Source organism: Sceloporus occidentalis, unplaced genomic scaffold, assembly GCF_023333645.1.
Source record: "Sceloporus occidentalis isolate IW3139 unplaced genomic scaffold, rSceOcc1.0.p SCAF_15, whole genome shotgun sequence".
In the NCBI taxonomy this organism is placed as follows: Eukaryota; Metazoa; Chordata; class Lepidosauria; order Squamata; family Phrynosomatidae; genus Sceloporus; species Sceloporus occidentalis.
This window is the reverse complement of record NW_028316995.1, coordinates 12,205,572-12,277,660: the sequence shown is the minus strand read 5'-3', so window position 1 is coordinate 12,277,660 and position 72,089 is coordinate 12,205,572. Positions and strand designations below refer to the sequence as shown.

Below are 72,089 nucleotides of genomic sequence, written 5' to 3'. Positions count from 1 at the left end.
CCCGGTAGAAAGTAAGTGTCCCTCAGACTAAGAAGAATTCCCACCGCTTGCCACCAATGTCACGGAGCTGGCTAGTCCGACCGACTACCTCCGCTGTCTTGTGCTCCCTTAGCCTGGGACAACACACTTTCCCCGGTTCCCCAGTCACTAGCCGAGACTCAGTGTAGGGTAAAACCAAACGAAGACTGATTTATTTTAGACACAGAGCTGGATATATCCATCAAAACACACATTAACATAAAAACAAGATATTGGGACACAAACCGCCCCCTTAATCTGCCTCTCAGAGACAACAGGGGCAGTAACGGGATTAACAATACAATGGGGGGGAGACTGATTTATACAACATTAAACATCAAAGAATGGCGGTCACTCCCTGGTGGCAGATCCTGGCTGTCTGCCGGAGATAATCCCCTCAGCCAGTGATGAGATGATACTGCTGGGGGTAGCCACAGAAGCCTTTACAAACCCAGGGCCCATAGTCAATAGGGAGGAAGCTGGCAGTCAGGCTTCTCCAGCGGCCCCAGTGATGGAGGCTTCCGTCACAATGTATATTTAGAAGAAAACCAATAATCTTTGTATGAAATGGAGAAGAGACCGATGTAGCATCAAACGCTTGCAATCGAATGGTATTTAGTTTGCCAACAAAAATATCACATTTACCAAATTTGCTCTTTTTAGTCAACAAGGTGCAGTTCTATATCTCTGTCTATATTGTCTTTAACCTTGATGTTGTTTGTGCTGTTCAGTAGTGAGCTGCATGAGGAATAAGGCATTGTATGCTATATGACAGGTTATACAAGTTGTGTTGGTACAAGCTATCACGCTAGTCATACCAAACACAGAGGCTGGAATGCTACAATGAAAAAGCAGCTTCCTTTGGGGTGTCTAACAAATGTACCTGCCCATCAAGTGATCTGAATGGTATGTTTTATTGCACGTAAATAGCTGGGGTATTACCAAAGAAGAAAGTTTAGCAGTTTCTACAATTGTAAGTGTACTTTACTCCCGCCTCCCATATAGACCAAAGGCCATAAGTAACTAGATTTCAAGGTGCAATATAGAGATACTACAGTATGTTTTAGGGGCATGAATGGTAGTGGTTTGTTTTTACATGACTGAAAAATGTTAGGTTACTTTATGCCTAATGGGCATACCCGTTAACGTCCCAGGTCAGACTACCTGTAGTTTTCCCTCTTCTGGGGAGTGGCATTGAGAAAGGGTGGGGCTAACCACCAATAAGGGCAGGGCTAATCTACTATCTATAATTCTATAGATCCTTAGAATTGTATCCATAGAATTGTATGGGAATGGGAGGGGTATTAGGCAGGAAGTGGGTGTGGCTAAACACTATTCCTGCATCCCGAAAAAAAGAACAGATCCAGAGACCTGGAGAAGCAGTGCTTCCCCTGGAGATTCTGGGTGAAATCCAGCGAGTTCCTAGGCAAGCTAATGAGAGATGTCTATGGAACCAAAAAAGTAATTTTAGAAGATTAAATAAATGTATCTGTACAAAGTAACTACACAATTTACTCTTTTCATTTTTTGTGGTTTTCTCGCTGTCGAGCACCCTACGGTCCATGTTTCTAGCAAAGAGGGAAAAGGACCATCCCATCAAGAAAGGGACACTATGGATCTACGCATGCTTGCTAACTTGTTAACTAACGGTTAATGGGACTAAAACAAATCACAGTTTTATATGAGCAGCTAATGTTACGTTTGCCCAGAGAATAATGAAGAAATGTAGTAGAAAAAGTTATTTTTTGTTCCAGCAGTAAAACATGAAAGCTGGCCCTAGAATTTGTCTTTATGATAACATTATGTCAGTCCAATACATGCTTACTTACCACCATCCTCTGAGCGAAGAAATACACAGTACAATGAGTACATAAAGTCCTTTAACAGGCTGTCCAGAAACGGTCCCTTTAAGCATGAAGTAAATTCTGCAGGGTGATACGCACAAGTAACTCCCACACGTTTGACATTCACCACCTGTTGGTCCCATCCCTCAGTTTCTCATTTTTTGAAGTATCTGTTGTCTTCTAAAAGCATCGCGCAATAAAACTGCTCTTCCAAAATACAAACCCATCTGGTGCCGCTCTGTTCCGAAAGTGGAAGAATCTGCGCAGATGAAAGAGAGACAGATGGCTGGCGGACAACTGAATCATGTTGCTTCACAATATTTATGCATAATAATGACTGTTTAATATACTTCTTTATTCCACATAATTAAAAAAAATCAGGGAAATTATATATGCATACACATATACATATATACATATGTGTATGTATGTATATATATATATATATATATATATATACACATACTCGCTGGCCACTTTATGAGGTTCAATTGCTTGTTAACACAAATAGCTAATAAGCCGATCACATGGCAGCAACGCAATGCATTTAGGCATGTAGATGTGGGCAAGACAACTTGCTGAAGTTTAAACCGAGCATCAGAATGGGGATTGAAGTGACTTTGAACGTGGCATGGTTGTTGGTGCCAGACAGGCTGGTCTGAGTATTTCAGAAACTGCTGATCTACTGGGATTTTCACGCACAACCATCTTTAGGGTTTACAGAGAATGGTCTGAAAGAGAGAAAATATCCAGTTATGTGGACAAAAATGCCTTGTTGATGTCAGAGGAGAATGGACAGACCCGTTTGAGATGATAGAAAGGCTCTTTGGGCCCCTTAGTACCTGAGTATTGTTGCTGACCATGTCCATCCCTTTATGACCACAGTGTACTCATCTTCTGATGGTTACTTCCAGCAGGATAATGCACCATGTCACAAAGCTCACATCATCTCCAATTGGTTTCTTGAACATGACAATGTGTCACGGACTGGGTCCAAACAGATGACTGAAAGGACCCAGCGCGCGGAGTTGAACAGGGCCTGGTTGCAGGGCGACCACACTCACCCAGGTGTTGAGTATCTAGGGATGTGCAGCCAAACACCAGTGCCCTGATATAGCAGCAGATGTAGTCCAGAACAAAGTCAAATCCCGCAGGCACCCTGGAACAGGCATCAGACATCACACAAGACTCTTATGCAGGATGCTGCAGGCTGGGAGTATGGAAGCTAAGCAGAGAAATATAGCAGACACATAACAAGCAAGGGACAGGGAGACCAAGCACGAAACATAACCAGACAAGATATACATGTTACTGAGCACAACAGTGAACAAGACAAGGAATAAACATAACCAGACAAGATATACATATTACAGGGCACTACAGTGAACCAGACAAGGAATAAGCATTACTAGACAAGATATACATGATGCAGGGCACAACAAAGGACAGGGAAGAAGGCAAGGAACACAGGGGAAGGAGCGAGGAGCCGGAATCCTCGGACGCTTCTCCTTAAAGCAAGGATAGGCCATATTGACTAGGACAAAGGGAGAGGAGAGAGGAACCAGAATCCTCAGATGATACAAGGGAGAAGGGCAAAGGTACATAAGAGAGACACAAACATGAATACAGAAACTAGCCTAAGACTGTTTGATAACTATTGGAGATTCCGTCACATGATATGGCCATAGTATGCTTAGCCCACCACTACGCCAAAGTACTCCAATGACGGTGGGTCCTAACGCTAATCCCTGCTGACAGAGGTACGAAACAAACTAAACATGTAAACCAAACACATAGCACTGAGACATACCTTTAGACTGCAGACTGAGACAAACAGAACACACGGGTGGGGCGCACCTTATAAAGGAAACAGAGCTGAAGCAACGAGCTGAAGCAGAAGCAAGGAATGGAAGATCAGAACAGAGCAAAAGGAAATCCAAGAATGGATTGAAGCAAAACAGGGAAATTGAAACAAGAGCGAGATATGCAGCTCCGCAGCCTGGGAAGGACGTGACACAATGGAGTTCACTGAACTCCAATGGCCTCCACAGTCACCAGATCTTAATCCAATAGAGCACGTTTGGGATGTGGTGGAACAGGAGATTCGCATCATGGATGTGCAGCCGACAAATCTGTAGCAACGCGTAATGCCATCATGTCCATATGTACATGTACACATGTACAACAAAAAATGGTGAAGTGCACTTAGCCCCACACAGACACCATTGTGCACAACGCCCAGTCTTGGACCAAAGACTGGGGAGAAATTGCAACCTAGGGGCTTCATGCTATCCCAGGCCTAAGGCCAGAGGACCAAACTTTCCCTCTCTCACAGGTACTCACTTGATCTTAGCCAAAAGGCCAAGATAATTGAAATTTTATATGTAACAGAAAAAAGGCATTTAGTAAAATAATAATGTATTTTCTTTTGACTAATTTGTAAAACCACGTCCAGCTGTTTCTATATACATTATTGTGACTTTTAGGGCAGTAAATACCCAGAAAACATTCTGAAGTGTTCTGAAGAGGAACATCAGGTGAGCCCTCGCACCCATTGAAATCTATGTGAGTGAATTTAAAGTGTGCACAACGCTTCATATCTTTGCGATTTAGCGCTAATGGATAATGCTATTTAAACCCACCAAGCACAGCAATCATTGCTTGGTTATACCAGTGCCCCAGTAGAAGCTACCCCACCACTGTTACCCTATGACCTTGTCACGCCCTTACCTCAGTCCCTGTTACTGGTCCCTCGGCAGAGAGGGATGAAGTCCTGGCAACAGTACATCCAGCACACTCGCAGGCTCCCCGCAGCACACCTGGGGACAGGAAGAATCAGCAACACCAGATGGGACATCACAAGGGAGTGGATTAATATTTCGGTTGTTTTGTCGTGTGAGAAATGTTCAGATTCTGAAAATGTTTTTCAGGTGAAGCAAGGCAGCGAACTTGGTCTGTTAGTTGAATAGTGGAGTTGTCGAAAGTGATAGAGATGTCAGGAATTTCGAAAAAGAGTGGATTACCATAAACTCAGTCTTGTAGATGTTGAACTCTAGGTAATGCAACGCCATCCATGATGCAATTCCAGAAAGACAGTTGGGTTAGAAGAGAGAGTGAAAGTTCAGGAGAGGAGATATAGATTAAGGTATTGTCTGCATATAGATGGCACTGGAAACCAAAGGAAGATATGAGTTGTCCAAGTGAAGAGATGTAGATAGAGAAGAGTAGAGGCCCAACAACTGAGCCCTGAGAAACACCAACAGATAATGGTAGGGAAGAGAACTAAGTTCCAGTGAAGGAGACACTAAAGGCATGGTCAGAGAGGTAGTATTTAAACCAGGAGCTGTGTCATGGATTACATGAGCATAAAGGGTTTGTAGAAGGAGGGGGTGGTCAACTGTGTCTAGGGCTGCAGAGGGGTCTAAGCGTGAGAAATAAGAAATGGCCTCTTGTTTTAAAGGCGAGAACCCTAAGACTAACATACATGTAGCTCATTTACCCCGCAAAGCATCAGCCTGTCTTTGAAGCAGCTTGCCCTGCATATATACTCAGACACACACTAACATACAGAAAAAACACTAATATACCCAGGCAGACATGCACTAGCAGGGGCGTACCTAGTGTATTGGGCACCTGGGGCGGATCCTGTATGTGGCACCCCCACACACAGAATACACTTAAAAACAACATAACTGCTATCATTATATACTGAGGCAGGCATCACAGTGGAACAGCATAACTGCTATTACTATACACTGAGCCAGACATTGATGGTGGTACAGCATAACTGCTATCATTATACTGAGAGTAGGGTGACCACATCAGCCATGTTTTCCAGGACACATACAATTTTTACATATTGCTGGTCACCAATATGAAAAATGTATACATGTCCTGGAAAACATGGCCGATGTGGTCACCCTGATAAAGACATTGACGGTGGTATATAGTAATAGGAATTATGCTGTACCACCCGTCACCTAGATTGTAGGCTTGCAAGAGCAGCGCCCTCTTCTCCTTTTGTGTTGGTTTATGTGATTTTTACTTTTACAGACCGAATGTAACAGCGCTACAGAATCTGCTGGCGCTATATACATTCATATAATGTAATGTCTGGCTCAGTATAAAGTGATGGGAGTTATGATCTACCGTATTTACTCGATTATAAGACGAGGTATTTTCCAGAGCAAATGCTCTAAAAATACCCCTCGTCTTATAATCGTCTTATAATCAGACCTCAAATAGGTCTGACTATGAGACTAAGATTATTATCCCCCGCAGCGCTGCAGGGGACCTGGATCCTCCTGTCTTATGCCTCCCCAAACTTACCGGTGCTTCTGAGTCCCTGGTGTGTAGGCGGGGCAGCGTGTAGACGTCTACGCGATTCGCGTAGACAACTTCTGCTGCAGTCGGAAGGAGGTGCAGTTAGCAGCGGGGGTTGTCTGCGTCCATCGCGCAGACCTTCCCCGGCTGTCAGACATCAGAGTTCCCGCACCGGTGAGGGGAATTCTCTCTGTTAGTCGGAGGATGAATGCGCAATGGACGGAGACAACCCCCACTGCTAACCGCACCTCCTTCCAGCTGCAGCGGAATTTGTCTATGCAAATCGCCTAGACGTCTACACGGTGCCCGGACAACACGCCGGGGAATCAGAAGCACCGGTAAGTTGGGGGGGAGAGTGTTAAATGGGGGGCATAAGGCATTTCTGTAGGCAGAGTGCTCTATGAAATGCCTTTTAACCCCCTATATGCCACTCTGCCCCATAATATGCCTTTTTACCCCCTAAATGCCAGAGTGGCATATACGGGTATAAGGCATTTCTGGAGGCAGAGTGGCACATAGGGGGTCAAAAGGCATATCATGGGGCACAGTGGCATATAGAGGGTTAAAAGGCATATCATGGGGCACAGTGGGATATAGGCGGGGTATAAGGCATTTCTGGGGCAGAGTGGCAAGCCTGGGGGCAGATGTGCATAACTGGGGGGGGGGCAGGTTGGAAAATAAAAGGAAGTAAAAACAAAATATTTGTCTCAATCATAGCTTTTATTTAAAAAAAAAATTGTTTACATAGTTTACATGAATTAACATTTACCGGTAAAACTTTTTTCCTATAGGGTCGTCTTATATTCAGCCTTTTTTTTTTTTTTTTTTTTTTTTTTTCTAAATTGATATTCAGATTTGAAGGGGGGGGCGTCTTATTATCGAGCAAATATGGTACTTTAGATGATAACTCCCATCACTATATACTGAGCCAGGCACTGATGAAGTACAGCATAACCCCCACCACTATACACTGAACAACACATTGACAATAGTGCAGTATAACTCCCATCACTCTCACACATGTACTAATGCTTTCTCACCTCCCTCCCCCTCTCCTCCTTCTCTCTCTCTCTCCCCCTCTCTCTCTCTCCCTCCCCCTCTCCTCCTTCTCTCTCTCTCCCTCCCCCCCCCCCTCTCTCTCTCTCTCTCCCTCCCTCCCTCCCTCTCTCTTTCACTCAAGGATTTAACAAAGTACAGAAAAAAAGTTTATTTCAAAGGAGGGTGAAATGTTAGAACAAGAGAACAATCTAAAAATAGAGAGTCGGGGGCTTAGATGTAATGTAATGTAAGTTTTACTTTACTGAGAAGGTGGTAGATAAATAGAACAACCTCCCATCAGAAGTGGTAGAGGCTAATACAGTAAAGGAATCTAAACATTGATCATAAAGCTATCCTGAATCTAAGACAAGATTAAGGACTGATTAGGAGTCTTTACTCCAGGAAAAATAGGTAGACTAGATGGGCCGAATATTATCTGTCCTCATACTCTATGTTTCTGTTCCTTTGTAAAAATCAGTTACAGGCAAATAAATAAGTAAAATTCCAGGCACTGGGGCATTTTGTTCCATACTTTCAGGAAACAGAGGAGTGAACATTAACCCCTTAAGGACCGGGCTCATTTTTCGTTTTGTACCCTGTGGGACCGAGGCTGTTTTGACACTTTTGTGGTGCTTGTGTTCAGCTGTAATTTTCTCCTCACCCATTTAGTGTACCCACATAAGTTATATATTGTTTTTTTCAGGACAAGATGGGTTTTCTTCAGATACCATTATTTTGATCGTATCATCTTATTTACTATAAAAAAAATTAAAAAAACATGGTGAAAAATTGAAAAAAAAACACATTTTATGACTTTTATTTGAAAAATCTTTTACTCACCTAAAAAAGCAAGTAAAAAAACTAGCTAAATAGATTCTACTACTTGTCCTGAGTTTAGAAATACCCAATGTTTTTATGTTTTTTTGCTGTTTTTTGTAAGTTATAGGGCAATAAGTACAAGCAGCGTTTTATGATTTCCAAATCTTTTTTAACAAATCTGGTCAGTCTGCCTCCATCTCCTCTTTGGAACATCTTTGAAGCCGGTTAACTCAATTTAACCCATTCAAACCATATATTTTTGAAAACTAGACACCCCAGGGTATTCCAAATGCTGTTATTTTAACCCTTTCCATGCACCAATTATAGAACTACACTTTGTCAAACTTTGTAATAGTTTTTTTTATTTTTTTTTCACACAAATTGTACTTTAGTTATAGATATACAGGTCCTGGTATATGCCACTGTCAAACAACACCCCAATGTGTGTTCAGGAACATCTCCTGAGTGCAGTGATACCCGACATGCATGGGTTTGTCTGGTTGTTTCAGATTTAAAATGCCACATTTGGGAAGTGCGCTTTTTTTCTCCATTTTGGTCAGTCTGTACCTATGCCCTATCTTTGAGCTAGGCCACTCCAATTTACCCCATCAGCCATTTTTTTTATATATTAGACACCCCTTGGGTATTTGAAGTGCTTTTATTTTAACTCTTTGTTGAGATTTTTGAGAAATTTTAGCACTTGCTCAAAATAATAAACTTTATTTTTTAATTTTATTTTATTTTTTTAATACTTTTTTTATATTTTTTTTTACACATTTTGCTGGTACTGGATGGTTCATCTAGTGACATCACTGCATAATTATTTTTAAATGTTAGCACATTTTTTTTTTATTTTTTTTCCATTTTTTATTTATTTTTATTTTTTTTGAATATTTTACTAATCACATAGTGATTAGAAAGCTGGGCTCCATTGACTTGCATGGTTGAATGCAGTACCTGTATTCAACCAGCAAGTGGAGCCAGTTCTCTAGAGGGTCTGGAGACCCTCTAGCGAACTTTTTCGTCTTTATTGTTTTATTTCCTGGGACGCCGCCATCTTGCTTGATGGCGAAGATCACCGGCAGCGGCGGCTGTGACCGCTCTCCGGAGCGGTCACAGCCCACCCAGAGGTAAGTGTTTGGTGTCGCTGGATGCCTCCTGATCGAGGCATTCCAGCGACACCATTTAAGCGCTGTTAGCAATCACACTCCTATCATGCCAAGTCAGCCAGTACATGCTGGTACAGGGTGGCTGTAAGTGATGTGTAGACCCCATACTGCTGGCAGCATCAATACACAAGGGGGGCAGCTAGCTAGGTTTCAGCATGTACTGGCTGACTTGGCATGATAGGAGGGTGATTGCTAACAGCAATCAAAGTCCCATCATGCCTAGGTTCCAGCACTTACACATCCAACCAGTAAATGCTGGAACCTAGGCATGATGGGACTGTGATTGCTGTTAGCAATCACACTCCTATCATCCCAAGTCAGCCAGTACATGCTGGTGCAGGGTGGCTGTAAGTGATGTGCAGACCCCATACTGCTGGCAGCATCGATACACAAGGGGGGCAGCTAGCTAGGTTTCAGCATGTACTGGCTGACTTGGCATGATAGGAGTGTGATTGCTAACAGCAAGCACAGTTCCATCATGCCTAGGTACCAGCATGGTCGGATGTGTAACTGCTGGAACCTAGGCATGATGGGACTTTGATTGCTGTTAGCAATCACACTCCTATCATGCCAAGTCAGCCAGTACATGCTCGAGGTGCGGCCCGCGTAAGATCGGTTGCACTGGCTGGCGATCTTACGCGGGCTGCACCTCGAGGTCTCGCGGGCCGCATGTTAGACGCCCCTGCTTTATCACTTTCTAACCCCCTCTCCCTCCCTTATCACTTTCTAACCCCTCTCCCTCCCTTATCACTTTCTAACCCCCTCTCCCTCCCTACTCACTATCTACCCTCCCCCTTTGTAGTTCTCTCACCTTTAGGTCCAGCGACGGGAGCACGAGGCCTCTGTCTTTGTTCTCTGCTGCGGTGGCCGCTGCTTCACTGCTGAGCGCCGAAATATGACGTCATATTTCGGCGCTCAGGATGAAATGCTGGCACCGCGACGGAGGTAGAGGCCTCGTGGACGAGAATGGGGGGCGCCAAGCGGTTGCTAGGCGCCCCTCTCTCTCCTCCGCATTAAAAAAAAAAGACGGGATTTAAAGTCGCATTGCGACTTTTTTCCAAATTCGGCAGGGGGGCAACAGGGGGGGCAAGGATTAACCTAGGGGGGCAATTTCCCCCCCTTGCCCCCTGTAGCGACGCCACTGCCTGCACCGCTCGCTGCTTCACTGCTGAGCGCCGTAATATGACGTCATATTTCGGTGCCCAGCAGTGAAGCAGCGGGCACCAGGAAGCGGCTTTTAAACGCTGTCTTCTTTTTTTTTATGCGGGGGAGAACGAGGGGCGCCTAGCAACCGCTCGGCGCCCCTCGTTCTCCTCCGCATCAAAAAAAAAAGACAGCGTTTAAAAGCGGCTCGCTGGTGCCCGCTGCTTCACTGCTGGGTGCCGAAATATGATGTCATATTACGGCGCTCAGCATGAAATGCCGGCGCCAGCACTGGGACCGGGACGGAGGTAGAGGCCTCGTGGAGGAGAATGAGGGGCGCCAAGCGGTTGCTAGGTGCCCCTCTCTCTCCTCCGCATAGTTTAAAGGGGCAGGGGGGGGTAGTTTGAAAGGGCGGGGGGGTAGTTTGAAGGGGCAGAGGGGGGGTAGTTTGAAGGGGCAGAGGGGGGGTAGTTTGAAGGGGCAGAGGAGGGGTAGTTTGAAGGGGCAGAGGGGGGTAGTTTGAAGGGGCAGAGGGGGAAGTTTGAAGGGGCAGAGGGGGGTAGTGAGGGGGGCGCTAGAGGAGTAGTTCGAACAGGGCGCCAGAACACCTAAGGCCGGCTCTGGTTAGGATAAGGAGAAGTAGGGAGAGGGGGGGTCGTTTGAAGGGGCAGAGGGGGGCTAGTTTGAAGGGGCAGGGGGGGTAGTTTGAAGGGGCAGGGAGTGGTTAGTTTGAAGGGACGGGGGGGTAGTTTGAAGGGACGGGGGGGTAATCCTCATTGCTGGCTCAAACTGTTCATTCTCTTTATTTATTCACCAAATATATTTCTATTTATGGACTCCATACCATTTCTCCAGTGCATGGGAGATCCCGGCAGATTACGTGCCTCCATCGTTGTCATTGGGTAACCGGCACACACATGGACGCCGATTGAATGTCATTAACCTCAACGTTAATCCGTGTAGCGGCTGCCGGTGACCAAGTGGAAGTGCATATGTATTTATGAAAATCATGTTTTTTAATCAGTAACTGGCCCAATTAAGTTTTCCTCCTCAAATACGAGATTGTAAACCAACGGTGCCAGCTCCAGTTCACGTTGTGTTATGTAGGGTGGTCTTTTTTACCACCTAAAACATATTGGTCAGTATTTTAACAGTAAAAACTGTATTTTACCTAATACACAGGAATACATGTATTTTAACATTTTTGGTATGTATTACGCAGCTAGTCAGCATCTGTTATATAGAAACAGAAATTTGGAAAAGCAATAGCCATTTTAAGGCCCCCCTTAATTCATAATGCACCTTACTTATAGATATTCCCCTCTGCTCCCCAGATGTGCTTTATGCCCCCTAGAAATGCCACCCCCCCCCCCCCAGACTCACCAATGCACCCCCCTGGAAAAGAAAAAAAACACTGCATGTCCTGGGTGTTGGGCGATACAAATTGTGCTTCCCTGCGCTAAACCCCAGATTATAGGCTGCACCCCCACTTTAAAGCCTTAAGGGGGGTACGGCCTATATTCAGGCAAATACAGTATAATATCCAGATTTTCCCAATAATCATACAAAGGGGGTCTGTAGGTAAACCATGGACCCAAGGATACATTTATTGCACGGCTGGATTGTTAGGATACATTTAATATATATATATATATACAGTATATATATATGTATATATATATATATCGAGAAATATCAGTCCGGTGTGGTGTAGGCAATACTGACGTGCTGATGAAGGTTAAGTTATTCTTGCAGCCTTCCATTGATAAGTGTCAATGCCTGTCCTATCCTTCCTGGCCTATGGCAGCCACGGAGGATTCAGACTGCTAAAGAGATGAGTAGCTCCGGTAATCTAAATTATAGAATTTCTTGATTTATAGAACAAAAAAACCCAAAACATTACTTTCTTTTACGGAGAACTCAACGCATTGGAGATGATCCTCACCCAGCTTTTTAAAGGGGGAGATCTACGTATGGAGCAATCAGGATGGAAAGCAAAATAACTTCCCGTTAAGAGACCTTTCCCAAATTTGACCCACCGCCACCCAAACGCACGATAAGGTATATGATACGTGCCGCCTGAACATGGCACATGTAGAGATGGAGTTACCAGTCTTCATAGGAGCTTCTGTTGGAGATGGAATCCCATCACCTAGGACAGGGGTGTCCAACCTGCAGCCCTCCAGCTGCTGCAGGACTACATCTCCCATACTCCTTTGCCAGGTCCTTGGTTAAAAGAGCATTATTGGAGATGTAGTCCTGCAGAAGCGGGAGGGCCGCAGGTTGGACACCCCTGACCTAGGATGTGGCATCAGCGTTGATACCAACACCTAGTAAATATGAACGCGTGCTTTAACGTGGACACTATGGAAAGTTCTGATGTCAGTTGATACATTGTTGTGTTTTTGATCAAGACACCTTTGTTAGTTCTATTGTCTCATCCCACACAATCGACACAGAGAGTTACTGTTACTCCACACGGACCCCGGAACTGTGTAACAAAGCACCCCAATACATACCGGTACCGCCAGTGCAGTCCGGGGCTCTGGAGTTCGAGCAGAACGAGGGAAGATATTTAGTCTCAGCCGTCAGTAACATTCTCAAAAAATGCAACCTAGTTGTTCGGATTGAGATGAAATCATTAATACAGCGCTGTGACATCCCCGGCGCGGGTGCTGGCAGAAGGAAGGGTTTCAGACTGATGTCACCGACGCATACGGTAACGGCGGCGCGTGCGACGAGTAGTCCTGAAGGCTTCTTGTTGGGCGCTGCTCTGTGCTGCCTGAATGGGAAACACGACATCCCTGGCGAGGGTCCATAGGCCAAGGTTTGTAACGTAACAATAATACATGAGAGAGCGGCTAAGGATTATCCCCGGCCACAGATCGCTCCCACCGTCTCGCAAACATGAATACAGCGGAATGAAATGGTTATATGTAATGTAAAAGCAATGTGACCCAGCCGCCGCGGATAATCCAGGATGGAGAAAACTCGCTTTACAGCGTGCAGATCAAGGCCACGTTCTACAGATACTGTTAACACTTTGAGGAAACAAAGCGGTGGCTTTGATCCATGATACAAACCTGTTTATCCTTTCAGAAGCATGTAAGTATGATTATATAAAGTGCGTTTTAGATATATGTGTTTTTTAGGATTGTATATAAATAAAAACAAACGCTTATATAAAATAAAAAAAACCCTATGTAAATAGTGGTTTTTATTTATATATATTTGTGTTTTTTTAATGTATACATTTATGTGTTTTTATTTATTTATATGTATGTATATAAAATATATGTCATATCTTTCCAGACACACGTTTTTATTACATGAGCTTTTAGAAATCAACAAGCAAGCACCTTTGCTGTCGTGAAACAGAAGCCTCCTCCATCGCTTTGATAAAATAAAATAAAAGTTAATTGTTAACAATATGAAATGGGTGAAAATAATGTATTTTCACCCATTTCTTAGGACAGAAACCCTGTGGAAGTTATACACACTCAAAATTAATACATATTAATACATATTAATATATTAAAAACTATTAATATATTAACGCGATTTCCTTCATATTTTGCTAGCCACAAGAGCGGAAAGGCTCTATGTAACAGTCATGTAACGGAGATTACATATCAGGCCGCTGCTTCTCCATAGCAGTGAAAGAGTTAAACGAAATGGGTAAAAACATAGTGGTGCAGCAGAGTACAAAATATATATTTATATATTTTTTTATATTTCCAAAAATTCTAAATTAATCTACAACCTCTGAAATATGAGTGGCAGCCCCTCAAAACAGGGGAGAGTTAAAAAAAATAAAAATTAAATAAATAAAAAGAAATGTCATGGCGGTGAGGATCCATAACAAAGCGGGTACATGATGATGGGAGGAAAAAAAGGGAAGCAGGTAGTTAGAATAAAACACATTTAAAACAATTTCAGAAGTGCATAAAAATCAGACAAAAAAGCAGAAAATAAAAATGGATCCCAGAGTAGATTAGGCCAGGCTGACACCTCCCGCACACACACACACATTCATCACAATGTCCTTTTTTTTTGTAGCACAAAATACAAAAGATGGTTACAATAACTCAACTATTTAATATCTAAATATGAACAAGGAGGGTCTTCCATCTGTAAACGTCTCTCTGGTCCTATAAATTAATGAGGAACGTCTGAGCCAGCAAATACGTCCTTGAATTCTGTAATCCTGCAGGAGGTGTAATATTCCAACTTTTCACCGGTAGAGAAGGAAGAAGTGGAGTCCATCCGTACGAAAGGTGAAATATAGGTGGCAGCACACGATGGAATGGTAGCGCCAACTGTACGTGTACTCTCCAATTCCCTCTACAGTGACCACCAGATGTCTCTTATGATGGGATGATGAATAATGAGTTGGAAGTGCTGCAGGATCTACATAGAGTTGTTTGAAGGAGCCAGAAAAAGACAACGGGCTGAAGCCTGGGAGCGGTAAGCTTCTGCTACCAGCCGTGGATGGGAACATCTGAGCCAGGAAACATGTCCATAAAATCCATAGTTCTGCAGGAGGTCTTGTATTCCAACTTTTCTCCGGTATAGAAGGAAGAAGTCCATCCGTACGAAAGGTGAGATATAGGTGGCAGCACACGATGTAGTGGTAGCGCCAACTGTACGTTTACTCTTCAATTCCTTCTACAATGACCACCAGATGTCTCTTACGGTGGGATGAAGAATAATGATCGACTTCAGGAGAAAGATGGAAGGTCCTGCAGGAACTTCTTAGGATTGCTTCAGACGTTTGTGTGGAGGGCCCAGAAAAGGACACTGGGCTGAAGCCAGGGAGCGGTATGCTTCTGCTACCAGATGTGGATGGGAAACAGCCATAGACTTCCACCCAGCTGTCTCCATAACGTCAGATGCATGGCTGAAAGGAGCAAAACAAAAAGGTTACCACTATGAATAAGTCCAACAAACAAGTAAAAAATATGGGGAAGGACCGACTTGGTCATCTATAAAAAGGGAACATTCTTCACAAGGTGAAAGGAGTAGTATATAGCATACATGCAGACAATGAGAGTATACACTCAATCCCAACACACTCACTAGTTGATAAAGTCCACAGCTTGGGTCTTCAGCTGGTCAGCGCTGTGTAAATCAGCCAGGAACAGGATCTGTGCTGCGTTCTCCACAGATAGGTAGCTGCAGAGAGCTTCCTCACACATCACTTTCAGGCGTTCCAGGGCATACTGCGGGTAGACAGGAATGTTAGCGAGTACAGAGATCTATACTAAAACCACCATGATAAAATACAAGAGGAATAGTGTTATCCCAGTAAAAGGTGCCTTTTGGACTAACAAAAAAACAAACATTAAAAACACCGATACGTGTCTTAACAGAGTTATTATAGTGAACCAGAGAGCAGCTTTAACCAGAATAAAAGGAAACTTTTTAAATGCCTCCCCCTACACATAACCCCCTCTCATCTTCAATAAAAAGATCCTGAACTGCATACCATCTAAAAACGGTCTGCTTTCTACAAGATTCAGTCGGTGAAGCAAACCCCACACGGACCGGCTTGCCTGGCTGTCACCTGAAAGAAAAAAGTTATTGGGAACCAAACACTGGCTTTCCTCCCGCACTCACCTTATCGGCAGCCACCAATAAGTCATCCGCCATCGTGTCCAGATTAGGTGCTTTGCCGGTGTAGATGAAGCACATCATTTCTTTGAACACATCAGGCTCCACGTCTATTATCTCGACGCGGTTCTACAAATAATAATAAAAAAAAAGCAGGTTTGCTTAGTTTTGACAGCAAAGGAACAGAACTTAAATTTCAGTAATAGCCCGGTAACTTATCAGCCCCGAAAATTTGAAACTTACTTTTATCCTTTCTTGCATCTCATGTTCAAACATAGCGCCAAACACAGGTGATCGGGCTGAGTGGGACAGAATACATTTAGTTAACTTCACATTAAAGTACCGTAACAGCAAACTTTAGGCATTGATTCAACAACCTGCAAAGCAGTGGAAACGCTAGAAATAATTGTATATTTTTATCTAATTTTTAATCGCCACCAACCTGCCAGAATGGCTTTGTGCGCTTTAAACTCTTGACCAGCCACGCAGAGGCAGCAGTCGGTGAAACGCGAGTTTTCCCATAGTCCTCCGAGTTCACCGACCAGGCGGCATTCAGGAACTTTGACCGTATTCATGGTGTTCTGGCCAGAGATGATAACAAAAGTTATGACTTCAAACAAATGTCCCAGGATAGCCATATTGTAAGACTGGTACTCTGCAGCCCTTCCCCATTTCCTATTAAAAAATGATTCATTATGGTATCTCACCTGTGTATAACCCCACGACTCTGCAACAGGGCCGGTGGTCATCTCCGCAGGGGGAGGAGGGCTCGGCATCCTGGCCATGATGGTATTCAGCCGCTGGAGGAGGTGGTGGGCTAAGAGGGAAACACACGTTAATAAACCGGACAGAAAACTGTTTCCAAGAAATACAAACACCCTTGAGTACCATAATATATCTTAGATGCATCTCACCTTCCTCTACTCCAATAATCCACCCTCCTACATCCCTGCGGAGGCCCTGTTGCAGACGTCGCAGGCTTTGCTCTGTTAAAGACAGATAAATGATTATTATAAACACGTACATACGTGTAGACATGTTCAACATACAAAAGTATAAAGCTGCAGATGTATCATAAAATATCTTTTAGAAGCATCTTACCTTCCTCTGCCTCTAGAAGGACCGCCCCTTCTCCAGTTAGGAGGCGGTCAATCACCTCCTGGAGGCTGTTTCCTGTTACAGACAGGAAATGATTATTATACGCGGGTACATACGTGTAAACATGTACAACGCACAGCATACAGAAGTATACCGCTGCCGACATATCATAATATAGCCTTTAGATGCACCTCACCTTCTTGAATGCCGATGGCCAGCACGCCCTGATGTTGATGGCGGCGGCGGCGGCCACGTCGGTGTCTGCGAGCTGTTACAGACAGATGAATGGTTATTATACATTGGTAAATACATGTAAACATGTCCAACACAACGCATGCACAAGCCAGCCGCTGCCTATGTATCTGCACGTGTACATTTAAATCAGAGGCAACATGCTGGCTTAGGTCTGATGGGTTTATGAATGAAGATAACAGGAAGGAACAGCTTAAGAAGTTAGGTTATGACACGCTCTATACACATAAACACACAAAAATACTTCGTATTAACAATGTGCAACGTTTAGCAATAGTAATGTACAACATTTGAACCCTAATATTAGCAATGTATACAATTTAAAAACAAGATTAACAATCTACAAAATTAAAAAGAAATACTATTAGCATTATACAAAATTTAAAATTGACTAACAAGTTATACAATTTAATTAAAAACCTTAATATTAACAATATACAACATTTAAAAATAACAATACTAGCGATATACAAAACTGAATATTAACCCTAGCAATTTCTGCAATTTGAAAATAGCCTGGATATTAACAATAATGCAACATTTTCAAAATGACAATACCAACAACGGACAAAATTGAATATGAACCCTAAAAAGGGCTCGGTTTTTAATTGACATTTCTTGTTGACAAAAACAGTGGCCGGTTGAGACAATCGGTTAGTGGGATACGATACCCGCCGGTGAAACCGTCCAGGATAAATGATGACAACCTCCATGGCTAGGTGAGAAGTTCTTTAAAGATCCAGAAATGGATACTTTGGACCGATCTGATAAATGCTTTATGAACAAGGAGAAAAATATTTGAACTTACCCATTTTCTCTTAAATAGTGTGGTACTCAGAACTGGAATAGAGAGAGAGAAAATTTAGCAGTTTACCTAATGTCAATATAATATAATATACATCAAGAATTGTTTGGGTGGGAACTCGTACATAGTTAGGTGACATGTTATCATACAGGTTGCAGTTTTTTATATCATATTTGTAGTTTTTATATTAATATATCTTAGGAGCTAATAAGAAACCAGCCTTTACCTGCGTCTTTCTGTACCACACTGAGAGCATTTAGAATGCAGGACTCACAAAGCCGATGCCATTATCTCATAATGGGGAGCCTCATGCTAGCCTCATGCTGATGTAGGGGTTCATCCCTTAAAGGGGAAGCTACATGGAAAAGAGAAATAACTGTTATTGTAATTATTTAGGTAAACGGTGCATGCTAGTTGAGTAGTTGAGTTGTACCCTGCAGCCATTCCCCGTTTCCTATTAAAAAATGATTCATTATGGTATCTCACCATGTTTATAGTCATTTCTTTACTAATACTAAATTGTATTAAGGTGAATCATTATGGTGTCCCACCTGGGTGTAGCACCACGTCTCTGCAACGGGGCCGGTGGTCATCTCCGCAGGGGGAGGAGGGGGAGGCATTCTGGCCATGATGGTATTCAGCCGATGGAGGAGGTCGTGGGCTAAGAGGGAAACACACGTTAATAAACCGGACAGAAAACTGTTTCCAAGAAACACAAACACCCTTGAGTACCATAATAAATGTTTGAGATGCATTAATAACCTTGATATTAACAATAATACAACATTTTAAAATGACAATACTAACAATGGACAAAATTGAATATTAAGCCCAAGGGCTGGGTTTTTAATTACATTTGTTGTTGACTATGGGCAACGCTCTCTGATTGTAGCCTACTCAAAGTTGGTCTAAAACGAGTCTGAAGGGATGGATACTATGCACAATGATCCTGTAGGGTCCGCCGCCGCCCCCTCTGCACCTAAATTAAAACATCGTTTTTTTTGTTGTTTTTTTAACTTTATTTAACATCCTCCATGTTAAATAAAGTTTTTGTAGTTTGAAGGGGCAGAGGGGGGGTAGTTTGAAGGGGCAGAGGGGGGGTAGTTTGAAGGGGCAGAGGGGGGGGTAGTTTGAAGGGGCAGAGGGGCGGTAGTTTGAACGGGCAGAGGGGGGTAGTTTGAAGGGGCAGGGAGGGGTAGTTTGAAGGGGCAGAGGGGGGGTAGTTTGAAGGGACAGAGGGGGGGTAGTTTGAAGGGGCAGGGAGGGGTAGTTTGAAGGGGCAGAGGGGGGGTAGTTTGAAGGGGCAGAGGGGGGAGTAGTTTGAAGGGGCAGGGAGGGGTAGTTTGAAGGGGCAGAGGGGGGTAGTGAGGGGGGGCTCCAGAGGAGTAGTTCCCACAGGGCGCCAGAACACCTAAGGCCGGCTCTGTATATACACCATCTATAAGATAATTTATTTTTGGATACCAGAATGAATGTATCACCTAATACAAAATACAAAACATAGAGACATAATACAAGTTACTCAATATAAACTCTTTCTTGTCTATTGTGCTGATTCCTGTCTTTTTATCTAACGTCGTTATTAGTATACTCTTTACTAACTAGAAATTCTGTCTACAGAATAATTTCTACCAGCAAGTACACAGCATGCTCACAGTAAAAGCTGTTTTTTTGTTTACACACTTAATACAATGATCCATTTAAGAAGTCACTCACTAATTCACACTTTCATTCACATAATTAATTCACACAATTATTTTTTCTCTCACTCATTTGCACAAATCATTTACACATATTCATTAATGCATTCTCACAAATTCATTAATTCTCTCCCATATTCAGACAATTCATCCACACATTAATTCATACTCTCCCTCATTCAGACAATTCATCCATACATTAATTTATACTCTCACTCATTCAGACAATGCATCCACACATTAATTAATTCAATCTCTCTCTCGCTCATTCAGACAATTCATCCACACATTAATTCATTCTCTCACTCATTCACACAATTCATCCACCCATTAATTCATACTGTCACTCATTCACACAATTCATCCACACATTAATTCATACTCTCACTCATTCACATAATTCATCCACACATCAATTCATACTCTTACTCATTCTCACTCTTTATTTCAATATTCTTACTACCCTCTTTCTCACTATCTACCTCTCCCTCCTTTCTCACTATCTACCCCCTCTCTCACTATCTACCCCCCTCTCCCTCCCTTTGCACTACCTACCCCCTCCCTTCTCACTACCTATCCCCTCACCCTCCCTTCTCACTACCTACCCCCTCCCTTCTCACTACCTATCCCCTCTCCCTCCCTTCTCACTATCTACCCCCTCTCCCTCCCTTCTCACTATCAACACCCTCTCCCTCCCTTCTCACTATCAACCCCCTCTCCCTCCCTTCTCACTATCTACCCCCTCTCACTCCCTTGTCTCTATCTACCTACTCTTCCACCCACTGCCTCGCGGAAGAGACTGAGGGGCGCCGAGCAATTGCTGAAAACTTCATGAGCAATTGCTCGGCGCCCCCCTCTCTCTCCTCCGCATTGTCCCGGATTGAGGCTGCCCGAGACCCAAGACTTAAAGTCCGATTGCGGGACTGTCCCGGGCAATCTGGGACATGTGGTCACCCTAACCACCATACCCAGACACACACATACACCCCAGAAAGCCTTGTCCAGTCCACCGCAGAGGAGGTGCCCCCACGTAGATCTGCGCTCTAGGCCTTGCCTATAGGTAGCGCCGACCCTGCTCCTAACAAAGTCAAGACATGAAAACATGGCCCATTGAAATGTGTTTTCATATACTGTTTTGGTGTGTTGTGTAATTTTCTATATAAACTGGACTACCTAAACTCACCTTTTCACCCTCAAGTGTAGCCAAGATTTTAATCCACTCCTCAGATTAACCCTAAAGAAGATTAATACTTTGAGCTGCTGGAGGAATTAGCATTTAAATTTAGAACATTTCCAAACCCTGACCACATATAACACAAAATGGTTCGCTATAGGTATTTCCTGCAGATTAAAATGGAGTAAGTGTTCTATTTAGGCAATCAGTAAAATCTTAAAACGAAACATACTGTTGCTAGTGGGCAAGGGATCTCAAAAGGTGCTTATGCAGTTATCTATACTAGAATATTTGGACAAAAATATTTAAGTGATCTTAGAATCACTGAAAATGAAATGTTACAAAAACACATGAACATATAATATTGACAGCAGATAAGCCCATGAGTTCTAGCGTGTAAACTTGTGAGCAGGGTCCACTTTACATGATGTGTTGGTTTGTTTAAGTTTATCAATTCTAATTCTTATCATTTCCCTTGATTTATTGTAAGAAGCACTGCGTACATTTTGGGTGCTATATAACATGATGATGAAAATAGTAATAATAATAATCTAGTCTGCCTGTTTTGCGTTATGTGAAGACTCAAACCCTAATTGGTTCTAATTGCTTAAAATGGCCACCAGGAGGTGTATTTAACCACTTACATGAAACATCATTTTAATTACTAAAGGAAGAAAAGTGAATGTATCCAGAAGAAACAATGGGGTGTAAACAGGTCTGTTTGGAAAATAAGATGGCATATTTACCTTTGGTGCTGCTAAAGTTCCTGACCCAGGATAGCGCCCTCTGCCGCCCCCCTCCAAAAAGGGAAACCATGGCATAGCCCTCCAGGTTTCGGTAGATTAGTGATCTCCGTTTTAACGTCCCACTGACTGCTGGTGTTACAGGGACTCTGATTGTGTAACATGGTGATCAGGCTCCCTGTAATGTGGCAGAAGGGCTGCGGCCCCATGGACCTGCCGCCCCATGGACCTGCCTCTCTAGGCCTGGGCATTAGTGGCCTAGGCCAGAATATGCCACTGGGTATATTTTTTACTTGTTCTAAACGTTGTAGCAACTACTGAGAATAAGTCTTGGCCATCTGATCCAAACAGCTTTTCTTAACAGCTATCTATTAACTTTGTCTTGACAGCTATTGTTAACTGTACCAAGCGGACTAGGCGTATGCCATGAGATGCAAAGGAGCAGGATTTAATAATGCCCCCCACAAATCCTGACAATTTTCACTGTGCTCTGGCTAAATTCTGCCCATTTTATGCCTTTGCCACTTCTATATATCTTATTTAACATGCATATTTTAGTTTTTTAAAGGGACATTCCAGTGTCCCAAGAAGCACCCAAAACAATCAATGTATATGAAAATAGTTTGTAAGTACTATAAGTTTTACTTTAACTTAGTAAAGCTGCAGAGGTACAGATTCTCCACTGTGGTGCGAGGATTCTCACCATGATTGGTAGCCAATGAGCATCAGGAAAGCCCTACCATTGAAACCAATGGAGAGTTATTTACTCTGCACATAATTCTTCATACACCTTGAAAGATGTGTTTGGCTGAACACCTGCATAGAAAACAGCTGGGGGGTTTGGCAAAACGCATATGAGACCTCAAAGTTAACATATGCAAGTGGATATGATGGCTAAAGTGTCTATTTAGCACATGGGGTTGCAGTTCCCTTGTCTATATAACATTATTTTGTCTTTGGTCTTATCTTGTATTCACGATGGCCTTCTGCCTATCCCACGCACATGGTAATTCCCTGACACATCCTTACCACTTCTGCTGGAAGGCTTATCTACAACCCTCTCACTGTTTGAATAAAACTTTCTTTAATTACATCTAAGCCTGTGTCTCTCTAGTTGTTTTAGACGACAGGCTCTTGTGCTACTCAGGGGCTACTCTTAGTGTTGTGTATGGGGGGGAGAGGCTACCAGATAGCATTGAGCGCAGGGTGGAGGTGAGAGGTTGCTGAACACTGTTGTGTACAGGGAGTGTTGAGTGGCTTCTGCAGAGAGGGGAAGAGGCAAGGACAAAGAGAGATAGGAGAAAAGGCAGAAAGAAAAGAAGATGGGGTGTATTACAGTTTTTTTTTTAAAAACACTTAAAGGTGAAACCCAACCCTTAGGCATCATCCATAGAAAGGTATGCAACACCCAGTGCACTTTCATACAATTTAACTACTCAGAGTCTGTGCATGTCAGTGAGGGATCAGCCCATCATGCCCTCACTTACTTCAATGACACGGAATGATTTTATAAGTGTTTTGCTTTGCAGAATGTGTAATGCTGACAAATTACACCCAAGTAGGTGCGTACACAGCACCAAGAATTTACATAATGTTTGTGGTGAGTGTGAGGAACCAGCTTAAAGTGAATGTAAACTTTATTTACTTAAGAGAGCAATTAGGTAAACCTTAATTAAATGAAAATCATCTTAAACATTTGAGTAAGTAAACTGTATTATTTACCATACTGCTGATCACTCCTTTCCACTCTCTCTTTGACCCATGTCAAGCAGTGGCATCACAACCCGGGTGTGGGGGGTGCGGACCGGACCCGGGTGACACCTTACAGGGGGTAACACCACACCAGGCAGGGGACTCTATGAGAGTGTAATCCGCCTGGGATTACCCTACCATAGTGCAGCTGCGGCGGTGCAACCGGAGCGGAGGAGGCAGACCTGGCACTAGCAGATCATCACTGGACGGCGGAGGAGGAATTATGGCACCACGCACGTCGAGGGGGTAACACCATGTTTCATCGCGCCAGGTGACACCAACCCTAGTGACGTCACTGATGTCAAGTTTTAGTTTTGCATTTTTTCAGGGTTACAACTTAATTATCACTGGAATCCTTACAGAGGCGAATTCACAGGAGTTACATTTGAAGGACATCACTGTCTTCTCTTGAGTATTGTGCCAGAATTAAGTGAGGATAGCAAGAAGGGACCATCAACTCACATAACACTGATTTATGGACGGTCAGGTCAGGTACCCTTAGGATATCAGACATCTGGCACGTTATTTCTGTTTTCTGAGACTACATATCCGAGCAAAAGTGGAGCCAGACCTTCCTCTATATGTTTTTGATCAGGTTATTGACTGTACTTGGCCCTAGAGGAGCCAACCCCCTTCTGCATATAGACCACAGTTTCCATGCGTTTCAGACAGACTCTTTATAGATGTTTATCATGGAAGTTGTAGTCCAATGAATTAAATGTATAATTATGTAATCTTGTGTATTATATGTTTGCCCCATTGCATATTTTAAATATTTTGCCTTATTATCCCCAATCTATGCCATTCTCCTGGCGTCTTTAGAAAATAACAAGTGCATCTGGGCTGGGACTCTATTCACGCTTTATTTCTGATACATGACAGGGCTATTAAAACTTAAGCCTGGCGATGACATTAGGTTATTGCCATGCAAATAGTAAATTTAACTGGAAAAGGGTGGAGGTAGCACGGTTAGTACAAAGGAACACTGACAATTAAAGAATATGCATTGTAAGATGAGAATGATACACCCATATTCTGAGGTGTGGTTCATTTAATGTGAAAATGCCTCTATAAAACCTACTAAAGATCTGAATCACAAAAAACATTATCGTATGTAACAAGATCATCCCATTATTTGAGATATGGGACCTTTTGCCATTAAAATAGTAGTGATGTTTTCAGCTGGGTATAGGCTTTTGTACACTGTGACACTTCATTGCCTGCCGTTGTGGAATACTTCCAGAATGAGGACTTCTGCAGAGAACACCACGATCCAGCAATTATCAGTCACATATAATAAACAGAAGCCAGTATCGTACTAGACAGTAACACAAACGAACACGGTCACAGTACCAACCCACTGCGTATTAAGCATATTAAGGATTAAATTGAGAGCTGCTTTTGCCAAAGAGCTACGGAACTTCTTGCAGAATGTGACTTTGTTTAATTTTAACCCGGAGGAGCTGTACAGTGTGCGCAATGACTAACAATAGCCACCCAAATATGTTGAAATACCTTTTAATATTTGCTCATAAAATATAAATAGATTTGTGTGAAATATGGATTGAGATACAGCCAAGCTACTTGAGTTATCTGATACTCAATCTCATTTTTATAAGTTAATAAGTATAGAGGAAAACAGCACCTTGTCTCCCTAAATACCAATTTAGTATCATGATCAGATAGATAATAGCCTTCATTTTATATATTACCACATACATTGTTACATATGTTGTTTAATACAATGCCATACACCAGATACAGTAGCATAACTTTGGGATCCCTCTTTTAGGTAGGCCCTGCGCCCTAAATACATAAGGCTTGCATTCTGGATGTGATACCCATAGCTCCAAGGACTTTTTTAGTGGCACCCTTGTCACTGAATGACATCATACATGAAAATATACGAAGGAGAAGTGGAAATACGTGCCATTGGAAAATAAATAGAGCTGCTCCTTCCAGACGGGTCCCAATGACTACCCTCTTGGATCCCTCCTTAAGGGCAGAAACAGAGACAATTAGTAAAAATAAGAAGGAAGTAACAATTGCTCTCAAAATTGTCTTTTTAATTACACCTCTGCTCATGCTAAAATATAGCTCAATACCAAAGAGAATAGTTATGAAGTGTATCTGTTACATCGATACACCTTACATTATCTATGTTAGAAAATCATATTTTATACAGTTCCAGGCCACATCTTCTGAGGGCATTAAAGGGTATACTACAGCTATCACTGAGGCAGCATGTGCTCTATCATGGCTTGCCTACTTGTCGTGCGTTTTAGGTGGTACATCATATTGGGCCAACACAGAAAAAGATGTGGATTGTGGAGTCACACAAGCATTTAGAATCTAGGCAATGAATGCTTAGGGGAAAACATCTGTGCTAGAGGAGAAAATATTGTAAAGAAGGTCTTGCCACATGATCTCCTGCAGTAGCCCACAAACAATTCTCTTTAGGTACATGCCAAACAAATCTAGTCCTGGTCTCAACCCTATACTACGTATACGTTTTTTCCCCATTTCTGAATGTGCTGCATTTGGTTTTCCCCAAAATTATAGCCACCTTGATAATCACAAGAAACAAATAATCAGGTTGGCGTCAGCACTCGATAGAGTGATACGCGATCAACGTGTCGATGGTCACCTCTTTCTGGACGCTACAATATACCGGGACCCACTTTAAGATCGCATAACGCAAAATTAAAAACCAATATGAAAACTCCAGCTTGAACTCCGGAGTAAAGAAATTATACAATGTCCATTTAAAAGCAAACGGTCTTTATTCACATCCTTGGACAATGTAATCTAGAACAAGGAAAACCTAGTAGGACCAGGCTAAATGTGTTTCTTACCAGATATGCTTATTCCAAAGAAGCCTGTCCAAAAGACGAACTGTAATAATGTGTATCAAAACAAGAGAATATATGTTTATGAATCAAATGATGTAAATTAAATACATTTTTCCTTTTCTAAATGTCTCACACGGCTATTATAGGTATGTCTGTGAAATCTCAGTGTTTGACCTAGATTTTCTGGGCTTTTGCTCCTATCTCGGGGTGAAGGTACAAAATCTTTTTAACTTCCAATTAAGTATAGGTTGAAAAGTACGGTCCGGGTAATCTTCATCACTTGTTGGTCTGACGGCAATGCGTTGTAAGGGTGTGGCGTAAATAAAACCAGCCACTTGATTTCTATGCTGTTTGGACTTGTTTGGGGTGGATAGACATGGCTGTTCTCAACCACTGCTGTGAAACCAAAGTATAATTGTAGACGCTTTAGTGTTAGAGCGAACATTGTCCTGTATAAATGTTTAAGAAAGTCCCCCTCTGCACCAGGTCTGTATTAACCATACCTGGGAACTTTCTAAATGAGCTGACCCTGGGACTCTTGAAATATTAACCCTTTAGCCCACCACAAAGATTCTATGTAGCGACTTGTGAACCAAATGGCTCTAATACCGGTGTGCATTGGTATGGTAATAACCCAGCTAAGGGCTAGCTAACAGGAACTGCTCTGGCTGCTGTGGGACTACACCGTTCGAGATGTTTCCAAACTTTCCATTCCTATGGTTTTATAATTCCATGTCCCACCATTTATCCAGAATCCCCCTACTTCAGATAAAACATGATTTCTCAGTCACTCCTCATATACAGTACATATTCAGGATCTCATTTGAGTACAAATAACACTTCAATTATTAATTATGACTTTGACAAGTCTAGTAATCACTGGCCTACTTATTTCATAGACTCTCATTATATTATTACCTTTCATATGAAGATCAAGAGAACTGTGTCCAGTGGGAAAGGGAGGCCAAGAGCTACAAACATTATGGAGTGCCTGGTTCCAAAAATATACCAGTCTAGAATCGAATTACCGTCATAAATACTCACAGATCAATGTTGGACGGGTTTGTCTGTTGATGACGTTGATTTAAGGTAGGTTAATGCTTAAAATACCCACAGGGAACACAGGGACTGGTCACGTGGTCATGAAAAAAATTACCTGCTACTCTAACAAGTGTTACCATTGAACCTGTTGCTGGAACTAGCTTTAACAACTGGTATTATTAAATATCACAGAAAATATATTTTTCAATATTCTATAGATATTTCATGCAAAAAATCTGACTACATCTCTTGAACGAGCAGTGTATTCTGATCTAGGCTGGGGCAGGTCCAGGGTGGGTCTGTTTGTCCTGTTTTTGAAATCTGGTTCACAGTGTGCTTGGAAGAGCAATTTCCAAGGGAGATTTCTGATCCTGCCAACCTGCCCATTTAAAAAACCTCCATATTATGTATTACTCATCACCGTGTGCCTTTAAGGGATGCAGTGCCTGTATATGAGGGCGGCTGGGGGTGCCCCTCTCAGTCAGGATTAGGGCAGTAAATACAGAACTAGGAGTAAAGGTAGACAGGATCATAGAGAAATGATACACAGCCTCATCAGAGTTGGAAAGTATGCAGATGTGAAAACATATTTTTAGTAATGCTGGAGTTTATCAAGTTGAGAAAAAAAGACAATAATTTCCACAAAAAATAATCCATAGGATACCCGTTCGTACATCTTTCCCTGGTTTCCCTTTACCTTAGCAAGCAGTAATTAATTTGCTTAATCAGCAGTCGGTGTTATTGAATTTCAGCACGATTAACACATTCCCTGCTGCATTGGTCAACAATAAAAATGCACCTAAACCACAAGAGACAGGATTATCCAATATGCAAGATAGCCAACATTTCAGGTGTCCAGGGCGGGGCATCTGAGTTGCAGAGTGTGACTAGAGGAGCATGGCCACCCCCACCTTACCTAACAAGCAACCTTTTGTTTTAGGGGTATGGTTGTGGGTGTGGCTAGGGGGCAGGGCTTTACTTAAACCTCTTATGTTACTTTGTGTCCGAGGTGTGACATTTCTCCTTGACATGTTGGATAAATCATAGATCATCCTTGTAACTAGCCCATAAACGCTACTGAGCACTTTGCCCAACTGGTCTCTGGTCTTACGTCATATCCTGGCGCACAGCATAGTAGATGGTGGCCATGGATATAAATGGTATAACCAAGTAAGGTATTTAGAGGAAGAATAATGTATTTTATTTAAACAATTGAATTTATAAACACATTTCTGCTGCTTCTATACACATTGTTATAACTTTTAGGCTGTAGAACACTCTGAAACGCCCATGCTCACCAAACATTTTGAGATAATAGAAAAGAGGGACACAGCCCTAGCCTTCCACTGGAACTACAGCTTCTCTTAAAGTCATTTATTTTTCATACTTCACAGCTTGAAGAATGCATATTTGTGTACTTACTTTAGTAAGTAATTTAATATGCATTCTTTGTTGCTGAGACTGCATGGGACACTTGATGTCCCTTTAACATATTTTTAGGTAGTATATATATATATATATATATATATATATATGCAACCTGTTCAGGATTATAATGCCATCCTTTACTCAGTAAGATTCTGTCTCTTGTCATCATGACTCTCATTGACAAATGGAGAGGGGTACAGGTTTTGAAAATTTGAAAATAAGTAAAATCAAAATGCATGTACTCTAGTATGTAATGTGTGATGTACACAGATATATATCTATACTTCTATGTACTGTATATATAAAGTCCCGTGTTTACTTTGCCCAGTAATCTGTAGCATCCATACAGTATTGTAATCTCTTCATCCTCGTCCTATTTCCAGATCTTTGTGAATCAAAGATTTGCTGGTACAGCGGTTTTCATTGTCTCTTTCTTTGATTTTAGAAATGCTAATTGATAGATTGTTGAAGTTGCTATGGAAACCTAAAGTGGTTTTGCTGATGATTCTGATTCTTGTGCATTTAATTCCAATGCAGTATTCTGCTTGATTTTTCAAATCACCTATTAAGATTAACGAGTGCTGGTTTGTCAATCCCACCTTACACACAATAAACATCCAATTTCATTACGTTTGGTAAAAAGGGTCCGGCACAAGCTTACACGCTAGAGGGGATTCCACAAACTATAGAGAAAGTTGTAGGGATAGTGTCATAGATGGATGTGCGGGTTGTGTTAGTGGCAGATAGTAGAAAATTGTACACTTCTCTAAAGGTATGGGGCAAAATACAGAAGAACCTGATAATGTAAGAAGATGTGAAGTCATTATTGTTATCATTATATATTCATACATCCAATAATTGTTATACATTTAAAAGAAAAAAGCATACTTTAGTGGCTCACATACAAGATGTTAAATTAAAATGATGTCATCCCATAAAACCAACACATGTTAAATCTTCAATCCGTTCAACAAATAATTAGCCAGGGTGTGAATGATGGTAGCCAGTCTTCGGATGGAAAGTTTTTTTTTTTTGTTTAATTTAGACAAATAATTACATGGGACACATGAGTGCTTAAGGCAAGAAACACGCTATTGTTCAGACTACCATGGAATGAAGGTGGAGAAGGAGGGTAGTATTAATACTTGGGAGTTCCTATCGTTACTCAAATGTTCCAAGTTATGTGCAGATCATTAACCCTTGTCCTGCTGGAGAAACCAGTGACCTTGGCAAATATTAGCCATAACCCATCCCTGCCTATAGGTGCTATGCTAAAGACGTCATTAGTAGACACCTTTTTTTTTTGATTGCTTACCAGCAGGGTGGGAATGCATCCGAGGTGTTTCTTAGATGTGTCAGCATCTTTGTGAAAAAGCCAGCAAAACAAGTTGGTAAGCATAGGAGTTTTCAGAAACGTGCCACGGGCGAAAAAGTCAATTCCTCCATCCCAAGAAGCACCGGTCTGTATTTACTTAAATGTCTTCCTAGTAAAAAAAAGTTTGGAAAAAGGGACAATTCTCTTGAGATTCCTCATGAGAACCATTAGCAACAGTTCGAATGTGCACATTGTATTGTAGGACGAGGGGAAATATCTATGGTCCTTGGAATTTTTTGGTTGCTACACTAGTTTGACAAAGTTGAGGCCAGGGACAGACAAGTTTTGGGAGGTCCATAAAGCATCATTATTGTCGATGAGGGTCCTCTCCCTTGATGTTCCAAAACGCCATCAATAGATTGCCATCTTGAAATTACACGATGTACGTTTGTATAAAGAAAGCATGCAGCGTCACTAATATTTTTCCTTTAGTAACATCTTCTGGAGGACTAGAAATTGAAATAGAAATAACTGAAAAATGAAGGATTTGTGAGATGATTCAATCTGCTTTTAAAGTTTGCTCTTGTGTACAAGCTTGCATCTGCCTCGGTACCTGATGATTAGTTATCGGTTACATACCCTTTGACAGTCATGTGAGAGATTAGATGGCAGCTTAATAAATGTCAAGAATTAGTTTCCATAACACAATCGTACAACAACCCTTAAATGACAGATAGGGCTGTTTTTCTTGTTTTGAAAATGAGAACATGCCCGATAATTTCGCCGAGTCCAGGTGGAGCTGTCTGACCTTCTAATTATCGGCAGCGCTTTAGAAGCGGAGACGAGAGGTTGTTAACTCCTGACAAGTACAATAAATCCCGACAGGTGTATGATTTGATACTTGTCGCAAACCTGATCGTGTGTTCCAACTCTTTGGCCTGAAGGTTCTTTGTGATTAAATTATTAAGAATATTAACTTGGGAACGGACTAAGCGCTTTGTGTTTTCGGGTTTGGGGTTCCTGCAAGGTTACTGAATACATCCCTGTGACTTTTTGATTTAGTTTTTTTTTTACTTTTTGGTTGTTTTGAACTTAAAACACTATTTATTCATTTAAATAATAAAAATAATAACAAATTTTGGTTGTACATGAACTACAAAATGAGTCTTTAACTCATCTGAAGGCATTGTCATCTTTGGTATGAATGAAGGCATAGTAAAAGTGATGAGTGCTACACAGAGATGATTTATTCACAAGTTGTGCAAATCAGTCCCATATTTTGCAGTCTGCCTTTAAGAACATTTTAAATATTTTAGTTTCCAGAGAAGGTTTACACTGTGGGATCTATTGAAGAGACAGTTTAATGTCCTTGACAGCTCTTCTAAAGTATAATGTGTTCTTTACGCACTTTAACATTATTTGTTAATAAAGGAAAAATAAAAAGGCACTTACCTGACACGGAAGCTGCAGCTTTACGGAAGCTGTTGCCCTCCTCATACGTGGTCCGACAGTTCTTGCCATTGATTGCTGACTAGAGGTAAGTATACACGCTGAACACATGCATGCAAAATAGCTGAGGGTTGGGGGAAGGGGCAAATGCATATGGGGGACTCTGCAGAATATAGAAAGCGCATACAATGGCTGGATTGCATATTTAAATAAAACAAGAGATCAGGTCTCTTCAACATGTCAGCTTACTGACTTATGCATTATGGTGGTTCATCCCCAGTGAGCTACCCCTAAGTAAAGGAATAAGTTGGCCCTGCACAATGCATTTTTATTGGGGGAATGTTTCTAGAAAGTCACCTCACTGGAGAGAGTTCAGAGAAGAGCTAATAAAATGTTAAGTGGTTTGCAGAATAAAAATGATCAGGCAAGACTAAGGGAGGAAACCAATTACAAGGAAAAAAGGTGCTCCAAGTGCCAAAAGCGCGCCAGAAGGCCAGGTTGGACACCAGCTCCCCTTTTTCTTTCCAAACTCCCCGAGGAGCTATGTGGCCCCTTCCCTCATTTGGCCTGCAAGAGGGCTGGATCTTCTTGGTCCTTCTCGGCTAGAGGAACACAGCACTCATATGCCTTCTGTAAACGTTACAATTCCAGCCAAGAACAAGGACATATATTATACATTCACAACTGCAATCAATGTTCCTTTCAGTGCTGGAGCCAGACAGTGGTGTAGATGTAACATCTCAAAGCATGAAAAAAAAACCTTTCATTTAAAGCAATATGCACATTTTTTAGAATGCTGTCTTACACCACAAAATGCCTTAATTATTATAAAATTATGACAGGTCTTGCACATAAAAACATAAACAGTAATGTGAATAAGAAGCATTAGCAGTTTGCTGGTCTGGAGCATTCAGTGTTAGCATAATGCCAAGGAGGAAATCTAATCTTAGAGAAGAACTTGTTGCTGCCCTTCAGTCTGGGAAGGGTTATAAGCAGTGTTCCCTCTAAGCTGTGCGCTTGTGCGCGCGCACATAGCTTTAAGAGGGAGCGCACACGAACAAAAATTGTGCGCACAACCAGTAGCGTACCAAACGGGGGGGGAGACGGCAGTCCGCTACTGGTTGTGTGCACGGCACCCCTCCAGAGACGGACAGTAATGTCGGCCGCTAGAGGTGCAGGCTCGGTTAGAGGGAGATCAAGGATCTCCCTCTAACCGTCTTAAAAAAAATCAAGGGAGCGGGAGGCAACTGATGCTGTGCGTCGGGATTTGATGTCATATCCCGGCGCACAGCACTGAAGCCACGCCCACCGCCTCCACTGCACTGGAAGGAGAGGACAGAGAAAAGGTAGGAAAACATTCTGTGAGAGTGAATTAGTGTGTGAGAGTGATGGGTGTTATGCTGTAGTTTAAACTGAATGTTTGTAAATGAATGAGTGTGTGTGTGATAGCATGGATGTGTAAGTGTGTGGGGGGGGTAGCATGGCATAGGGAGGCTGTAATCATATTCTCTATCATGCTCAGGTTCCAGCATGTACTGGCTGCCTGAGCATGATAGGAGTGAGATTGCTGTTAGCAATTATATTTTTTTGTTCAATTTTGGTGTGTTAACTACACTTTTATTAAAAGTAACACACCAAAATTGCACAGAAAAATTTGATAACAATATTAATATATATATGATTGCTAACAGCAATCCCATTCCTATCATGCCCAAGCAACCAGTACATGCTAGAACCTGGACATGATAGGATTGCTGTTTATTATATATATATATATATATATATATACATATATTGTTGTTGATTTTTTTGTCTAATTTCAGTTTCAGTCAAGTGAATGCAAAATTTTCAGGTCCAGAATTTTCATTTCGGTGCATATATATATATATATATATATATATATATATATATATATATACATTGATGTGGTGTATTATATGTGGTATATATATATATATATATATATATATATATATATATATATATCCTAGGCCAGACACTAAAGTGGCAGGCCTACACCACATCAATGTTTGGCTTAGTATATATATATATATATATATATAGATACTAGGCCAGACACTAAAGTGGCAGGCCTACACCACATCAATGTTTGGCTTAGTATATAGTGATTGGGGTTATGCTGCATTATTGTCAGTGTCTGGCCTCTGTATATAGTGATATGTGTTATGCTGTACCACCGTCAGTGCGTGCCTCAGTATATAGTGATAGATGTTCTGCTGTACCACTGACAGTGTTTGCCTCAGTATATAATGATAGCAGTTATGCTGTACAACACTCAATGTTTGCCTCAGTATACAGTGATAGCAGTTATGCTGTAACACGATCAAAGTCTGCTTCAGTATATAGTGATAGGTGTTATGTTGTACCACCGTCAATGTCTGCCTTAGTGAATAATGATAACAGTTATGCTGTACCCCTGTCAATGTTTGCCTAATGATAGAAGCTATGCAGTTTTAAAGTGTGTGTGTGGGGGGGTCCCACGTACAGGATCCACCCCAGGTGCCAAATACTCTAGGTACGCCCCTGCGGACAACAGTTTTTCCCAATTTTTTTTTATCCTTTATGCGGCCTGGAGCCTCCGCTCTTGATTTGCTCATAATTTACTTATGCAGTGAGAATTTCACATTTAAAAAAACATTACAGTAAGTAATATTGTTGTGTAACTAATACTACATTATCTGTAAATGTAGTGTTATTATCCATGAGCGAGCTGTACCAAAAATATAGAATAACAATTTAAATTTAACATTTGCAGGAGCATATTGTGCGCACAAAATTTGGGCTCTGGGAAAATTTTTGCACAAGAGAAATTTTCTGCGCACACCACCTAAGAAAAATTAGAGGGAACATTGGTTATAAGGCCATTTCTACCGGTCCAGCTCAGAAGGGCCCTTTCTAAACTATTTTCAACTGACAAAGGGAAACAGGAACGTTACCTCACATGACCCTGTAGTGAAACCGGGAGACAAAGCTGCTGGAGAGATGGGAGGTAAGCGGCGGGTATGTATGTATGTATGTTGGTTTGTATACATGTACGAATGTGAGCATGGATGTGTCATTGTGCGTATGAGCACAGATGTGTAAGTGGGGTAAGATGGAGTGTGTTAGTGAATGTGACAAAGTGTGTAATTTGTGAAAGTGTGTTATGCTGAAAGGAAGGGGAGGCACAGACTAGTTGTTTGGGGCAATGATGGCACAGATAAGCGGTTTGGGGATGATGACATGTTGGGCCAAAGATGGGACACGGGACAATGCATGGAGGGCAAAGGCACAAGCTGTGTGCAAAGAGGGCACTGTGGGACATGTTACTTGGGCAATTTTTGCGCCAGGGCCCTGTTGGTTCTAGTAGTTTCTTGTTTTGCACTCACAGGACCTGGGAACCTTCCAGTCATTCAGTTGACCCGAACTCCTCTGTCTACCAGTGTTCTAGAGTGAAATGGGAGGCCATCTCTTTAGATCATGGCTCTTTATCTGTTGGAGTAAGGCTGTCATCAGTTAGTAGTGTGACTGCCCTCTGTATAAACGAATAATCACTGGTAGGATTGATATATGTATTCATGAAATAACTTTTCTATGCTTCTGACTTTGCAATTGTTATCTTCCCTGACCAGACATATTACAGAGCGTTTCTAAACAAGAAAGGGATCTGAAAGAGGGCTATCAGCCAGCAGCACTGGAGGGCAGAGACAGGAGCAGATCCAGATCCAGCATGAAAGAAGAACAAATGAGGGGTATTTAATGGCTATAGAGTGGACTATATGACACATTAAATGCTGATTTTCTAATTTAAAACTCATTTTGCTATAATTTATAATAATTTGAATGCATTATTGTAAGAATAGAACTGTTTTGTTTTCAGCACCATTTAAATGAACCCATGATTCAACATTCTGCAGAGTCAGAGCCCATCTGACACCCAGCATGACTCAGGCAGAAGTGAACCAACCTGAGTACCCACCCTGCTCCCGGCAAGTGTGAGGGCAGGGCTGGGGTGCGCAGGAGGCATAGGTGCCGGCGACTTCCAGTGCGCAGGAGGTATAGGGGCAATAGACTGCAGTGCGCAGGAGGTATAGGGGCAATAGACTGCAGTGCGCAGGAGGTATAGGGGCAATACACTGCAGTGCGCAGGAGGTATAGGGGCAATAGACTGCAGTGCGCAGGAGGTATAGGGGCAATACACTGCAGTGCGCAGGAGGTATAGGGGCAATACACTGCAGTGCGCAGGAGGTATAGGGGCAATACACTGCAGTGCGCAGGAGCTATAGGGGCAATACACTGCAGTGCGCCGGAGGTATAGGGGCAGAAGACAGGGTAACATGCAGCACTAATCAGCTCTCGCTTCCCGGTGCCCAGGATACACAGAGGACCCCCCAGCGCCAGGCAGCCACTCCTCCCCCACCTCCTCCCATTCCTTGGCTGTGGAAGAAGCTTCCACAGACTGCGGGTCAGCCCGGGCTTCCTTCTGTTCTGATCCCTGGCTGAGCTCGGCTCAGACCTGCCCTCCCTTCCCCTTTTACTGCAACTACCTCCTCCCCCAGCGGCTCCAGTGACTGCAGCCAGCAGCGCACAACTGCACACTTCTATACAAGATGGCGGGATCCCTTGTCGAAAGGGAGTCAATGGTAAGTCATACCGCGCACACCCAGCACATTGCGTGTAAATGGACCAGCACTGCTCCAGACACAAGGACTGTGTACCGGGAGGGATCCAATTAGTCGGGGTGTGAGCCGGCCTGTGTCCGCGCCAGGAGCCAGATCACGATCACGGAATACATGTCTCCGGCCGGCACATCTGTGTGATGTTTACGGTGTGTGCGTATGTGCGTGTATGTCATATAGGTATGTAGATCTCTACATGTATGTGCTCTGTACATATATACATGTTAGCCTGTGGAGTGTCAGCTATGCGAGCCGCTTAGTGCAAGCGGCACTGTATGTTAGCCTAGGTGTTCCAAGGGTTAACTCACGGAAGTAAAGGTTTATTCCTAAACCGAAAGACGTGTAGATGTCCGTACCGCTTCCCGGTGACTGCGCTGACCGGAGCTGGGAGCGCATCGCTGAACATGCGTATGTTACATAGTAAATACCCCCGGAGCCGGTGTATCAGCCATAAGGAGACCTTATATAAAGAAGCTTCATCCTCCCCAGCATCGGCACTCAGGGGCCATATAGTGAATGTCCCTGTATGGGAATGCATTGGAGATCTGTCAATAGATATTGTTCAATCCGAATCATGGATGCTTTGCTGTAATCCTATTGGGCCTAACTGAGTGTATGTGTATGTATGTGTGTATATATGCCTATCTATGTGTGTATGTATATATATATATATATATATATATATATATATATATATATATATATATATATATGGGTGCCTTAGAATTAGCTCGAGTATTCCTCACCTGTTAACTCTTATTCACAGGTGGAAAGCCTAGATCTGTTTTATGCATTTATTCTTCCTTTTAAGACACTATATGGGAATAGAAAATGTTACTAAAAGTGCCAAGTGTCCCACTTATCATGTGATATACGATTATGTCAGGACGTAATAAGATATTATAAACATTCTCCTTTGCACCCATAAGCTCTACGAACATGCTCCAGAACATGTGGTGTATGCAGGAATTACACTGCTTTGGAATGTTGTAAAGTCTGTTTTTGTCATGGCCTGTAAGAGGTTAACTGATCCTCTTGGAAATAATCCTGCGGATGAAAGAGTTAAGACACTGGAGGCACTTCGGGACTACATTAAAGCATAATTAATATCCATCTTAAATCCTAATCACTAAGTACATTTCGTTATTGTTTAGTGTAGAGCTCTCCTTTATTTATATAAATAGTATATACATACATACATATATATCATATTTATGTATAGTATTATTATTATTGTTATTATTATTATTATTATTATCTTGAACATTGGGCATCTTGAAAACAAGAGAAATATCAATGTATTTTTCATGGTAAAAATAGATTCAAAATAAAGGTATTTTTAGACAAAACAAAAAATGTACAAGGCAGACTTAACTATTTGAGCGCCAGAGCAGTGGGTAGCAATTTACAATACACAACTGGTGTTACGGGGTATATGGTTGGGGGCTGCCTCGAGCTGTCACTTTATAGAATAGTCAACCTATGGAAAAGTAAAACCAATGGAGTTTGTTTATTCCAAAATTATACATCTTGGCTGACAAATTAACAGAGTATATGTTGGTGCAGCAGAAAAATCTACTCTAATAATTGGTCGATTAAGAAAACAACTGGTTACTTAAAGTGGATCTGTAACACTTTAGTAAAAAAATAAATAAATTGTGTAATGTATATCGTATGTTTACAGGTTAATTACTATATATATATATATATATATATATATATATATATATATACATACACCAGTGTAAAGGTTACATGATCTCTATAGGTGGGGATTGGATTGAATTAGGCAGATTTTGTAAAGGTGATATGTCACAGCGCTACCATGTGATGTCATTAAAATACACTGATTGTAGCCATATTCCATCATCAGGGACACGTTGGTGAATACAGACACACTGTGATTTATCTTTTAACGTAAGGCAATGGATGTCAGGGTAATTGAAACATGCATGGGACACGCATATACGACAACGCCAAGGACATATTAAGGTTTGAGGCTTACTTACAGCAGGAAAAGTAGAGTAGATGGGCGAATATGTCTAATGTGCCATCAAATTCTACGTTTCTGTGCATAGGGCTGATGTGGCCGTCCTTGGATTTACTATATGACCTCATTGTCCTTATTGTAAGTTATCCTCCATGTGAATCACTGATTCCGTGTCATGTATGCGGTAGTTGTAGGATTGTTGTTTGGTTGTCAACAAAAAAGAAATTTGCCCTTTGATCAATATAGAGCAGTCACCTCTCCATAGAATGCCTCTGACTTTGTCGTGGTAATTCTAGTCGTGTACTAAGTATAGCGGCTGAGAGATCCAGCGCTGCATTAAGACGACGTGCCTTTAAAACTCCATACATAATCGAGTTCACACATAGCATGCGTTACGCTCATGCACAGTCTCACTTTTTCCGAAAGGATTATTTTTAACGCTCTGCAAATATAGCAGTTACCTTCTCCTTCTGGTGCTGGGTAAATGGAATAGTAATGTATAAGAGAAAGTACAGTATGGCGTCACTCAACGTTCCTATGAATTATTTGTTTCTAGATCCATAGGTCTGGGATTAGCACATTACTGTAACATTGGGGCACCATAATGACAAGTCATGCAGGCTGTGTGGTCTAGAAACAGTCTAATGCCCCAAGCAGCCTCACCAACCAAGAACGCATCTTAAATACCATACTTTGTGAGTGCTTTAGTATGCATTCTTTAAATTGTAAAAATAAGAACATACTTGACTTTGGGAGAAGCTGCAGCTCCAGAGCTGCAGTGGAATGGCAGAAAAGCACTCCCATTGGAATTTAAAGGAGTGTTCTCTGCATATAGGCAAAGCTTGTCGGAGCAGCGCTGGAGCTGATCGGCAGTAAGTATATCATGTGGCATGAGATGGGGGGCAAATGCATATGGGGGGGGGGATTCTGCAGAATACCAATATTCATTTGCAATGGGGTAACAAACAGAAATGTGGAAGGGTCATTAAAGTGCGTATCATGAAAGAGCCCCATTAAGCGGAACATGCCTTTACTTGGAGAGCAATAGAGTTCATTATCCAAGCCAACGGCACTGCAGCAAGCGGAGCTCCGAGACCAGCTGGGGAATGAGCCGTGTTGGAGGTCACTTTGACCCCGTTACTAGATCTTAATGTAAGGCTTATGTGCCAAGCTTTGTCCATACAATTCCCTTTCTGTAGTAGCTCGTGGCCCGGTGTGGGAGGTTAAACCTTGTCTTATTATTTCCTGACAGGTCAGTGTTAAAAAGACCATGTCCTATTTCTAACTTATTGTAAAGTCATTTGGTATAAAGTGTGTTTTGTTTGGTATTTTAGCAGCTGGATGGCAGGCGTTTGAGCAGCCCCTTAGGGTCTCCTGTGCAAGCCGAAGTTTACTTCCCACGCTTGGTAAGTTAATATTTTTATGTATAAAAGCATCTATCAAACAATATTATATTAGAATGGCTTTGGAATATGAAAAAGCTAAGTAAATCAATAAATAATAACACCAATTATTTAGATTACCAACAAGCACTGTAGATGGCGTCGTATTTTTGCCGGATATTAACTGAGGTCAACAAATCCAAGAACATCGGCTTTACCAATAGTTACTTGTAAGACACAAAGCCATGCTGGGATTCCAGTTGGAGATGTAAATGGCTCGTTTCCACTCTCCTTTATCCTTGGTAATAAGACACACCTTGATTGACATAGTTTGATGATGGGTACAGACTGTCACGAAGCTAAAGGTATACAACTGTATAGCCAATGGAGAATAATAAGAATACATATATGGGGTAGAATTGCGAAGCATATCATCATGGGAGAGCTGGTATGCTTTGTGTGTGTGTACAAGCACCCCCCTGTACATACACACACAAACACTCACAAACACATATACTCTCATGCACTCACATACAGATATCCTCTAGGTTTGGCACCTGTCGGTTGCCTTAATATTACTGCAGCAACACAACATCTTATTACGTGAAACCACTGAGATCTTGCCACCCAGAGTAGGCCAGCTCTGTGAAAAATGTTGGGTGGTCTGGGGGGGGGCAATTGCCAACCTGGGTCAGTCTGCCCCTAGCATAAGATGAGAGAAGCGAAAGTTACATAGGGTTTTAATGACTAGTTAATAAAAAAAATGTAAAGTAATCACTAATTTTACTTAACAAACATGCTTTCTAAAATACTATGTTTTCTTATTTAAAACAATTCTGTTTTTTTACATAATGTTTTCCTACAGATACATTTATATATATATATATTACGGTATATGTTCTCGCAGTACAGGCCTATCATACTGCCTTGTTATAAACAATAGAATGGCTCAGTCTTAGCCACCCAGACACGGACATTGTGACTAATGGAATGAAGAGTTTCATTGGACACAGAGGGCTTTGTTATTGCTCCACATGAGTGCTGTAAAAATTCCACGGCCTAGGACTGAGCGCAGATACGTGGAGCGAGCAGATTCTGAGCGACCAGGGGCTATTTAGTGAAGTGGTGCAATGTTTTTCGGGAGCTGCCAGCTGGCCCCGCTTGCGTGTAATGACTGCACACGTGGAATCCGGAGCCGAGGGTTTGGTTTGTCTGCCGTTATGCGCTGGGGTGTCTCGGGGTTTGTCAGAACGTAGACAGTCCACCCGCTTCGCACAGCTAAAGATAAACACATGCTTGGAGATAAGTCCCCTTGTTTAAACAATATGCCCAGTGACTAACTGGGGTGGAATATGAAAGGGCTATGTTATTATTGTAGTAGAATTGTCATTGCAACGCAGAAGGGCTGAATGGGCTAAAATATTTGATTGCACATATCGCATATTTAATACATATGTGTCTTAGTTTCAGGATAACTTTATGCCAATCCCATGCATGATTAAATTCCCCCACTGTATGAGCCTTTACCACTTCTGCTGGGTAGCTGTTCCATTAATTCACCACCTTCTCAGTAAAGTAAAACTTCCCTACATTACATCCAACCCTCTAGTTTTAGACTTTTTGTTGTAACATTTTTCCTTATTATTTCAACTTCTCAAGCAGGCCTTCGTTAAAGTGTCACCCTTATGTTATTTCCAGCGAAGTTTTTTTACGGAAATGTTCAGTTCATGAAAATGCTGAGATGAATACAGAGATTACCTTTTATTTGACGAAAACAAATTTCTCTATTTTCAAACCCAGGCTTTAGTAATTCAATGCTGTGGGGTATGTTGCCCCTTTATAATGTAATTATAATAATTTGGTGCAGACACAGTTGTAGATCTTTGTTAGGACAGTTCTTGAGATATCAGTAGGTTTATAATATGAATGAAATGCGCAATATGTAGACCAATTACATCTATCTTATTTACCAAAAGTGTATAATATATATATATATATATTTAGCTATCAATAATACGAATAATAACCCAGAACTGGAGAGTTTTATTTGTACATATGTGCATATGTTCAACAATGTCCGCTGGTGATACTTTTATATACTAAACTGCTTGGTTTAGATACTATTAATGTTAAACACGTTGTATATACATTGTATAGTATAACTGTACATAATACACACGTGTTTATACAGGTAAATACAAGTCAATTAAAATTGATAAATATATACAACCACTTTATTAACAGAAGCAAGAAATACACAGTGATCAATGTCCTGATTGATTTTGATGAGGCATGGGAATATGTTTCCCCCGTGTAACCAGTTCTCTTATATTTCTTTTCAGACGACTCCTTTCTGTGGGCAAATAAAAGGAGGAATGAGACCTGGGAAGAAAATCCTTATTATGGGCATTGTTGGCTTAAACCCAGAGAGGTGCGAAAATAGCCATATATATAAATATTACTGTCGGCGTATAGGAAGCAACCTAGCGTCATATTTATTGATAAATATAAGGCAGGACAGTGATAACTTTGTAGCCACTACTTTAGAAACCAATTATTTCTCTCTTACATAATTGTTTTTCTCTTATAAATGATAGATAAATGAATATCTTATTCTAATATATATATATATATATACACACACACACACCGGTATATATATTGTTTGTTTTTTCTTTTAAGTGCGTTCCTGGTCTGTTAGTCGGAATGCTGTTTGAAAGCCCTCCTTTATACCTTCTCATATGATTTAAAATTTTGGTTAACCACAGTTTCGAGATCAGACTGACATGCGGGGATTCAGAAGACCCACCAGCTGATGTGGCTATCGAGCTGAAAGCAGAATTTGGTGAGAAACAGCTGCTCCGGAACGCATGCGTGTCTGGGGAGTGGGGAGAAGAGGAGACAGCGATTCCCTATTTTCCCTTTATATCAGATCAGCCGTTCAGAGTAAGTGAACCAGTCGCAGTGTACCAGTACTGTGTTCTACACGAATCATAGAGACATTGTATAAATTGGGAGGAAGCGTTTTGCATGAGTATATGGCAGTAGAGAGAGGTGATTCTGGGGCAAACTGTGGTGGTCTTATCAGCACGTTGCTGCTGATTGGGCCATTTCATTGGTTGATGTGATGATAAGAACACTTGCAAAATGTTTCCCCTCCCTTGCCTGCTTCTGCTGATCCAGAAAGCATACTTAAGTACACCGATGTGCAATAGCATATGATAGGTCTCCTCTCAACTAGAGTTTAGCTTTCAATAAAATCAACGGACATTCAACTTGCATACTACGTCAGGAGCACTAGGCAGCCGTAAGAAGTGGACGCGTATTTACATGTCCCCAGCACATTTGGCCCTGGCGGCTAGGTTCCGACTGCAACAAAGCAAAGGCTTGGGAAGTGCAAAGAAATAGTTGGGGGGACGCCGCTTGGGCATACATTTTTTATATATAATAATTAACATTATCTAGTATTTGTTCAAATAGCAGTTGAATAACAGCAACTGTAATCTATACCTGTGCAATCATCAGAGACGGTGCTAAAAACATCTATAGACGAGCATTGCTGTGGCAAATAGTTTCTTAAGAAATGTTCTTTCCCAAGGGCAGAATTTGACTTCGAGAGCAGAGAAGCCGAGTAGAAGTCATACTTGCTCAGATTTTTTTAATTAACTGTTCTTTCCGTTAGCAAAAAAAAAAAATGAATATCATTTCTCAGTTCTTTTGCCTGTTTGCCGTATTTGAACTACAAAGTCTGCAATGTAAATTAAGATATTCCCTTGAAAATATGTATTAAGCCGTTATGCATACATTTAAAATATTTTACATGCATGCCTTGCATTATAATTGGAAAGTAACCACTAAACAGCCAATAAATATCAAAAAGGCAACATATCAAAAACAAGGGTAACCCGAAAATAATCTTTAAAAAATAAAATAAGAATTTCCAAAATAAGCAAGATTAACGAAGGATCATTAATGGTGTGTAAAGGTACCACTGGGATGGTGGGATTGCCGTGGAGGCTTCATCTCTTAAATAGAAAAGGTGTCTAAAGGGAGGTATATGTGCATAGGTTTGTTACATATATATATTAATATGTTGATATATGCATATGATGTTTCTCTGTTTGGTGTACTCATGTAGCACTGGCACTCCAGCAGAAGAAATCGAATATCATGTATTTTTGTAGGTCACTAGTACTCCTTGTATTGTCCTGTTTGGGTGTTTTTGAGACGTAGCATTAATTATTTTATTATTTATAATTTGATCCTTTATTATTTTTGCTTTTTTTGGAAATCTCCATCTTGGTTTGTAAGAATTGGAAAGAATTAGGCGTACCTGTTTGAAATGTCACTAGGGGTTCTGGAGAAAGCTGTGTACAGTTTTCAAGCTGTTTCTTTTTACCAAGTCACAAAGAGTTGGGTGTTATTAACAGGGATAGGTAAAGTGCCTGCATAATGACACCAGTGTACGTGGCAAGGTTTGCGAAGGTCCATAGAACATCATTAAAATGTCCACCACAGACCCCAGTAACAGTCCACCGTGAGAAATGTTGGCTCCGGCCCCTGGTTATTAATAAAGAGCATTGGTGGAGCAAAGTTTGGAAAGTGGTTTTACAAACCTTCACAACCAATAGGACAGTCCTAAGGAGTGCTCCATAATTATCCATTATTTATAATCCCCATCGTATCATCATACCCATGTCTGTGGGCAACACATCCAACCCTGTGGGCAATGACAACCCATCATTTTTGGGAATTGTTTTTGCTGTCTCAGCACTGTCTTAGTAATTAGCAGTTGGATGGGCTGAGGTTGCATGTCTCCTGGTATGTAGGAGAGGCGGTATTCTTGTGTACCCTCTGATGAATCCAAGTGATATATTTTTACCTGCTTTTGGGACAGGAAATTCAACAATGATATCATGATAAGGACCATAATAATGATAGTGGGCTATAGAGATTAGGTGTTTAAGCCAAATGTTTAAGCCACGTACAGAATACAGGGCAAGGAAGTTTAGCATTTGTCAGGTCCCAAAATTTCTGCCCTGCTAGATCTGACCTGTGTTTGGCCTCCCATTCCTTTATACTTGGGATAGAGAAATGCTAATAAGTATGTCCCTGTTCCACTAAACAGTGTTACATTTTTAGAAAAAAAATATCTGGCCCATGGAGCGGCTGCGTGTTTTCCTGGTTTATATAAGTATGCAAGCTCGTATTCTTCCAGCGATAAACATAGAAAACCCACAAGCCGTTTGGTTTGTTGAGAATGTTAGAAGTTGTGATTTAGAGAATTAAAGTACTGGTAGGGAGCAGGGTACACTAAATGGTTATGTATTATAACGAAAATGGCGCATTCGAGAGCGTAGTGCCCATGTACTGCACTGCCTAGGCATGGTAAAGGGCTCCTAATTTGTCATCAGTGTAAACTGATGTGTCACCCTTGTTCATATGCATGTAAATGCCTTTTGTTCTGGTAATATCTGTGAAAATATTTATTAATCTGTTCGAGCCGCACTGTTAACAAATATTGTGATAATATATGAAGATCCTGCATTAAACTTTTAAATACTGACTTGCAGAATGTGCTGCCCAATACTTAACATAGAAAAAGAATTTCAAGGCACAGCGATGCAAACAATGATTCATTCGCTGTACCTTGAGCTTAAGTTGAGGATTGAGTGTGAATTCAGTCGCTGAACTCATTCATTTAAGAACAGTAGCCATTATCATTTAACACATTAACACTAGAAGCGTGCTTGTACATGTACCCAATGCATTTCCCCTTTGCTGCTGGTTCAGCATTGGGCACAGAGATGAACTGTCCCTGCCTTTGGTGCCAATGCCATCTGGAGCAAGGGGGTGGCATATAGCTTCCATTCCTTGTGCTTCTGTTTGGAATATTATGGCTTCTTTTTTTTATTATTATTAAATAACATAGTAATAAGAAAAAATAAGCGGCCATGGCTGTTGCTTTAATGATCATTTTAAATTGAAGCATATCTAAAAATGTATGTTGTGGTATTGTGAGTATGTAAAACCAAGTAACAACCTTTTATTTCTGCAGTGAATACGTCTCACCGGGCAGCGCCAAGGCCCTACAGATAAAGGTTGTGTTGGTTTAACCAGGTTGCTGGTTTGCCTGTGTGGTGCTTTCCAAAAGATCAGCTCTTCTGCAGCATGACCAGTTAACCCTTTCTGTGCTGTACGGAAAATGTTCACACCACTTGTAAACACTAACATGTAACTGTAATATTGTTAATAATAATGTATTATGCATGGTGTGCGTGTATGTGTGTGTATATATACATACATTACATTACCTGGGGTTTAAAGTAATTCAGTTCAACATGTGAATTTGCATTCTGAGCAGGTAAACAAAAAGACTTTTAAGCCATTTTACAAAGATTAGGCACAATCATAATATCTCTGCGCCCTTAAGTGACATCGACATTTATCGTGATCAAAGCTGTAAGTGTAGATTTAGGGATTAAAGCTGTTAACAACAATGTCAGAGTAATCCTTGATCCTCTCTAAAGATATCAAATTCAATTAGGTTATAGGCCCCAAAATCACATAGAATCACATTTCATATATGAACAGAATTAGAAATGAGACTGTAGCTTCCTTGGTTGCATGTCAAACACTTTATTCAAGTCTATGGATTCTTTGCAACTTCTGGCTAACAATACACAAATCACTTACAGAACGTCCAATGTGCTTATTAACTTCACTCCCTCTGTTCTATCGATTCACTGTAAAATGCTTGTATTACCTTGGGGATCTGCTTGTATGAGCCATCAAAATGGGATTTATTCACTAAACCATGAGTTGCAGGTAAGTCGAGGTGAAGTATAAAGATTGCATCTCATCTGTTTAATTATGCATTTTCCTGGGATTTACCCAATGCATAGTTAAGTTGGTGGAATGGAATGTTTAGTGAATGAACCCCAGTATGTACAACCTATAAAAAGAGCCGTAGACTTTATAACTAATATTTATCTCTTTTATTATAGATAGAAATACTTTGCGAGCATCCCCGTTTCAGGCTATTTGTGGACGGACATCAACTTTTTGATTTTTACCATCGTGTTGAAGCATTATCAACTATTGACACCGTGAGGATCAGTGGAGATCTTCAGCTTACCAAACTTGGTTAATGTCCAACAAGGGTCTGAAGCCATTGTTGGACTCAGGGCAGCTACAACTATGCCAGGATATACAAGGAGTACAGTCCATGCCTCTACAATCAATGATCTTGTGTCAACTCCACAGAATTCTAAGCTGCCGGACAGTAGTCACAAGATGTTTCTTTTAAGGACAGTGGGGTACCACATTGATCAAATGAATAAAAAATGGTGGCCTACTTTTTTGACCTGGAGTAAAATCGCTTATGGTCTCCTCTGTTTGTAAAATATATTGGTGACCTTTTATTTAACTTGAATGAAACATTCATCCCAAATTCAGTGTTTGTATAAACAAAAAGTTGGTCACAACGATGTTTAAAATAGAGCAAAAAAATACTGAAGTATTGTCAAAAATGTCAATTTTAGAAATCTCTTTTTGGAATATATAATCCCTCTTCTGTCATTGGCCATAAAGGCTAATAATGTTGAACTGGTCTTTCAATGTCACCAACTACCTTCGGAGAGCCATGTTTGAAAGTCACCGCTGGAAAAAAAAAAAAAAAAGATTATAATGGACCTCTTATTCTCTATTTTGTGGTGGACCTTTTTGGTATTCATTTTCAGCAATTTTGTAAGCAAGGAGATCTGCATTCAAAGAAAAAAAAATCATCGTGTGAAAACATTGTTTCTGCACTGAAGTGATTTAGAATAGCACAATAATATATTTATATATGTTCAGGGTATACGCATAGAATGTAGTTCAGTTTTCTTTGCACACTGGTGTCTTCACTTTCTAACAGTTTCCACTATAGTTTAATAATCCACAGTAGCCAGCCTTAGGATAATAGGCCGTGTTTTTTAAGATTGAGATAAAACGTTGAACACTTTGAATGTACCAATGTGCTCTTGTGTTAACAATCATTTGTGAACATCTCATGTAAGATATTTATAGATATTTTGGATATACTTAGTCAGACGATTGATTCTGGGTATGGAGTATGATTCTTTTCATGCTTTTCACATCCTTTTTGTATCGACACACAGTTATTAAGACAATGCTGCCATTTTGTAACTTGTTAACAACTTTAGATCATTAGTTAAAAAAAATGACGTTAAAAAAATAAACAAAAAAGCTTTGAAAATGAATTGGATACATGTATGATTTCCATTAAATGTATAAATTATTGGTATTAAGTAACAGTAAATGTAAATGTGTAAAATTCTAGCTATTCCCTTTAACTCACACTGTACAGACTTTGATGATACAACTTGGATCATCCAGAGGGCCACCATGAAAGGTTCTGGTGACCATTGATGATCAATGAAGCCAACTTTCTAGAACAATCTTGTTTTTTGGGTTTTTTTACACATAACTAATACCTCAATGGACTATATTTTATGGTCTTCAACCATTTCACGTTTAGGGTACCCACACAATTTATATGTACAAGTAGCGCCTTTTTTGTATTTTGTCTTTCCATATATTTTTTAACCCCTACCTAACCCTGTCTAATAAATTATCTGCTAACTACCAGCACACTAACTACCCAATATACATTGAAAATTACATATAAAACAAATATGCTTTTTTCCTAAATAAAAAAAATGTTTTTCATCCTCTATGATCCCAAATCAGTGCAGGACAGTACCCAATAAAATAAATGGGGGTACACTATATGGACAAAGGTTTTGGGACACCTGACCGCTACAACAACAGGGACTTTGATGACATTGCATTCTAAGTACAGAGACATTGATACGTAGTTGGTCCTCCCATTGTAGATATAACAGCTTCCACTCTTCTGGGAAGGCTTTTGGAGAGTTTCTGTGAGAAATTTTGCCCACTCATCCAAATTTTTGAGGTCAGGCACCGATGTTGGACGAGAAGGTCTGGCTTGCAATCTCTGTTCCAGTTCACTCCAAAGTTGTTCGATGGGAACACTCATTTTATCTCAATGTGTAACAATAACGGTGCAGACTAGAGGGGCCATATGGTTCTTATCTGCCATCAAATTCTATGCTTCTACACCACAATTGTATAGTAGTAGGTGATCACAGATGAAGTGAAATATCAATTTAAAAGGCATCAACAATCAATAAACAAAACTGCCACCATACCAGTTTTTACGTATATTTCCATAAAATGAACAACGGAAGGTTCATACCAACACAACAAGGCATAAATGAAAATAAGTAAAAGCAGATACCCATCAGATGCCGCCGATACTTCAGTGATAAAAAGTCTCTTCTTAAGCAGAAGGGGAGCTTTTTTCCTTCAGAAAGACATTTTTTAAATGTTTGGGGGGATCTGATAGGTATCCGCCCTTCAGTTACTTATTTTCATTTTGATGTCTTTCAACTGCAGCATTTACATGGTTACCCTAAAAAGAATCTGCCATGCCCCCAAGGAAAATAAGCCCCAGTGTCAGGAAAAACTAGGCCCAAATGTTTTTCACGTACATGACCAAGATCAGTCAGTAAGCTTCTTCTTCTCTACTGTGCGTCTGTACTATCGATTTTTGTTCCTACAGGGATATATCCCCAGCCTCTCAAAAATGTTAAAAATCATGCAGCTGCAAATGTTGAAAAGTGATCTTGATGGTGTCAACAAACACGGGCCTGTTGGCAAGAGCATCCCACTGGTTGCCATGGGGATAGGACTGCTTGGAGTTATAGGGAGCAATTGTTACTTTGAGACCATTGTCTGGTAAAGTTGGAACATGGTAGAGATAACGTTTGTCTTTCTCAGGTGTCTCCCATGATACCCTAGGCAACAGTATGTGCCTTGGGGAAACAGGCATTTTGAAAAGTCAATGTAAAAGGCAATTCAGGGCCATGGCATACAGATGAGATACAGCCGTCCAACATGGCTTCCCTCATGGAGAAACTAGGCTTCCACGGTCTTTACTCATTTTCCAGTTTCTTTTCATTTTTAGTTGTGGCTTCTTAAGCCCCACATTTCCCTCTTCCTTCCCTTTCTTTCTCTCTCATTTGCTCTTTCACCTCTCTTGTTCTCTACCTCTCTGTCCTTGGTAAATCTTTAGAATAGTCAGTGTGTTGTGAGTATGCTAACTTATGAAATCAGCACATGCTAATTTTACGCACGCAAAAAAGAATCTGACATTTGAAAGTGGCAGGTGACGCCCAGAGTTCTTCAAATCTCGCCTTTATGCAAGAAGCCTGCATAGATTTCAAGAACACAGCTCTGTGTCGCAACATCTTAAGTGAAAGTTTCGACAACGCTACAAAATCTGCTGGCCTATGGCAGCCACGGAGGATTCAGACTGCTAAAGAGATGAGTAGCTCCCGTAATCTAAATTATAGAATTTCTTGATTTATAGAACAAAAAAAAAAAAACCATTACTTTCCTTTACGGAAAACTCAACGCATTGGAGATGATCCTCAGCCAGCTTATTAAAGGGGGAGATCTACGTATGGAGCAATCAGGATGGAAAGCAAAATAACGTTCCCATTAAGAGACCTTTCCCAAATTTGACCCACCGCTACCCAAACGCATGATAAGGTATATGATACGTGTCGCCTGAACATGGAACATGTAGAGATGGAGTTACCAGTCTTCATAGGAGCTTCTGTTGGAGATGGAATCCCATCACCTAGGACAGGGGTGTCCAACCTGCAGCCCTCCAGCTGCTGCAGGACTACATCTCCCATACTCCTTTGCCAGGTCCTTGGTTGAAAGAGCATTATGGGAGATGTAGTCTTGCAGAAGCGGGAGGGCCTAGGATGTGGCATCAGCGTTGATACCAACACCCAGTAAATATGAACGCGTGCTTCAACGTGGACACTATGGAAAGTTCTGATGTCAGTTCATACATTGTTGTGTTTTTGATCAAGACACCTTTGTGAGTTCTATTGTCTCATCCCACACAATCGACACAGAGAGTTACTGTTACTCCACACGGACCCCGGAACCGTGTAGCAAAGCACCCCAATACATACCGGTACCGCCAGTGCCGTCCGGGGCTCTGGAGTTCGCGCAGAACGAGGGAAGATATTTAGTCTCAGCCGTCAGTAATATTCTCAGAAAAAGCAACCTAGTTGTTCGGATTGAGATGAAATCATTAATACAGCGCTGTGACATCCCCGGCGCGGGTGCTGGCAGAAGGAAGGGTTTCAGACTGATGTCACCGATGCATACGGTAACGGCGGCGCGTGCGACGAGTAGTCCTGAAGGCTTCTTGTTGGGCGCTGCTCTGTGCTGCCTGAATGGGAAACACGACATCCCTGGCGAGGGTCCATAGGCCAAGGTTTGTAACGTAACAATAATACATGAGAGAGCGGCTAAGGATTATCCCCGGCCACAGATCGCTCCCACCGTCTCGCAAACATGAATACAGCGGAATGAAATGGTTATATGTAATGTAAAAGCAATGTGACCCAGCCGCCGCGGATAATCCAGGATGGAGCAAACTCGCTTTACAGCGTGCAGATCAAGGCCACGTTCTACAGATACTGTTAACACTTTGAGGAAACAAAGCGGTGGCTTTGATCCATGATACAAACCTGTTTATCCTTTCATAAGCATGTAAGTATGATTATATAAAGTGCGTTTTAGATATATGTGGTTTTTAGGATTGTATATAAATAAAAACAAACACTGATATAAAATAAAAAAAAACCCTTATATATATAAATATATATAGTGTGCTTTTTTTATATATGTAAATAGTGTTTTTTATTTATATATATTTGTTTTTTTAATGTATACATTTATGTGTTTTTATTTATTTATATGTATGTATATAAAATATATGTCATATCTTTCAAGACACACGTTTTTATTACATGAGCTTTTAGAAATCAACAAGCAAGCACCTTTGCTGTCGTGAAACAGAAGCCTCCTCCATCGCTTTGCTATTTGTAAGAGAGCTAAAATAAAATAAAAGTTAATTGTTAACAATATGAAATGAGTGAAAATAATGTATTTTCACCCATTTCTTAGGACAGCTTTAAAACATAACCCTATTTATTGCAGCTGAGCGATGCCCGCGCTCACCGATGTTACCCAGCTAGTTCATGCGCAACTGGAAGATTTTTTAGCGCTGAATCAAAGCAACAGAGAAATAATTATGACATGTAGATGAGAAATGAGAGTGTACACAAATGACATAAATAATACATGTATATACATGCAAACAAGTCATTTTCCAGCCTGTGAGTTACTACATCAAGCAGACAGGTCAAAGTCATGTTTTGTTTTCTTCTCCCTCCCCCCCACTATACATAATATGGTGTGGATTTTGTAAGCTTAGAAGGTGTCTCGTAATACAATCAGAAACCCTGTGGAAGTTATACACACTCAAAATGAATACATATTAATATATTAAAAACTATTAATATATTAACGCGATTTCCTTCAGATTTTGCTAGCCAGAAGAGCGGAAAGGCTCTATGTAACAGTCATGTAACGGAGATTACATATCAGACCGCTGCTTCTCCATAGCAGTGAAAGAGTTAAACGAAATGGGTAAAAACATAGTGGTGCAGAGTACAAAATATATATACTGTATTGGCTCAGATATAGGCCACCCCCGTATATAGGCCGCACCCTAAAAGTTTGGTGGTTTTTTAAAGAAAAAGTTTTTTTCTTTAAAAAAGCACCAAAAAAAACATGCTGCCACTCTGTCTCCCCCCCACCCGAGATATGCTGCCACTGTCCTCTCCCCACCCGAGATATGCTGCCACTGTCCTCTCCCCCCCCAAGATATGCTGCCACTGTCCTCTCCCCCCCCGAGATATGCTGCCACTGTCCTCTCCCCCCCCCGAGATATGCTGCCACTGTCCTCTCCCCCCCCCCGAGATATGCTGCCACTGTCCTCTCCCCCCCCGAGATATGCTGCCACTGTCCTCTCCCCCCCCGAGATATGCTGCCACTGTCCTCTCCCCCCCCCCCGAGATATGCTGCCACTGTCCTCTCCCCCCCCCCGAGATATGCTGCCACTGTCCTCCTCCTCCTCCTCCCCCCCCCCCAAGATATGCTGCCACGACTTACCAAAGGAGACTCCCGAGTGGCTTGCGGGGCCGGCGGGGGACATCTACGCAATACGCGTATACAACTTCCGGTGCCGGCACTCAGCTGATGTGCCGGCACCGGAAGTTGTAAACGCGTATTGCGTAGGTGTCCCCCGCTGGCCCCACAAGACACCCGGGAGTCTGCTCTGGTAAGTCTTGGGGGCAGAGGTAAAACGCATCGTGCGGACGGTCACCGGCTGCGGCGAAGCGGGTAAACAACCTCCGCAGCCGGTGACCATCCGCACGATACGCTTAGACAACCTCCCGTGCCGGCACCCCCCCCCCCCGTGGAAAGTGCTGGCAGGGGAGGCTGTCTAAGCGTATCTGGGAGTAGGATGCAGGTCCCCTTAGGATCTGTATCCTAACCCAGCTGCCTGCCCGGCGCTTAAAGTGGGGGGGGGGGGAGTGCAGCCTATATTCGAGCCAATACGGTATATATTTTTTTTATATTTCCAAAAATTCTAAATTAATCTACAACCTCTGAAATATGAGTGGCAGCCCCTCAAAACAGGGGAGAGTTAAAAAAAAATTAAAATTAAATAAATAAAAAGAAATGTCATGGCGGTGAGGATCCATAACAAAGCGGGTACATGATGATGGGAGGAGAAAAAGGGAAGCAGGTAGTTAGAATAAAACACATTTAAAACAATTTCAGAAGTGCATAAAAATCAGACAAAAAAGCAGAAAATAAAAATGGATCCCAGAGTAGATTAGGCCAGGCTGACACCTCCCGCACACACACACACATTCATCACAATGTCCTTTTTTTGTAGCACAAAATACAAAAGATGGTTACAATAACTCAACTATTTAATATCTAAATATGAACAAGGAGGGTCTTCCATCTGTAAACGTCTCTCTGGTCCTATAAATTAATGAGGAACGTCTGAGCCAGCAAATACGTCCTTGAATTCTGTAATCCTGCAGGAGGTGTAATATTCCAACTTTTCACCGGTAGAGAAGGAAGAAGTGGAGTCCATCCGTACGAAAGGTGAAATATAGGTGGCAGCACACGATGGAATGGTAGCACCAACTGTACGTGTACTCTCCAATTCCCTCTACAGTGACCACCAGATGTCTCTTATGATGGGATGATGAATAATGAGTTGGAAGTGCTGCAGGATCTACATAGAGTTGTTAGAAGGAGCCAGAAAAAGACAACGGGCTGAAGCCTGGGAGCGGTAAGCTTCTGCTACCAGCCGTGGATGGGAACATCTGAGCCAGGAAACATGTCCATAAAATCCATAGTTCTGCAGGAGGTCTTGTATTCCAACTTTTCTCCGGTATAGAAGGAAGAAGTCCATCCGTACGAAAGGTGAAATATAGGTGGCAGCACACGATGTAGTGGTAGCGCCAACTGTACGTTTACTCTCCGATTCCTTCTACAATGACCACCAGATGTATTTTATGGTGGGATGAAGAATAATTATCGACTTCAGGAGAAAGATGGAAGGTCCTGCAGGAACTTCTTAGGATTGCTTCAGACGTTTGCATGGAGGGCCCAGAAAAGGACGCTGGGCTGAAGCCAGGGAGCGGTATGCTTCTGCTACCAGATGTGGATGGGAAACAACCATAGACTTCCACCCAGCTGTCTCCATAACGTCAGATGCATGGCTGAAAGGAGCAAAACAAAAAGGTTACCACTATGAATAAGTCCAACAAACAAGTAAAAAATATGGGGAAGGACCGACTTGGTCATCTATAAAAAGGGAACATTCTTCACAAGGTGAAAGGAGTAGTATATAGCATACATGCAGACAATGAGAGTATACACTCAATCCCAACACACTCACTAGTTGATAAAGTCCACAGCTTGGGTCTTCAGCTGGTCAGCGCTGTGTAAATCAGCCAGGAACAGGATCTGTGCTGCGTTCTCCACAGATAGGTAGCTGCAGAGAGCTTCCTCACACATCACTTTCAGGCGTTCCAGGGCATACTGCGGGTAGACAGGAATGTTAGCGAGTACAGAGATCTATACTAAAACCACCATGATAAAATACAAGAGGAATAGTGTTATCCCAGTAAAAGGTGCCTTTTGGACTAACAAAAAACAAACATTAAAAACACCGATACGTGTCTTAACAGAGTTATTATAGTGAACCAGAGAGCAGCTTTAACCAGAATAAAAGGAAACTTTTTAAATGCCTCCCCCTACACATAACCCCCTCTCATCTTCAATAAAAAGATCCTGAACTGCATACAATCTAAAAACGGTCTGCTTTCTACAAGATTCCGTCGGTGAAGCAAACCCCACACGGACCGGCTTGCCTGGCTGTCACCCGAAAGAAAAAAGTTGTTGGGAACCAAACACTGGCTTTCCTCCCGCACTCACCTTATCGGCAGCCACCAATAAGTCATCCGCCATCGTGTCCAGATTAGGTGCTTTGCCGGTGTAGATGAAGCACATCATTTCTTTGAACACATCAGGCTCCACGTCTATTATCTCGACGCGGTTCTACAAATTAAAAAATAAAAAAAAAAGCAGGTTTGCTTCGTTTTGACAGCAAAGGAACAGAACTTAAATTTCAGTAATAGCCTGGTAACTTATCAGCCTTTTACTTACTTTTATCCTTTCTTCCATCTCATGTTCAAACATAGCGCCAAACACAGGTGATCGGGCTGAGTGGGACAGAATACATTTAGTTAACTTCACATTAAAGTACCGTAACAGCAAACTTTAGGCATTGATTCAACAGCCTGCAAAGCAGTGGAAACGCTAGAAATAATTGTATATTTTTATTTAATTTTTAATCGCCACCAACCTGCCAGAATGGCTTTGTGCGCTTTAAACTCTTGACCAGCCACGCAGAGGCAGCAGTCGGTGAAACGCGAGTTTTCCCATAGTCCTCCGAGTTCATCGACCAGGCGGCATTCAGGAACTTTGACCGTATTCATGGAGTTCTGGCCAGAGATGATAACAAAAGTTATGACTTCAAACAAATGTCCCAGGATAGCCATATTGTAAGACTGGTACTCTGCAGCCCTTCCCCATTTCCTATTAAAAAATGATTCATTATGGTTTCTCACCTGTGTATAACCCCACGACTCTGCAACAGGGCCGGTGGTCATCTCCGCAGGGGGAGGAGGGCTCGGCATTCTGGCCATGATGGTATTCAGCCGCTGGAGGAGGTGGTGGGCTAAGAGGGAAACACACGTTAATAAACCGGACAGAAAACTGTTTCCAAGAAATACAAACACCCTTGAGTACCATAATATATCTTAGATGCATCTCACCTTCCTCTACTCCAATAATCCACCCTCCTACATCCCTGCGGAGGCCCTGTTGCAGACGTCGCAGGCTTTGCTCTGTTAAAGACAGATAAATGATTATTATAAACACGTACATACGTGTAGACATGTTCAACATACAAAAGTATAAAGCTGCAGATGTATCATAAAATATCTTTTAGAAGCATCTTACCTTCCTCTGCCTCTAGAAGGATCGCCCCTTCTCCAGTTAGGAGGCGGTCAATCACCTCCTGGAGGCTGTTTCCTGTTACAGACAGGAAATGATTATTATACGCGGGTACATACGTGTAAACATGTACAACGCACAGCATACAGAAGTATACCGCTGCCGACATATCATAATATAGCCTTTAGATGCACCTCACCTTCTTGAATGCCGATGGCCAGCACGCCCTGATGTTGATGGCGGCGGCGGCGGCCACGTCGGCGTCTGCGAGCTGTTACAGACAGATGAATGGTTATTATACATTGGTAAATACATGTAAACATGTCCAACACAACGCATGCACAAGCCAGCCGCTGCCTATGTATCTGCACGTGTACATTTAAATCAGAGGCAACATGCTGGCTTAGGTCTGATGGGTTTATGAATGAAGATAACAGCTTAAGAAGTTAGGTTATGACACGCTCTATACACATAAACACACAAAAATACTTCGTATTAACAATGTGCAACGTTTAGCAATAGTAATGTACAACATTTGAACCCTAATATTAGCAATGTATACAATTTAAAAACAAGATTAACAATATACAAAATTAAAAAGAAATACTATTAGCATTATACAAAATTTTAAATTGACTAACAAGTTACACAATTTAATTAATAACCTTAATATTAACAATATACAACATTTAAAAATAACAATACTAGCGATATACAAAACTGAATATTAACCCTAGCAATTTCTGCAATTTGAAAAAAGCCTGGATATTAACAATAATGCAACATTTTCAAAATGACAATACCAACAACGGACAAAATTGAATATTAACCCTAAAAAGGGCTCGGTTTTTAATTGACATTTCTTGTTGACAAAAACGGTGGCCGGTTGAGACAATCGGTTAGTGGGATACGATACCCTCCGGTGAAACCGTCCAGGATAAATGATGACAACCTCCATGGCTAGGTGAGAAGTTCTTTAAAGATCCAGAAATGGATACTTTGGACCGATCTGATAAATGCTTTATGAACAAGGAGCAAAATATTTGAACTTACCCATTTTCTCTTAAATAGTGTGGTACTCAGAACTGGAATAGAGAGAGAGAAAAAAATATATTTTAACATTTAGCAGTTTACCTAATGTCAATATAATATAATATACATCAAGAATTGTTTGGGTGGGAACTCGTACATAGTTAGGTGACATGTTATCATACAGGTTGCAGTTTTTTATATCATATTTGTAGTTTTTATATTAATATATCTTAGGAGCTAATAAGAAACCAGCCTTTACCTGCGTCTTTCTGTACCACACTGAGAGCATTTAGAATGCAGGACTCACAAAGCCGATGCCATCATCTCATAATGGGGAGCCTCATGCTAGCCTCATGCTGATGTAGGGGTTCATCCCTTAAAGGGGAAGCTACATGGAAAAGAGAAATAACTGTTATTGTAATTATTTAGGTAAACGGTGCATGCTAGCTGAGTAGTTGAGTTGTACCCTGCAGCCATTCCCCGTTTCCTATTAAAAAATGATTCATTATGGTATCTCACCATGTTTATAGTCATTTCTTTACTAATACTAAATTGTATTAAGGTGAATCGTTATGGTGTCCCACCTGGGTGTAGCACCACGTCTCTGCAACGGGGCCGGTGGTCATCTCCGCAGGGGGAGGAGGGCTCGGCATTCTGGCCATGATGGTATTCAGCCGATGGAGGAGGTCGTGGGCTAAGAGGGAAACACACGTTAATAAACCGGACAGAAAACTGTTTCCAAGAAACACAAACACCCTTGAGTACCATAATATATGTTTGAGATGCATTAATAACCTTGATATTAACAATAATACAACATTTTAAAATGACAATACTAACAATGGACAAAATGGAATATTAAGCCCAAGGGCTGGGTTTTTAATTGACATTTGTTGTTGACTATGGGCAACGCTCTCTGATTGTAGCCTACTCAAAGTTAGTCTAAAACGAGTCTGAAGGGATGGATACTATGCACAATGATCCTGTAGGGTTTGGGTAACTATCAGGGCCGGCCTTTGGGGTGTGCGACCTGTGCGACTGCGGGGTCCGCTGCCGCCCCTCTGCACCTAAATTAAAACATCGTTTTTTTGTTGTTTTTTTTAACTTTATTTAACATCTTCCATGTTAAATAAAGTTTTTGTAGTTTGAAGGGGCAGAGGGGGGGTAGTTTGAAGGGACAGGGGGGGGTAGTTTGAAGGGACAGAGGGGGGTAGTTTGAAGGGGCGGGGGTTAGTTTGAAGGGGCAGAGGGGGGGTAGTTTGAAGGGGCAGAGGGGGGGTTGTGAGGGGGGGCGCCAGAGGAGTAGTTCACACAGGGCGCCAGAACACCTAAGGCCGGCTCTGAGTGAAACTGATCTGTTCCTTTCAGGTGACATTCTGTTGTACTGATTTAACCTTCTGAGTGTTTACTGAGGCTTTGTCTCAAAAGGACACGTCAGTGTCCCACGCAGGCTAACCAATGAAGAATCCAAGTACTTTAATATACATTATTCAACCTGTTAAAAAAAAATATATAGCCTGGCTCCTAATGATCACACTTCTGCTATAATCAGGGGTAGATGAAAAGTGTCCCTGGCAAACTTTGAAGCCAGTAATCTCTAAATGATGTATGTGCGGCCGCACACCTCTCTTTTATACACTAGCAGTGTGTGGCTGCGGATATACCGGCACAGTCTCACATTGAAGAATAGGATCTGCCACTTGAGTGGCCATAAAGGAAAGAGTGCATTATCAGCCACCAGGTTTGGCCAGATGTGCAGTCCGGGTCTGGCAATAATAGTGATATTTTTATTTCATGTTTTGAAATTACTAATAGGTGTATTAAGAGTTTTTGGTTTTGAAAACCGTTTAACTTGGTCGCCCATTTCTTATTTAAAAGGGACTATTAATGCATTAGAGATCTGTGGCAAAAGGTGGCAGACGCAGCTTACCGGTGCATTCCCTGACTTGCAGTTCTCTCTCTTATCCTTAGAAATCGTGCTGGAAATCGGCTTTCACCAAACGAGGGGGGAGAAACTAAAAAAAATGGGGGATAACAAGTTGGTGGAGGGGAAGTCAATTTGGCTGCTTACAATTTTTCTAAACAATGTATTCCTTATTTCATTACATAAACACCATTACATGGTTTTGTTTAGTGTACTTAACTCTAAAACGCTGAGTAAGTGGCAGATCTACTTTAAGGAGATTATCTACTACGAAAAACTAGAATGGTCGTCTTTTCATCAGTGCTGATTGCCTTACTGTTTGAAGATGGATTACACATATGTGTTACAAAAGCCATCTAACTGCAAATCTGTCATTCTTCTCTAAAATAAAGAACCACACCTGCTTGTTTAAATTTATCAATACCAGCAATCAAGTGAATATTGGTTCTTGTAGTTACTTTGCTCCTACAATGTCTTTGGGACATCTTGTTCGTATAACGTTTTAACAGATCTGGTTTAGTTAGAGGGGGCAGTGATCCATTATCTTTGATATCTCCCCATACACTGTTTATTCTCATCCTCCCTAGAGCCTTAACTCCACTTATTGACTAATGACTTTATGGTAGTTCAGGGCCCTTAATTTCTAGGGCTGGACCACAATCAACAAAGCTGTAGAAGGGACAGCCATACCATTAGAGGCACACCTACACATCACTTTTTATAATCTCCTGATGCCAATGCTTCTGCATATAAGTACTAGTAACAGATTTTGTATTAAGGTATCTTGAAAAGTTGGAGTTTCGACAAAATTCACCGGCTCAGATCCTTATAATTTGATTCTGCAGAAGAAGACATAGATTGGAATAGCAACAACTTCCAAGAAAGAAAATTAAGCTTTTCTTCTTCTAATAAATGTGTAGCAATCTAATTACTCTATACCAAGGTGGGGTAGGTTGATCTCCCAAAGTGAAGCAATATACCCAAATTTTAACTCCGCACAGCTTCTGAAGACAAGCAGCGTTACTTTTTTGATATGTCAATCCAAAACAAGATTTGGGAAACGATACATGCAATTTTCATTGCATTATACGGAGGTTATAATCCTTTTAATGTTTACAATACTCCCTCTCTGTACATTTGAACAAAGGTAATTATAAAAGGTGTATTTCTGATAACATGCCTAATGCTCAATTAAAGAATTAGTAGGTTTTTACACACCTGACAACTCTGATAAACAAGATCTGACTTCCCAAAATGACAAACGTAAAAAGTGCAAAATATGATAAGGTGTGAGATCGTAACTAGGCATCGTTAATGTTTTTACAAACTGGGAAACATTTTAAGTATATCTTCCAGGTATACATCTGTAGGAAAGATGCCCCCTCTATAGGCTCCAATTTTTTTTTATATAAAATCCACACTTTAAATGGACACATCAAGAATCATATGACAATTGAATTTAAATGTCTGAGGCGTCCCTCTTGCAAATGGTTGGGGGGATTCTGCAAAATCCCATCAATGTGCCACGTGGAGCTCTTGCCACCATTCTGCTCGAGCTCTGGCTCAGTGAAAGCTATCTATTGACGCCCCGTGCGCATGTATGGAAACCACTCCCATTTGATTTCAGGCAGCCAATCAGTGGTGAGAATCATTTGACCATGGAAGAGGTCAGCTTTCTTGTAGCTGCAGCTGCTCCCTAAGGAAATTACCATATTAATTTTTTTAGGTCTAAAGAATGCATATTAACTGACTCATAAAGTACTTTAATAGGCATTCTTCATTAGTGAGCTGGTTGTCAGGAGCAGTAAACTATTGAAACCTGTTTTTTTTCTTTCAGGACAAGTCTCTGGGTCAGAGGCTGTCCGAAGCTATCGTACCCAGTAGACAATGGGAAGATGGCACGTATGTTAGGACAGATCCTCAGATCCCAAGATTCTAGCGTCTCACAGGCATATCTTTCATTAGGATTCAGTAGGAATCATTAATCCTACTTCGGTTTATTAAATGGACTCAGATGCTAAGTAAGTCTTTTTATACCACAAATTAAGTATAAAAAAAGCCACAAAGCCTGGCTAGGTAGGCCCATACATCATCCCAGATTTAGGGACCCAATATTGATGTCATTGGATTGACATCCTTTATAGACATCACTAGGCACCTGTCACTTTTTTATTACAGGAGAGATGTGGCGCGGAGGTGCTATATTAATCGGTTAATAATTTATCTGCATGGATATGACAGTGTATTTGACCTCTATTAAGGAATAATATCCCCTATTTAGGGGCCCAATATTGATGTTGTTGGAGTGACATCTTCCAGGGGCATCACTAGCCATCTGCCATTACATGACATAAAGTCTATTTTTTCTGTCTAAAATGGATACATAGTTTGAAACCTAAGTAACAAATAATGAATAAGTATCTAGCTTCAGTTTGCCTCATATACCCCTCATAGAAACATAGAGACGTCAGGGGGATCTTTAATATAAAATGTTAAAAATAAACATATGTATTTTTCCCTGCTTGGCATAATTAGGTTATCTGGTGAAGAAGAGCTCTTCTTAAACACTCCTATGATAAATAGAGCTACTACTATTTTTTTTAAGCTATGCCCTAGTTGTCATTTTGGTAGCTAAAGGGTTATTAAAGCTGGGAGTGTTTTTGTCCCAAATGTTTATGATCTCTTTTCTGTGCCATGTTATTGCTTTGTGGGAGAAGAGCTCCCTCTGGACTTACTCACAAGAACTGAAACTCTTATAATATACAGTATGTCTGTTATGACCAAGATTAAATGTTATCAGAAACCCCAAACTGCATCCTCATTATTACTCATATATTATACACATTACCACAGACATTCAGGAAAAGTACAAAATATGTATGTCACGCTCCAGCCATCACTTTAATACATACGATGGCTGCATACGATTAACATTTTCCCCCCACTGCCACGTTTCCAGAGATGAGTTTGGCTGAAGGTAGTGGGCATGCGCATATACTCACAGCCAGCTCCAGCTTGCAGCAGGGTGGTCTAATGGGACCAGTTGATTTCAATGTTTTCCTGGCAGAAATTGGCTGCTTGAGAAGCATCCAAAACTGGTGTGAAATGCAAAAAATAGAGAGAGAGAGAGAGGAGCTCGGACACAGATTTGGGGCACCTCCATTTTGGGAGGGGGTTTTATGTGTGATGTTTTACTCTCCATTTAGTTCAGGACTTACAGGACCAAGACCTGCATGACCAGCCGGTTTCATCCAGAAGTCGTGGTGGGGCTCTGTGGGGAACTAGACTGCCCATTTGAAAGATGTTATCAGGACCGGCCCGACCAATGGAGCCGAGTGGGGCAACTGCTCCAGGCGGCACTTTTTAAGGTGCGGCACTTTGCTGCCCCATGCCCTTTTTTTTTTTTTTTTTTTTTTAAAGTGGAAGAGAGAGAGAGATATGGGCGCCGAGTGGTTTTCGCTTACCAAGTTGTCGGTACCCTCTCTCTCTCCTCTGCGAGCCCTCTAGCTCTGTCTCGGTGCCGGCTTGTAATGCTGAGCGCCGGAAGATGACGTCATTTTCGGCGCTCAGCATTACAAGCCGGCACCAAGACCGAGCAGGGAGACTCGCCGCAGGACTGCTGAAAGGTAAGTACAAGGGGGTAGATAATGGGGGGGGCTAGGCAGGGAGGGAGGGAGAGGAAGGGTAGATAATGGGGGGGGGCATTTTAAACTTCGCCCCAGGCAGCATTTTGTCTTGGGCCGACCCTGGATGTTATGTCCGCACTCAGCACCTACCAACATTTTAAATGGCCAGATTCTTACACATTTGGGGAATTCCTAGGAACGTTTAATGTCTTAACACAGCATAAAGCAGCAGGGGCCTATGCAACAAAACACTTCAGTACAGATTAAGATGACCTGGCAACAACCAAAACAGATTCTCAGACAGACAACCGCGCACTTGGAGGTCAATCAAGGCCGTTGTTATCTTATGAAGGTCAAACAGAAACTAGGCATATTGCAACGCACATAGTTTGGTTTCAGGCTTCTGATAACAAAACTTCACTTTTACAATTTTATTCCCTCTAAAAACACTTTTTAAATGTTGTCTTGGTAGGTAATGTAGGTTATGTTTTCTCTTTTTCGTTAACAGGACTGTTTAACCCCTTGATGACAATTGCCGGTCCGGGCACATCACGGAAATTCAAGTCGATAACGACAAATGACGTGCCAGGACCGGCACGTCATTAAACGGGTGCAGAAAGCGATTTATTTTCGCTTTCTGCACCTAAACGGCGTTGCTGTAATGCCTCGACCTCGAGGCATTCAGCAACGCCATTATCGGCACAAAGGGGCCATCTCTGGCCCCTCCCTGGGGCGTCAACAACCACCATACTTTGTATGGCGGCGGACGCCCGTTTTAAAAGCGTTTAGGAGGCGATCAACGATCGCCTCCTAAACTTAAATGGTGTCGCTGGAATGCCTCGATCAGGAGGCATCCAGCGACACCAAACATTTACCTGGGGATGGACTGGCGGTGATCTTCGCCATCAGCAAGATGGCGGCGGTCCGGGAAAATTCAATAAAGAAAAACAATGATTAGAAAATTAGAAAAAAAAATAGTAAAAAAACAGTAAAATGTAAAAATAATTTCCCACTGATGTCACTATCAGGGGAACCTTCAAGTTGAAAAAAAATGTTAAAAAAATAAAAAGGCAAAAAAAATATATATATATATAAAAAATATATTTTTGTGAGCAAGTCCTAAAATTAGCATATTAGCTTAAAACAATTCTCGCATGGAAAGAGTTAAAATACTGGCATATTAAATGCCCATGGGGTGTCTAATTTTAAAAAATGTATGATTTGATGGGGTAAATTGAATTGGCCGGGTTCAACAAGGTCCCAATTAACACGGGGGGAAGGATGGCCACACATCTAATTTCCAATTAGAAAAATGCACACGTACCAAATGTGGCCTTTTAGTTCCCCCCAAAAATGACAAACCCATGCATGTGGGGTATCACTGTACTCAGGAGATGTTGCTGAACACATATTGGGGTGTCGTGTGACAGCGGCATATACCAGGAGCTGTAAATTCATACATAAAGTAGGTGTGTGGGGGAAAAATACACACACAAAAATACTACTGCAAACTTTGAAAAAATGCCGGTGGTAAAATGTGTGCATGCAAAGAGTTAAAATACCAGCATTTAAAATACCCTGGGGTGTCTAGTTTTCAAAAATATATGGTTTTGTTGGGCACACTGAAATGGCCCGGCTCAAAGATGTACCAAATAGGGCATGGGCAGTGGATCCCCAAATGCCAAAGTTCAACATTGAAAAATGTGCATGCCCCAAATGTGGCCCTTTTGCCCCCGAACAGCCAGGCAAAATCATTCATGTGGGGTATCACTGCGCTCAGGAGATGTTGCGGAACACATATTGGGGTGTTTTGTGATAGTGACATATACGAGAACTTTTTAATTCATACCTGAAGTAAAATGTGTGTGACAAAACAAATGCAAAAAAATGACTATCACAAAGTTTGACAAAGACTGGTGGTAGATATGGTGCATGGAAAGAGTTAAAATACTAGCATTTGAAATACCCTGTGGTGTCTAGTTTTCAAAAATATATAGCTTTATTGGGCACACTGAAATGGCCCGGCTCAAAGATGTACCAAATAGGGCATGGGCAGTGGATCCCCAAATGCCAAAGTTCAACATTGAAAAATGTGCATGCCCCAAATGTGGCCCTTTTGCTCCCAAACAGCCAGGCAAAATCATTCATGTGAGGTATCGCTGTACTCAGGAGATGTTGCTGAACACATATTGGGGTGTTTTGTGATAGGGACATATACCAGAACCTGTTTATTCATACCTAAAGTAAAATGTGTGTGAAAAAACAAATGCAAAAAAATTACTACCATACGGTTTGACAAAGGCTGATGGTAGAATAAGTGCTTGGAAAGGGTTAAAATACCAGCATTTGGAATACCCTGGGCTGTCTAGTTTTCAAAAATATATGATTTGATTGGGTAAATTGCATTGGCCGGCTTCAAAGATACCCGAAATGGCACATGGGGGGAAGAATTACCAGATTTGGAAAAAATGGCTTTGAAATAGCAAAACGCTCCATAACGTGCAGAAAAAAAGCAAAAAAACATAAAAACATTGGGTATTTCTAAACTCAGGACAAATAGTAGAATCTATTTAGCAGGTTTTTTTATTACCTTTTATAGATGAGTAAAAGATTTTTCAACTAAAAGTTAGAAACAGTCATTTTTTTCTAAATTTTTCACCATATTTTATACTTTTTTTAATAGTAAATAATATGATACAATCAAAACAATGTCATCTAAAGAAAGCCCTTCTTGTCCTGAAAAAAACAATATATAATGTGTGTGGGTTCAGTAAACGGGAAAGAAGAAAATTACAGCTAAACACGAGCAGCGCAGAAATGTTAAACCGGCCATTGTCACGAAGGGTACAAAAAGTAAAATCAGCCTTTGTCACGAAGGGGTTAAATATTGTTTTGATAATGTTTTCTTACCTTATGACAAATGGCAGAGAATGAGTACACAAAGTTCTTGAATTCTGTCCAAATACCACTGTTTGCTAGTACATAAAGAAAATATGCTTCTTCTAATCTTGGGATTGATTACCAGTAGTAACTAGTTTTGGTATCTGTAGTTCATTGTATGATGCTGACTGGTATGAAGTTATAATTGTATCTTGTATTAAAAAAAAACAAGTGTATTTTATTATTTTCCTGTATAGGTGCTGGCACTAAATGAATGACATAGCTGCCAACAGTCTTCAACTGGCAAGATCTGCAAGATGTTCCAGATCATGTTCTGATCCTCTGTACTGGTGGCAACAGAACAGGTATGCAAGGGCTAAATAGCTGGCAATAAAAACCAACCCTGGATATAACCAGTCCAGATATTGTGCATACGGAACACGTGAAAAACATCTGTTAACCAATAATTTTATAACATTCCTAAAAATGTTCAAAATATTTTTTTTAATTATAACAGTCCAAAAACATTTATAGGCCAAAATATGCAAATATCTTTGGCATGACATAAAGTAGGACTGCCTCATAAACAAACAGATCAACTTAATAGCACATGAAACCTGAATTGTGTGTAAAGATCAAATGAGAACCGCATGGAAAGAGAGATCAAACGAATATCATATGCAAACCCTGCATTATGGGTAAAGATCAACTGAGTAAGACATGCAAACCTCAGATTGTGTGTAAAGATCAAAAAGAACCAAATGGAAATATAGAACTCAACTAACACATGCAAACCCTGCATTGCAGGTATAGGTCAAATGAGAATCACATGGAAACAAAGAGATCAACTTAATGCCACATGCAAATCCTACATTGCAGGCAATGTTCCATCTAATTTTTCTTAGTTGGCGTTCGCAGAAAATTTCTCTTGTGCAAAAATTTTCACAGAGCAGAAATTTTGTGCGCACAATATGGGCGCCGCAAAAAGTTTCAATAAAATTACCGTATTTGCTCGATTATAAGACGAGGTTTTTTTCAGAGCAAATGCTCTGAAAAATACCCCTCGTCTTCTAATCGGGGTCGTCTTCTAATCAGACCTCAAATAGAGTCTGATTAGGAGACTAAGATCCAGATCCCCCGCACCGCTGCAGGGGACCTGGATCCTCCTGTCTCACCCCCCCCATCATACACACACTTACCGGTGCTTCCTGCTGTATTGCCGGGGCAGCGGGTTGACGTCTACGCGATCCGCGTAGACAACGTCCGCTGCAGCCGGAAGGAGGTGTGGCTAGCAGCGGGGGTTGTCTGCGTCCGTCGCGCAAACCTTCCCCGACTGTCAGAGATCAGAGTTCCCCGCACCGGTGCGGGGAACTCTGATCTCTGACAGCCGGGGAAAGTATACGCGACGGACGCAGACAAACCCCCGCTGCCAACTCCACCTCCTTCCGGCTGCAGCAGAAGGCGACGTCAACCCGCTGCCCCGGCTGGAAGCACCGGTAAGAGAGGGCTGAGAGGGGAGGGGAGGGGAGGGGAGAGTGTGTGTGTGTGTGTGTGTGTTAGTTAAATGGGGGTATAGGGTGTGTGTGTGTGTGTGTGTGTGTGTGTGTGTGTGTGTTAAATGGGGGCATAGGGCATTTCTGGAGTGGCGTTAAGGGGGCATTTAATAGAGCACTCTGCCTCCTGAAATGCCTTATACACCTATATGCCACTCTGCCCCATAATATGCATTTTAACCCCCTAAATGCCAGAGTGGCATATAGGGGTATAAGGCATTTCTGGAGGCAGAGTGCTCTATACAATGCCTTTTAACTCCCTTAATGCCACTCTGCCTCCTGAAATGCCTTATACCTCCCTATATGCCACTCTGACCCATAATATGCATTTTAACCCCCTAAATGCCAGAATGGGATATAGGGGTATAAGGCATTTCTGGAGGCAGAGTGGCATATAGGGGTATAAGGCATTTCTGGAGGCAGAGTGGCACATAGGGGGTCAAAAGGCATACCATGGGGCACAGTGGCATATAGAGGGTTAAAAGGCATATCATGGGCCACAGTGCCATATTGGAGTGGCAAGCCTGGGGGCAGATGTGCGTAACTGGGGGACAGGTTGGAAAATACAAGAAATAAAAACAAAAAAAATATTTTTCTCAATCATAGCTTTTATTAAAAAAAATAGTTTACATGAATTAACATTTACTGGTAAAACTTTTTTCCTTTAGGGTCGTCTTATATTCAGGCTTTTTCTTTTTTTCCTAAGTTAATATTCAGATTTTGGGGGGTCGTCTTATAATCAGGGTCGTCTTATAATCGAGCAAATACGGTATAATTTTTTTCTTTTTTTGGGAAAGTGTGCTCTCTATAAAAAAGCTATGTGCGCACAAGCTTAGAGGGAACACTGATTGCAGGTATAGATCAAATTAGAAATGTAGAGATTAACAGAAATAAAATTGTTAATAAATATAAAGATCTACAATTTAAATATTTAAAAATGCAAGTATGTGTAAGTGTATAGCGCGTAGAGAGGGTCTGTATGTGTGCATGTAATTACGTGCTAATGCTTGGAATTAGACTGGCTATGTGTGCTTATGTGCAAGTATATGGTGTTGGAGTAGCCTTGTGTGTATGTATGTGTAAGTGTAGAGCTGACCCTCACCATTATCACACATCATAATTCATATGTCATACCCTCAACCACCACATTCATATCTCCCACAATCATCATTTTCCTCCCCACCATGATTTCCATCCCCTCCTCAAAAACACCCCCCCCCATCTCTATACGTATCATTATTTCCCCTTCATACCCTCCCCAAGCATACCCCAATTCATATTTTTGGATGTACGTTAATCAACTTACTTCCCCGTCCCCAGCCTCTGAACCTGTCAGTCTGCTGTGTGGTCTTCTCCTCTCCCTCTCTCCTTCCGTGTTGGCGTTCCTCGGTAGTTCGTGTGGCGATTAATGCTGAGTGCCGAGTGCTGAGATAGCTTCACAAATAAGTACAGTGAAGGAAAAAATTATTTGATCCCCTGCTGATTTTGTACGTTTGCCCACTGACAAAGACATGATCGGTCTATAATTTTAATGGTAGGTTTATTTGAACAGTGAGAGACAGAAAAAAAAACCCCAGAATAAGGCAAATAGGGCATAGGCGCAAACTGAACAGATGTTAAAATGAAAAAATAAATAAAAGCGTACCTCTCAAATATGGCCTTTTACCTCCCAAACATGACAAACCCATGCAAAACTGGCTATGTGTGCCTATGTGCAATTATATGGTGTACTCAGGAAATGTTGCTGAACACATATTGGGTGTATAAATGCATACCTGAAGTACAATTTGTGTGAAAAAATAAATTACTACCAGAAACTTTGGCAAAAGCTACTGGTAAAATTTGTGAAAGGGTTAAAATACCAGCATTTGAAATACCTTGGGGTGTCTAGTTTTCAAACATATATGGTTTAATGGGGGGGGGGTAAATCACATTGGTTGGCTTCAAAGATGTTCCAAATAGCACAGGGGGCAGAATGACTAGATTTGGAAAAAATGGTTTTGAAGTGGCAAAATGCGATGCAAGTTTGGAATCTGAGGGACAGCCAAGCTCAGTGGCTTCCGTGGACATAGCATTCATGTAAACGTTCACACATGTACCAGTGTTTAATTTTCTGTATCTCTCCTTATTGTAATGGAGGTTGCTGTTATTTGATCTGTTTTTTACTTTTGGCCTTACCGGATATAATATACAGTGTATGCTCACTTTTGCTTGAAGACATCTCAAAATATCATAGATCAGGTTAGTTTTATGTAGCTGCAGTGTGTGCAGGGGCAGGTATCTAATGTTCTATGGTCAAAGAATCAAAGTAAAAGATGTCAGGCCAGGCCTGGGGTTGGAACCGATTAAAGAGTTCTGACTGCTTTTAGAGGATGGAGGAGTAGAATGGGAGATATCATTAGGGCAGGGAGCTAGGACAGCGTTTGCTGCCAGACCTTTCCAGAACGTTACTTTAATTAAACGCGATCAGTGTTTAGTTTGCAGAAAGTTGGGCAGTTAATGTCGGAGTTGTGGAAGAATTTACTCTTCTTGTATCCATCATACACAAACACTAGATATGTCACTCACTATCAAATGGCCTTTTAAAAAAAAATAAACAAACACTCTTTAGAGTAAAACCATCACATGAATACCTATCACAGCCCCCTATCAGACAACTGTCTCTTAATGCAAGGTTTTGTTCTAGTAGGCTTAAGATACAGCTTTGACTGTAAGCTCTTCAGCCACAAAATCATGTGTCCTTCTGGCATCCACTACATGCCCTGCATTTGTCTTTAACCTGGAGTTCCTTGCCAGCAGAGTGCCACGTATAATGTTGGCACAGCAAACTGTCCTGGAAATCACCAATTAATTCTTAGGGCAGGGAATTTCCTGCTCTGCAAGATGAAATGTGCTACAGAATGATTTAAGTGAAACATTGTATTGCTTGTACTAAGCCTTCCTAAAAGACATGGAGTCCTTGAGATTTTCAGGTATACAACAAAATACCTAAACAGTAATTAGCTCTGAATGTATATTAACACGTTAGATTAACAAAAACCTCTACTCTACCTCAAAAAAGCTTGGCATTATAACATTCGGTGATCAGGTTTGCCCAACTCCACTGTCGTCACCATCGTATTAGAAAAAGAGCAATTGCCATTTAACTTATTCACTGAGAAGGAGAAAGAGGTCCAGGCGAGAGGGAGACACGCAGGACAAAAGGGCTAAGATCAAAATATTCTGAGGGCTAAGTAATGGAAAAAGTCTCACTGCAGTGCTCAACATGAATCATTAAAAAGGTGAACAGGGCTCTTCCGAGAGGAGGATTGCATCAAGGTCTCTTTTGCCACCAAACCCTCATTGAGCTCGACTGGGTTAAATATTATTCAATCTGTTTGTTTCAGCAAGCGTCACCCCGCAGAAGTAAGGAACATTGGCACATAAAAGGCAATGAAAAAATGCAAAGATAAAAAGTATTGGGAAGTCAAATATTTACTAAGTCATCATCATCATCAGGACTCAATGGCTTCAGAAATGCAAATACAATACCCTGAATGAAGTACAATCCAAAATGTATAACATTTATATTCAATCCTATTGTGTGCGCATCGAGATTGCCGATGGTAGAAACCACAGCCTTCGGAAACCCTCACCTTCGTGTCCAACATCAAAATTCAGTTTTCGAATAGCATGCCTTGCATTTCTCCAATTTTATTACAGACCGACTTTAAAAAATATTTTTACAAAACATGGACACAGTAACAGAAGCAAGCAAACTTATTATCATCAACATGGTATTTGGAAATATCCCTCGGTTAAAGGATAATCTACAAATATAAAAAAAGCTGCTTTAGAATCTCCTTGATGTACGTAATACACACCTATTTTTAAAACACTCTTGTTGAAACCTCATTAAATTATTAAAACACTTTCCAACCATTTGTGTCAGTGTGAAACTAGGACAATAGCATAGGAAAGTCATCACACATGGATAGACAAGCGCTGACTGCGATAGATTATAATCTACGTGGCGCTATATCAAGCATCACTGGAGTTATAATCGAAAGTAGAAGTCATGAAAGACTAGTGGCTTCTTAAACAGTTTGTGAAGAACCCCAGTGGCGCCCAACACCTTCCAAACCATTAAGTGATTTCTGACAATCAGGAGCAAGGAGAAGGAGTTTGGATTTACTTTCAATATGGTGGTCCTCTGGCATTCGTGGTGTTTCAGAGATAGCTCCAAAGTGTATGATCCCAGATAACAAGATTTACACATAAAAAACCCCAGACGTTAACTTGTATCAATATTTTAAAGTTCGATAAATACACAACAAATGTTTGTTAAGAACGGCACAAAGTTTGGATACAGAGCAACCCGTTGGGAGGATACTATAATAATTATTGCAAGATTGTCACAAAATGATGTACTTTTTGTCATAAATTCTATGCTAAACTATTACTGTTGCTCGTAGAACATAGAATTAGTGTTGCGCCATGAAGCTACCATCCACCCTCCTTTACAAGTAGGTGTTTAGATGTGTTGAAGCAAACTGCCAGTAATTGACATTTATTAACCATATGCAGAAACTCATCTGCTTCACATGAAAGGTATTGCTTGGCCATGCTGGTGAGAATGATCTGGGTGTTCTTACACGATACCATAACAATAGATTCATGAAAGTGAAAACAGGAAGAACGTTTAAGGACGGTTCTATTTCAAGACCAAAACGGGTGTTCACTGAGCTTCGTTTTTTGTCACAAGAGAAAACTCATTTTAGGCTCAGTTATACCGATCCCTACTCGTTCCCCGAGGCCAAAACAATGGGGAATGGACCAGGGAAATGTATGCAAAGTAAGGAAGAAATGCGTAGCTATAGTCACTTGCCCTCTGAAGACCAT

The 72,089-nt window shown here is 41.3% G+C and overlaps 3 protein-coding genes across 4 annotated transcripts; 1 reads left to right on the top strand and 2 right to left on the bottom strand.

Annotated features, from left to right (window-relative positions):
* Window positions 1–15,109: 15,109 nt before the first annotated feature.
* On the bottom strand, window positions 15,110–28,533 carry LOC149303250 (speckle-type POZ protein-like). The gene is made up of 10 exons (XM_089481399.1): window positions 28,496–28,533; window positions 18,674–18,783; window positions 17,262–17,333; window positions 17,069–17,140; window positions 16,882–16,953; window positions 16,410–16,784; window positions 16,211–16,266; window positions 15,974–16,096; window positions 15,434–15,576; window positions 15,110–15,254 (listed from the first exon to the last, which is right to left on the bottom strand). Exons 1-10 carry the CDS (start codon window positions 28,531–28,533, stop codon window positions 15,110–15,112), a joined length of 1,206 nt encoding a protein of 401 aa, XP_089337525.1.
* Window positions 28,534–36,186: 7,653 nt separating this feature from the next.
* Window positions 36,187–46,778, top strand: LOC149303249 (galectin-related protein-like). 2 transcript variants are annotated; one of them, XM_089481621.1, is made up of 5 exons: window positions 36,187–36,219; window positions 39,580–39,651; window positions 41,970–42,058; window positions 42,396–42,573; window positions 46,635–46,778. In XM_089481621.1, exons 1-5 carry the CDS (start codon window positions 36,187–36,189, stop codon window positions 46,776–46,778), a joined length of 516 nt encoding a protein of 171 aa, XP_089337747.1. The 2 variants fall into 2 exon arrangements, with proteins under 2 accessions (XP_089337747.1, XP_089337746.1); XM_089481620.1 differs by having other exon boundaries at window positions 36,187–36,231; window positions 39,583–39,651.
* Window positions 46,779–54,247: 7,469 nt separating this feature from the next.
* On the bottom strand, window positions 54,248–59,163 carry LOC149303248 (speckle-type POZ protein-like). The gene is made up of 10 exons (XM_089481398.1): window positions 59,156–59,163; window positions 57,810–57,919; window positions 56,393–56,464; window positions 56,200–56,271; window positions 56,013–56,084; window positions 55,541–55,915; window positions 55,342–55,397; window positions 55,111–55,233; window positions 54,572–54,714; window positions 54,248–54,392 (listed from the first exon to the last, which is right to left on the bottom strand). Exons 1-10 carry the CDS (start codon window positions 59,161–59,163, stop codon window positions 54,248–54,250), a joined length of 1,176 nt encoding a protein of 391 aa, XP_089337524.1.
* Between the last annotated feature and the right edge of the window lie 12,926 nt (window positions 59,164–72,089).

Bases quoted from the DNA above. Each gene is read 5' to 3' on its own strand.
- LOC149303250 (XM_089481399.1), bottom strand. From the start codon at position 28,533: ATGGCCACCATCTACTATGCTGTGCGCCAGGATATGAC. The intron at 17,334-18,673 runs GTGGGACACCAT...TGTCTGTAACAG, and splicing joins AGACGTGGTGCTACACCCAG to CTCGCAGACACCGACGTGGC. The intron at 15,577-15,973 runs GTGAGTGCGGGA...GTCTACCCGCAG, and splicing joins TATTGGTGGCTGCCGATAAG to TATGCCCTGGAACGCCTGAA.
- LOC149303249 (XM_089481620.1), top strand. From the start codon at position 36,187: ATGGCGGGATCCCTTGTCGAAAGGGAGTCAATGGTAAGTCATACC. The intron at 39,652-41,969 runs GTAAGTTAATAT...ATTTCTTTTCAG, and splicing joins AAGTTTACTTCCCACGCTTG to ACGACTCCTTTCTGTGGGCA. The intron at 42,059-42,395 runs GTGCGAAAATAG...GGTTAACCACAG, and splicing joins GTTGGCTTAAACCCAGAGAG to TTTCGAGATCAGACTGACAT.
- LOC149303248 (XM_089481398.1), bottom strand. The intron at 55,234-55,341 runs GTAAGTAAAAGG...TTTAATTTGTAG, and splicing joins AGATGGAAGAAAGGATAAAA to AACCGCGTCGAGATAATAGA. The intron at 54,393-54,571 runs GTGAGTGTGTTG...TGCTCCTTTCAG, and splicing joins GCTGTGGACTTTATCAACTA to CCATGCATCTGACGTTATGG.